This window comes from Oncorhynchus masou, unplaced genomic scaffold (assembly GCF_036934945.1).
Source record: "Oncorhynchus masou masou isolate Uvic2021 unplaced genomic scaffold, UVic_Omas_1.1 unplaced_scaffold_1106, whole genome shotgun sequence".
Lineage (NCBI taxonomy): Eukaryota > Metazoa > Chordata > Actinopteri > Salmoniformes > Salmonidae > Oncorhynchus > Oncorhynchus masou.
Window position 1 is genome coordinate 1 of NW_027000784.1, and position 62,054 is coordinate 62,054.

At 46.0% G+C, this 62,054-nt stretch overlaps 2 pseudogenes; both read left to right on the forward strand.

The window, feature by feature from the left end:
- Nucleotides 1-8,562: 8,562 nt before the first annotated feature.
- On the forward strand, nt 8,563-44,275 carry LOC135529150 (nuclear pore complex protein Nup107-like; annotated as a pseudogene).
- Nucleotides 44,276-44,366: 91 nt separating this feature from the next.
- Nucleotides 44,367-57,367, forward strand: LOC135529149 (solute carrier family 35 member E3-like; annotated as a pseudogene).
- Nucleotides 57,368-62,054: the final 4,687 nt, after the last annotated feature.

The following is a 62,054-nucleotide window of genomic DNA, read 5'->3' on the forward strand; positions in this document are numbered from 1 at the left end:
TTCTTGTGTCTGAAATGGCACCCAAGTGTATTATATTTGACCAGAGCCTATTGGTTTCCCTATTGGTTTCCCTATTGGTTTCCCTATTGGTTTCCCTATTGGTTTCCCTATTGGTTTCCTATTGGTTTCCCTATTGGTGTCCCTATTGGTTTCCTATTGGTTTCCCTATTGGTTTCCTATTGGTTTCCTATTGGTTTCCTATTGGTGTCCCTATTGGTTTCCCTATGGGTTTCCCTATTGGTTTCCCCTATTGGTTTCCCTATTGGTTTCCCTATGGGTTTCCCTATTGGTTTCCCTATTGGTTTCCTATTGGTTTCCTATTGGTTTCCCTATGGGTTTCCCTAAGGGCTTCCCCTATTGGTTTCCCTATTGGTTTCCCTATGGTTTCCCTATTGGTTTCCTATTGGTTTCCCTATTGGTTTCCCCTATGGGTTTCCCTATTGGTTTCTATTGGTTTCCCTATTGGTTTGCCTATTGGTTTCCTATTGGTTTCCCTATTGGTTTCCCTATTGGTTTCCCTATTGGTTTCCCTATTGGTTTCCTATTGGTTTCCCTATTGGTTTCCCTATTGGTTTCCTACTGGTTTCCCCTATTGGTTTCCCTATTGGTTTCCCTATTGGTTTCCCTACTGGTTTCCCTATTGGTTTCCCTATTTGTTTCCTATGGTTTCCCTATTGGTTTCCTATTGGTTTCCCTATGGGTTTCCCTATTGGTTTCCTATTGGTTTCCCTATTGGTTTCCCTGTTGGTTTCCCCTATTGGTTTCCTATTGGTTTCCTATTAGTTTCCCTATTGGTTTCCTATTGGTTTCCTATTGGTTTCCCTATTTGTTTCCCTATGGGTTTCCCTATTGGTTTTCCTATTGGTTTGCCTATGGGTTTCCCTATGGGTTTCCCTATTGGTTTCCCTATTGGTTTCCCTATGGGTTTCCCTATTGGTTTCCCTGTGGGTTTTCCTATTGGTTTCCCTGTGGGTGTCCCTATTTGTTTCCCTATTGGTTTCCCTATGGGTTTCCCTGTGGGTTTCCCCTATTGGTTTCCCTGTTGGTTTCCCCTATTGGTTTCCCTATTGGTTTCCCCTATTGGTTTTTCTATTGGTTTCCCTATGGGCCCTGGTCAAAAGTAGTACACTATATAAGGAATTAGGGTGCAATTTTGGAGGCAGCCCTTGTGTTGTTTACAAAGATGTTTGTACAGTGGGGTTTTTCAATTGGGGTTGTGGTCAAAGAGGGACTGGACATTTTAACAAGCGACCAAACTTCTGAGACACCAATGGCCGACGTGACTGGGCGATCCTCATCATGTTTTTTTGTTTTTAACTTTATCCTTCCAAGGCCGTCTCTCATTGGTTGGTTTGTCCAGTTAACCAATCCCCTCTCATGGAATCTGCGATCTACAACAGGAAGTATAGATTTTTTTTTTTTAAATGAGGGTTTTTAATACGAAAAAAATAAAATAAAATAATGTCATTGGTGATGTCATTCTCCACACTTCTGTTGTTGTAGAGCAGTGTTTCCCAAACTGGGTCCTGGGGACCCCAAGGGGACACCTTTTGGCACTGCACAGCTGATTCAAATAATCAAGCTTGAAGATTATTTGAGTAATGTGTGTAGTGCTAGGGCAAGAACCAAAACATGCACCCGGGGGGCCCAGGACCGAGTTTGGGAAACGCTACTGTAGATTCTCACTGTACTCCCTCTCCTTTTCTAAAACAGCCTCTCTCCCCTTCTCCATCCCACAGCCCCTATCTCCCCCTGTCCCCTAGCCTCTTTCCCTATCTCCCTCTGTCCCCTAGCCTCTTTCCCTCCCTCTGTCCCCCCCTTTCCCTATCTCCCCCTGTAGCCTCTTTCCCTCCCTCCCTCTGTCCCCTAGCCTCTTTCCCTATCTCCCCCTGTCCCCTAGCCTCTTTCCTCCCTCCCTCTGTCCCCTAGCCTCTTTCCCTATCTCCCCCTGTCCCCTAGCCCTTTCCCCTATCCACTCCTCTCCCCTAGCCCCTCCCCCAGCCCCTCCCCCTCTCCCCAGCCCCTCCCCATCTCTCCCAGCCCCTCCCCCTCTCCCCCAGCCCCCCCTCTCCCCCAGCCCCTCCCCATCTCTCCCAGCCCCTCCCCCCCTCTCCCCCAGCCCCCCTCTCCCCCAGCCCCCCTCCCCATCTCTCACAGCCCCTCCCCATCTCTCCCAGCCCCCCCTCTCCCCCAGCCCCTCCCCATCTCTCCCAGCCCCTCCCCTCTCCCCACAGCCCCCCCTCTCCCCCAGCCCCTCCCCATCTCTCCCAGCCCCTCCCCCTCTCTCCCAGCCCCTCCCCCTCTCCCCCAGCCCCTCCCCATCTCTCACAGCCCCTCCCCTCTCCCCCAGCCCCTCCCCATCTCCCCCAGCCCCCCCCTCTCACAGCCCCCCTCTCTCCCAGCCCCCCCCCCTCTCACAGCCCCCCCTCTCTCACAGCCCCCCCCTCTCTCACAGCCCCTCCCCTCTCCCCAGCCCCTCCCCATCTCCCCCAGCCCCCCCCCTCTCTCCCAGCCCCCCCCCTCTCCCAGCCCCTCCCTCTCCCCCAGCCCCTCCCCTGTCCCCTTGCTTGCTAATGCGTCTGTTGTCAGCTGAGGACATGAAAACCAAATATTGGATCCTGTCAGTAAAGAAACTTGCCTGTTAGTGACTATTTCACCTGTGTAATACTTGGTTTGACCTGCTTCCTGTCAGTCTGTCTGATGATGATGATGATAGTGATGAAGAGTAACCGTGTGGGGTTGTTATTCTGTTCTATAGTGAATGTGGGGGGGGATTAATGTGTTTGAAGCAGCAGGGAATAAGACTGAAATACAATAAGAACCACAGCAATGTAGAGATGATGATGACGATGATGATGATGATGGAGGAGGAGGAACAGGCAGAACTTGGATGAGACGGGGGGGGTACATCCCTAATGGCACCCTATTCCCTACATAGGGCACTACTTTTGACTATAGCCCTATGGGCTTAGGTTGCCATTTGAGATGGAGGGAGGGGAGGGCGGGAGGGGGTTTAAAGTTGCACGTTTGTTGTGAGTTGCGTGACCTCTGTTGACCTCTTGTAAGAGAATGCCTTTGTCGCTTTGTGTTGCTGTGATGATAACCAACAGCATCAGTCCTGGTGGACAGACCATGTGTACCATGTCCCCTCACAGAGCCACAGTATTGGAAATGCAACGTCATCTGCCTATTAAGGGGAGGGGCTGGGGAGGGAAAACAGAGGGGGCGTGGCCAAATGTAAACTAAAAAGCCTTAATTGAAGTGGTGTATTTTGTATAACCCAGCATCTGTAGTTCAATAAATTGGATTGCCATGCAAGGGCGTTGCCATGACGCCGGCCCGCCGCCGGAATGTTCCGTGTTGTTGTTGTTGTTGTTGTTTTAGCCATACAGATTGTTTTATCTCTGTGGTTTAGCCATACAGATGGTTTTATCTCTGTGGTTTAGCCATACAGATGGTTTTATCTCTGTGGTTTAGCCATACAGATGGTTTATCTCTGTGGTTTAGCCATACAGATGGTTTTATCTCTGTGGTTTAGCCATACAGATTGATTTATCTCTGTGGTTTAGCCATACAGATGGTTTTATCTCTGTGGTTTAGCCATACAGATGGTTTTATCTCTGTGGTTTAGCCATACAGATGGTTTTATCTCTGTGGTTTAGCCATACAGATGGTTTTATCTCTGTGGTTTAGCCATACAGATGGTTTTATCTCTGTGGTTTAGCCATACAGATGGTTTTATCTCTGTGGTTTAGCCATACAGATGGTTTTATCTCTGTGGTTTAGCCATACAGATGGTTTTATCTCTGTGGTTTAGCCATACAGATGGTTTTTATCTCTGTGGTTTAGCCATACAGATGGTTTTTATCTCTGTGGTTTAGCCATACAGATGGTTTTATCTCTGTAGTTTAGCCATACAGATTGATTTATATCTCTGTGGTTTAACCACCTCCCCATCTCTGTGTCAAACTCATTCCACGGAGGGCAGAGTGTCTGTGGATTTTTGCTCCTACTTGATTGACAAATGAAGGTCACTGATTAGTTCGGAACTCTCACCTGGTTGTCTAGGTCCTAGTAAGGAACTCTCACCTAGTTGTCTAGGTCCTAGTAAGGAACTCTCACCTAGTTGTCTAGATGTTAGTGAGGAACTCTCACCTAGTTGTCTAGGTCCTAGTAAGGAACTCTCACCTAGTTGTCTAGGTCCTAATAAGGAACTCTCACCTGGTTGTCTAGGTCTTAGTAAGGAACTCTCACCTGGTTGTCTAGGTCTTAGTAAGGAACTCTCACCTGGTTGTCTAGGTCTTAGTAAGGAACTCTCACCTGGTTGTCTAGGTTTTAGTAAGGAACTCTGACCTGGTTGTCTAGGTCTTAGTAAGGAACTCTGACCTGGTTGTCTAGGTTTTAGTAAGGAACTCTCACCTGGTTGTCTAGGTCATAATTGAAAGGAAACCCCAAACCAGCAGACGCTAGGCCCTCCATGGAATGAGTTGGACACCCTGCTGTAGTGGTACCTGGTTGCCGAGGTCATAATTGAAAGGAAACCCCAAACCAGCAGACGCTAGGCCCTCCATGGAATGAGTTGGACACCCTGCTGTAGTGGTACCTGGTTGTCGAGGTCATAATTGAAAGGAAACCCCAAACCAGCAGACACGAGGCCCTCCATGGAATGAGTTGGACACCCTGCTGTAGTGGTACTGCTTTCCTCTGTATCCCTCTGTAGCTTTGAGGTAGAGGAGGGTGAGATAGTCAGATACACAGACATACATGAATAGAACCAAGACAGCAGAAGGAAAGCCCTCCATGAAATGTTCCTGCTCTGTAATGTAAATCTCGCAGTAAGCAGTTGAAAGACAGCACAGTTAGGCAGCAGCACCAGTCACACTATGGTACCATACTGCAGGAAGTCAGATGTCTTGTTGAATACAAGATCACAGCAGAGCTGTCCAGACTAGGGTTCATATAGAAGTCATCTATCACACCATTGGCAGATATTCTGTTTCATGTACACCCTCTTGCCTACTTTGAATCTGTCTCTCCCTCACTCTCTCACCCATTCTCTTTCTCTCACTGTCTCTCCCTCACTCTCACCCATTCTCTGAATCTCACTGTCTCTCCCTGACACTCTGTCACCCATTCAGATATTCTCTCTCACTGTCTCCCTCACTCACACATTTCTCTCTCACTGTCTCTCCTCACTCTCTCTCCCACTCTCTTTCTCTCGTGCTCTCTATCACAATCACTCTCTCCCTCACTCACTTTCTCTCTCTTTCTCTCTCTCCCTCTCTCCATCTCTCTCTCTGTCAGGGAAAAAGTAGAGTCCTGTGTGGCTCAGTCGGTAGAGCATGGCGCTGCAACGCCAAGCTCTGGGTTCTCCCACTGGGGCCACCCATATGTAAAATAGTGGCCCCAGCCGACTTGTAAGTCGCTTTGGACAAAAGCGTCTGCTAAATGGGATATAAAAAAAATAAAAATAAAATAAAAAATAAAAAAAAGTCATTATCAGACAGTGGCTAGAGCAGAGCTGCTTGCCGAACAGTTAGACTCCATACAATTACATATCCTACATCTCTTTGTGTATAGAATCACAGAGCACATGATCTATTGAAAATATGCTTGCTGATAATTAATTCAATTTCTTCTTTAATCCCGTGGATGACATGTTGATTTGAGGATCTGAGGCCCTCTAGTCCTGTCATCGCATGACTTCCTATAGGGCTGCTATTCAGCGGGATGGGTCTTTAGGGATTTCTGGAGACTGGGGGGGGGACATGTCTAGTGTAATCTCTATCTCTAGTGTACATACAATAAGACAGTAGCAAATGAACTCATCAGCTGCTCTGGGCATCTGCTGCAGAATCTACAGCTAAGCTTAGTGTAACTGATATGCCTGTCAGGGATAGGTGGAAGCAGCTGTCAGGTCAGAGAAATGGAGTCATTCAGGCCAATGATTGGACTCCTTGAGGGTGGGAATAAAGTAAGTCGGGCCAAGGAAGCAAACTATAAGTTAAAATGATGAGGAACGTGGCTGGCCTGAAGTGACTTGCCCAGAGTGAGGTCACTCCATGGAGGTTCATAGCAGACTGTAACATACAATGAGCAAATAGCAGTCTGGTCCCTTAGGAGAGGGAGTGGTCTTTTATCAGACAAACACACACACACACATATATATATACACACACACACACACACTGCTCAAAAAATAAAGGGAACACTTAAACAACACAATGTAACTCCAAGTCAATCACACTTCTGTGAAATCAAACTGTCCACTTAGGAAGCAACACTGATTCACAATAAATTTCACACGCTGTTGTGCAAATGGAATAGACAACATGTGGAAATTATAGGCAATTAGCAAGACACCCCCAATAAAGGAGTGGTTCTGCAGGTGGTGACCACAGACCACTTCTCAGTTCCTATGCTTCCTGGCTGATGTTTTGGTCACTTTTGAATGCTGGCGGTGCTTTCACTCTAGTAGTAGCATGAGACGGAGTCTACAACCCACACAAGTGGCTCAGGTAGTGCAGCTCATCCAGGATGGCACATCAATGCGAGCTGTGGCAAGAAGGTTTGCTGTGTCTGTCAGCGTAGTGTCCAGAGCATGGAGGCGCTACCAGGAGACAGGCCAGTACATCAGGAGACGTGGAGGAGGCCGTAGGAGGGCAACAACCCAGCAGCAGGACCGCTACCTCCGCCTTTGTGCAAGGAGGAGCACTGCCAGAGCCCTGCAAAATGACCTCCAGCAGGCCACATATGTGCATGTGTCTGCTCAAACGGTCAGAAACAGACTCCATGAGGGTGGCATGAGGGCCCGACGTCCACAGGTGGAGGTTGTGCTTACAGCCCAACACCGTGCAGGATGTTCGGCATTTGCCAGAGAACACCAGGATTGGCAAAATCGCCACTGGAGACGCCGTGGAGAACGTTCTGCTGCCTGCAACATCCTCCAGCATGACCGGTTTGGCGGCGGGTCAGTCATGGTGTGGGGTGGCATTTCCAGACCTCCATGGGTTGATACATTTGATTTCCTTTGATAATGTTTGCGTGATTTTTGTTGTCAGCATATTCAACTATGTAAAGAAAAAATAAATAAATAATAATATTTCATTCATTCAGATCTAGGATGTGTTATTTTAGTGTTCCCTTTATTTTTTTTGAGCAGTGTATATAGCCTTTATTTATCTAGACAAGTCAGTTAAGAACAAATTCTTTTTTACAATAACGGCCTACATAAACACTCACAATGTGTTATCGGGATACATATTCTCCCTTGAGTCCGTTCCCAGACACATACCTTTTAAATAAACCGTTTTTAAAACTGTCCATCCATTGTTCCTCAACAGTTATTGAACTACTTCTATACTGTGAGTATTGTCCTTTCTGTGCTGGAAACGCCATGGGTGTGTATGAAAATGGCACCCTATTCCCTATATAGTGCACTACTTTTGACCAGCTTCCATAGGTCTCTGGTTAAAAGTAGTTCACTATATAGGGAATACTTAAATGTAATGTAAATGTAAATAGGGTGCCATTTGGGACTCATTCTATGGACTTCTCCAGCGTCTCGCAGGGTGTGACCACTCAGCCTGTCTGACGTTTGTCTCAGAAACACACAGCATCCTTGGAAAAAGCCTGAATCACATAAACAACACAACACACAACGGTGCTATTCTGGGTCTCCAGGAAGTTCTGTGGACAGATACACTTCCTGTTCTTCAACATGCAGGAAAATAACATGGACTTTGATGAAACATTGATATGGCCTTGCACTCTCTGTCTGAAAGGGACTGCTGATGACCACATGGGAGAAAGAAAATGAAAATATATATACTTTTGTTTTAAGACAAATTTTTGTCAAAGTGCAACATTTTGGACACATAGCCATATGTTATTGTATAACTTCACGTGCTACAAGTTCATGTTTAATACATTGCCACGATATCAAGAAAGAATGCCTTGGTAAATGAGATTATTTAAAGAAGTGTAGGCTGAGAGAATAACCACTTCATGAGTAAAAAAAGAAAAGAAAGAATACGGACATTTAACTGTTGCTGCCCGAGGGTGGCGCTGTAGGAATGGTCCGTTATTGAGCGCAACATGACTACTCTTTACAGCCTGTGGAATAGATGACGCTCAGCAGTCATAGAGAATAATAGAGGCCTGTAAAATGGTCCAAATACCAGTTATAGCATGTGTAGCTCCATTGAAGGGCTTCAGCACCATTGTAATGTAGTTAACTGGGTGAGACTTCCAACGTTATTATCTGATCCCTCCTGATGACTCTGTTGGAGTCATGTCCCAATCGGGTCATCAGGAGGCATCAGACAATAGAGAATAAGAAAATGGACTACTTCATATAGAAATTGCCTCAATGGCGCTGCCCCGTGTGCTCACAGATGATATAATGGCACAGATATAAAAACATGAATTATCTATCTATCTCTATGGCATTAGCTGTTTACGGTCATCAGTCCAAAGTAATCGATTATAATCTCAAATATAATTTAATAACTAGTAAACACTGATTTGCCCAATTTAAAAATTACTTTATTTAGATTTTAAGAATAATTTTGATTCGCAAAAGAATGGGATATTGGCTCTATTTAATGGGCGGGGTGTGTATTAATGAACAGTATTGGAGCTCGATTGTAATTCCTTGTCGAGCGGGAACCAGAAGTAGAAACAACCAGACTGGATTAGTTTACTGTGGAGTTAATATCCTGCTGTCATGAACTGGTAAAACGCTTCTTATGCTGATATAAAAAGATGAATTACAGGGATATATGTGACATTGTTACAGTATTTAGTGAGTGTACTACATATAAGTACGCTGTCTGTAGATTTGTAATGGCAGGTATGGGACATGTGTTAGCAATATTAGCTAGTTAAGCTAGTCGTTTGAACGTGTCTTGCAGCTGTCTAAGCAAGTAGTTTGTTTGTACCACCAGCTAGTTAACTAGTGGGTCTTTATAGTAAATCACGTTTGCTGGCGTTTTATTTTCATTTGAAGTGTTCAGTAACTTGTGACTTGTTTAACGGGATATATTGTTTCTGGATTACAGGTAGCTAGCGTAATTTTAGCATCTGGTCTTGTGCGGCTTCAACGCCATGTATCTCCATTCAGTTCCCCCATAGAGGATCACACCCCCCCCAAAAAAATGAAATTTGCAGGAAAACGTTGTTCAGAGTCTTCATGGACAGATATGGAAATATCCAATAGAAATGTAGAAAGAAGATCTAAAGATGAAACCACTATCATGAGTTGCTAACATGACTTGGATAAAGTCGTTGGTTGCTTGACAACGAAATTAAAATAATTGCCTCTACGTTTCTATTGTATGATTTTTGGCTATAGGCTACTTTTGAAGCAAGGTAAGACATTTTTAAGGAACAGGGGAAAATATAGCAATGTTATTGACAGGCCTAACCGTTTTCTGAAAGATGGAAAGGCTTTCCTAAAAAAACCTCAGTTAAATTATAACTAGCTACACAGTATCTGATGTCCACCTGGCAGAATGATATCTGGATTATTTGCGAGTAATGAATTTGAGAGTGCAGAAAGCAATTAAAACCTGTGATTTTTCTTACTCAGCTGACAGCCTAATTTATTCAAATAAATTTATTTTAGATAATTCAGAGTATGTCACTTTTTCTCATAGAATTTTTCACACAGGTCACCTTTCCTTTCGTGGGGGAAGGCAGTTTGGGGGAATGATTTGCAACATTTCTCCAGGAACCACTACTGCCAGGGTTCAATATCCTGTCGTTACATACCTAAGTAAAGTTTGTACTAGAACGCTGGTCAACTTGTCTATGTATGCGCAAGCTGTTTCTCCAAAATACAAAATAAATGACTTCTGCGCACTTTGTTTACCGTCAAACTATCTCTGGTCAATGAGCATTGGGCCACGTGGCTCTTGTGTAGGGGATGACGCAAAGCCCTGCTTTACAGTAGCTGAACTGACATGGTTCCTCTGTGTAGGGACCAGAATGAGTTGCTATCGCCTGTTGTACGGGATGCTGAAGTGACCAGAGCAGCACGACGAAAGAGTTCAGTTCAGAAGAAGGCTCAATTCAACTGTATCCTTATTGGGCCGTTGCCGTGGTAAACCCACCTACCTGTTGTCTTTGTGGATTGTGCTATGTCTATGTTACACCATTTAAGACCAGCATTACTGATTCAACTGTATCCTTATTGGGCCGTTGACGTGGTAAACACACCTACCTGTTGTCTTTGTGCTATGTCTATGTTACATTTAAGACCATTTTACCTTTATTTAACTAGGTCAAGTTAGTTAAGAACAAATTCTTATTTTCAATGAACAGTGGGTTAACTGCCTGTTCAGGGCAGCAGAACGACAGATTTATACCTTGTCAGCTCGGGGATTTGAACTTGCAACCTTCCGGTTACTAGTCCAACGCTCTAACCACTAGGCTACCCTGCCGCCGCCCACTGATGCTCATTGGTCACACACACCGTTGCTCAGACTAATAGTTAGCTAACAGAAGTCTCATGGGGCTGTTATATGACTGCATAAGGTGTGTCTTTTAGATAACAGTAACTAGCCAGTTATATTCCCTGACCGTTGTTGTCCAGTCCTTTCTCCTCGTGATGACAACCAAGGTAGTACCACCACACCTGCCCGTTCCTTGCCCTGCCACACACCTGGATCCCTCTTCAAACAGTGCTGTAAGTCTGTCCTCTTCAATACCAACACAGCCCGCTGGCTCTGCTATGAGAGCATTGTTTGGTTAAAGGTAAAACCGGTGTCCACCACGATAAAGACATCTAGATAAAATAAGACATATGTCCAGTTTGTTAACCCGGACTCTCACCATCCACTAGTTGGTGTCTCCCAGAATGACCGGAGACGAGGCTATACTGTTGTAACAGATTGTACTATATTGTAATTGCTGTAGTGGTGATTCCTCCTCCCTCTCCCTACAGTCACGCCGAAGAGTGCTGCTAGGAACCCAGATGTGTCGGCCATCTTGGCGACAGGGCGCAGGACTCCTCGTTTCATCCATACACCACGACCTCCCCTGGGCAGTATGAGCATGGTGAGGAGATGGATACCAGTCTTGACTGGGTGTTTTTGTCTGCTGACAGACACTTTGGTTGTGTGTCTCTCTCCAAAGAGGGGATCCGGAGACAGAAGAACCTAGCCAATAGAATAGCCAATTAAACCACACTGCATCACCATTCATCAGTTGTTGACACTTATTAAAGGTAGAATCAGTGATATGACGTAGATGCACAAAGTAAACAGTATAGTGAGTCAATTTTCTGCAACAACTAAAGAGAGTTGGAGCGTGAGGCTAAACTTCTTCACTGTTTTGGTCATGTAGCTACCATGTTGTAAGAGTGTGAAGCGAACCCCGTGCAGATACTGTGTGAGAGGGAAGTGTTGCATCTTGCTCGTCGCAATATCTGCGGTGCTGCTCGTGCAAAACGTCATTTCGCTGACTCTACCTTTTAATCAAGTATCGTTGATGCCGATCCACACGCTGAATGTTTCTGTGTTTTTGACTGCGTCTCTGTCTCCCTCTGGGCTCCAGAACCTGGATCCACAAGCTGGTTGTTTCTGTGTTTTTGACTGCGTCTCTGTCTCCCTCTGGGCTCCAGAACCTGGATCCACACGCTGAATGTTTCTGTGTTTTTGACTGCGTCTCTGTCTCCCTCTGGGCTCCAGAACCTGGATCCCACACGCTGAATGTTTCTGTGTTTTTGACCGTGTCTCTGTCTCCCTCTGGGCTCCAGAACCTGGATGACAGTGACTGGACCAACAGCCTGTACCCGTCTCCTCTGTCCGGGCTGGGACTGGGGGACACCAGCTTCACTGACGACATCAACATGTCCTCTGTAATGCTGAAGGAGGAGGATCCTGGAGAGGCTGGTCAGATTCAGTTATTTTCTCCTGGTTGTTGATTGATTTTTAATATCACTGACGAGCCAGTGGTTCCGTTTCCCAGGTTTCCCAGCCAGGTCTGAAAATCAGTACGTATAACTGACTACAAGGTCCAGATTTGGGGAAAGGGGTTACAGAGGGTAGTGGCGAGGTGTCGTTCTGTAAATGTATAGAATTTCTTTTTTAACCTTTTTATTGAACTAGGCAAGTCAGTTAAAGAACAAATCTCCCCCCCCAGTCAGTCTGTTCCCAGAGTTCCTCCAGTCCTATCTCAGACACTCCTCCACTGCTGACCTCTGACCCCCCCCCTCTCTGTGTCCTGCAGCGTCAGTCAGTCTGTTCCCAGAGTTCCTCCAGTCCTATCTCAGACACTCCTCCACTGCTGACCTCTGACCCCCCTCTCTGTGTCCTGCAGCGTCAGTCAGTCTGTTCCCAGAGTTCCTCCAGTCCTATCTCAGACACTCCTCCACTGCTGACCTCTGACCCCCCCCTCCCCCTCTGTGTCCGGCAGCGTCAGTCAGTCTGTTCCCAGAGTTCCTCCAGTCCTATCTCAGACACTCCTCCACTGCTGACCTCTGACCCCTCCCCCTCTGTGTCCTGCAGCGTCAGTCAGTCTGTTCCCAGAGTTCCTCCAGTCCTATCTCAGACACTCCTCCACTGCTGACCTCTGACCCCCCCCCTCTGTGTCCTGCAGCGTCAGTCAGTCTGTTCCCAGAGTTCCTCCAGTCCTATCTCAGACACTCCTCCACTGCTGTCTTTGACCTGCTGGGGGAGTATGAAGCCATCTGTCAGGACAAGGTACCGTTTTCTCACGTACCTCAACCAACTTCCCTCTACTGTGTGTATGCTAGTGTGTGTGTGTGTTACAAAACGTGTGTGTGTGATTTAGCGTGGGTATGTGTGTGTGTGAGTCATTGTGTGTTTTATATGCAGAGCTGTGTGCAGCCTTATGGACACAGTGATAATGGTGTATTGTATAGCTATGCTGCCCTTACGAACAGTGATAATGGTGTATTGTATAGCTATGCTGCCCTTATGAACACAGTGATAATGGTGTATTGTATAGCTATGCTGCCCTTACGAACAGTGATAATGGTGTATTGTATAGCTATGCTGCCCTTATGAACACAGTGATAATGGTGTATTGTATAGCTATGCTGCCCTTACGAACAGTGATAATGGTGTATTGTGTACCAGGTGGGCCTTATGAAAACAGTGATAATGTTGTATGTATGGCTATGCTGCCCTTACGAACAGTGATAATTGTGTACCAGGTGGGCCTTATGAACACAGTGATAATGGTGTATTGAATGGCTATGCTGCCCTTACGAACAGTGATAATGGTGTACCAGGTGGGCCTTACGAACCGTGATAATGGTGTATTGTGTACCAGGTGGGCCTTACGAACAGTGATAATGGTGTATTGTGTACCAGGTGGGCCTTACGAACAGTGATAATGGTGTATTGTGTACCAGGTGGGCCTTACGAACACAGTGATAATGGTGTATTGTGTACCAGGTGGGCCTTACGAACAGTGATAATGGTGTATTGTGTACCAGGTGGGCCTTACGAACAGTGATAATGGTGTATTGTGTACCAGGTGGGCCTTGTGAACACAGTGATAATGGTGTATTGTGTACCAGGTGGGCCTTATGAACACAGTGATAATGGTGTATTGTGTACCAGGTGGGCCTTACGAACAGTGATAATGGTGTATTGTGTACCAGGTGGGCCTTACGAACAGTGATAATGGTGTATTGTGTACCAGGTGGGCCTTACGAACAGTGATGATGGCGTATTGTGTACCAGGTGGGCCTTACGAACAGTGATAATGGTGTATTGTGTACCAGGTGGGCCTTACGAACAGTGATGATGGTGTATTGTGTACCAGGTGGGCCTTACGAACAGTGATGATGGTGTATTGTGTACCAGGTGGGCCTTACGAACAGTGATAATGGTGTATTGTGTACCAGGTGGGCCTTACGAACAGTGATAATGGTGTATTGTGTACCAGGTGGGCCTTACGAACAGTGATAATGGTGTATTGTGTACCAGGTGGGCCTGCTCCAGAGGCTGGTATCGAGGGCAGCTCCAGGGCAACAGAAGTCCTCTAAGACTGCTGGTATGAGATGGCTTTTACAGCAGGAGATGGTCACCTGGCGCCTCATCACTTCTCTATACAGGTTAGTGGCTGGCTGACTGGCTGACTGGCTGGCTGGCTGACTGGCTGGCTGACTGGCTGGCTGGCTGGCTGGCTGACTGGCTGGCTGGCTGGCTGGCTGGCTGGCGGTCTCACGGTCCGTCTGTCTCTATTTTGACCTCTTCTCTATACAGGTTAGTGTCTGTCTGTCTGTTCCTTCCATTCTCTATCGCTCTCTATCTCTCTCTCTATATATATATTTGTTCTGTGAATTACCAGGGAACTCACAAAACAATATCATCACAATACTTACATGCCGATACCAAATGTATAGTGATTTTATTGAGATTCGATGTTCCAAACATATGCTCACCATATGTCTGCTGCAGAGGGACAAGAGAGAGAGCCATGTTTTAATGCTGAACCAATTGGCTCCCTATTTAAAAAGATAGAGAACAAGCTGTGAAGGAAAAGTTTAGGTACAGCCAACTAGCGCAAAAACAAATGTATAACTAAATGTCGATACGCTATGTCATCCAAAACAATATCCCTATCTACATGTACCTATTTATTTTTGCATTCATTTTCCTCATCACTACATAGAGGAATGGTGTTGCTATGGAGACGCGTGGTTTGACTTTGTTACATCACTGTGTCCCTCCCCTCAGAGACAGGATCCAGTCAGAGCTGGAGGATGACATCATGATGGATGTGGCTGTGAGTACTCCTCTACAACTATGACGTCGTTAGGGAACTACAGGTGTTTCTTGCTGTGTGATGGAGAGAGAGCGAGAGAGAAGGAAATGGAGTGACTGTCCTCTCTCCTGTGTGATGGAGAGGGGGAGAGAGAGAGAGAAGGAAATGGAGTGACTGTCCTCTCTCCTGTGTGATGGAGAGAGAGAGAGAGAGAGAGAGAGAGAGAGAGAGAGAGAGAGAGAGAGAGAAGGACATGGAGTGACTGTCCTCTCTCCTGTGTGATGGAGAGAGAGAAGGACATGGAGTGACTGTCCTCTCTCCTGTGTGATGGAGAGAGAGAAGGACATGGAGTGACTGTCCTCTCTCCTGTGTGATGGAGAGAGAGAGAGAGAAGGACATGGAGTAACTCTCCTCTCTCCTGTGTGATGGAGAGAGAGAGAGAAGGACATGGAGTGACTGTCCTCTCTCCTGTGTGATGGAGAGAGAGAAGGACATGGAGTAACTGTCCTCTATCCTGTGTGATGGAGAGAGAGAGAGAGAAGGACATGGAGTAACTGTCCTCTCTCCTGTGTGATGGAGAGAGAGAGAGAGAGAGAGAAGGAAATGGAGTAACTGTCCTCTCTCCTGTGTGATGGAGAGAGAGAAGGAAATGGAGTGACTGTCCTCTCTCCTGTGTGATGGAGAGAGAGAGAGAGAGAGAGAAGGACATGGAGTAACTGTCCTCTCTCCTGTGTGATGGAGAGAGAGAGAGAGGACATGGAGTAACTGTCCTCTCTCCTGTGTGATGGAGAGAGAGAGAGAGAAGGACATGGAGTAACTGTCCTCTCTCCTGTGTGATGGAGAGAGAGAGAGAGAAGGACATGGAGTAACTGTCCTCTCTCCTGTGTGATGGAGAGAGAGAGAGAGAAGGACATGGAGTAACTGTCCTCTCTCCTGTGTGATGGAGAGAGAGAGAGAGAAGGACATGGAGTAACTGTCCTCTCTCCTGTGTGATGGAGAGAGAGAGGGAGAGAGAGAGAGAAGGACATGGAGTAACTGTCCTCTCTCCTGTGTGATGGAGAGAGAGAGAGAGAGAGAAGGAAATGGAGTAACTGTCCTCTCTCCTGTGTGATGGAGAGAGGGAGAGAGAGAGAGAAGGACATGGAGTAACTGTCCTCTCTCCTGTGTGATGGAGAGAGAGAGAGAGAGAGAAGGAAATGGAGTAACTGTCCTCTCCTGTGTGATGGAGAGAGAGAGAGAGAGAGAGAGAGAAGGAAATGGAGTGACTGTCCTCTCTCCTGTGTGATGGAGAGAGAGAGAGAGAGAGAAGGACATGGAGTAACTGTCCTCTCTCCTGTGTGATGGAGAGAGAGAAGGACATGGAGTAACTGTCCTCTCTCCTGTGTGATGGAGAGAGAGAGAGAGAAGGACATGGAGTAACTGTCCTCTCTCCTGTGTGATGGAGAGAGAGAGAGAGAAGGACATGGAGTAACTGTCCTCTCTCCTGTGTGATGGAGAGAGAGAAGGACATGGAGTGACTGTCCTCTCTCCTGTGTGATGGAGAGAGAGAGAAGGACATGGAGTGACTGTCCTCTCTCCTGTGTGATGGAGAGAGAGAGAAGGACATGGAGTAACTGTCCTCTCTCCTGTGTGTGTGACCATCTCTCCTCAGGCTCCCGGTGTTAGTGAGAAGGTGGTGATGGAACAACTTTTCCAGAGAGATGCTGTAGTACGCCAGAGCCAGGTTAGACTCTCACACACATACACACATACAGTACCAGTCGACATGTTCTACATTGTAGAATAATAGTGAAGACATCAAAACTATGAAATAACACATATGGAATCAGGTCGTAACCAAAAAAGTGTTAAACAAATCAAAATGTATTTTAGATTCTTCAAAGTTGCCACCCTTTCCCTTGATGACAGCTTTGCACAATTTTGGCATTCTCTCAACCAGCATCACCTGGAATGCTTTTTCCAACAGTCTTGAAGGAGTTCCCACACATGCTGAGCACTTGTTCGGTTGCGTTTGGGTGATTGTGGAGGCAAGGTCATCTGATGCAGCATTCCATCACTTTCCATCTTGGTCAAATAGCCCTTACACAGCCTGGAGGTGTGTTGGGTCATTGTCCTGATGAAAAACAAATGATAGTCCCACTAAGTGCAAACCAGATGGGATGGAGTATCTCTGCAGCATGCTGGGCTAGCCTTGCTGGTTAAGTGTGCCTTTTAATTTTAAATAAATCACAGACAGTGTCACCAGCAAAGCACCATCACACCTCCTCCTCCATGCTTCACGGTGGGAACCACACATGCGGAGATCATCTGTTCACCTACTCTGAATCTCATAAAGACACGGTGGTTGGAATCAAAAATCTCGCATTTGGACTCATCAGACCGAAGGACAGATTTCTACCAGTCTAATGTCCATTGCTCGTGGTTTTTGGCTCAAGCAAGTCTGTTCTTCTTATTGGTGTCCTTTAGTAGTGGTTTCTCTGCAGCAATTCGACCATGAAGGCGTGATTCACACAGTCTCCTCTGAACAGTTGATGTTGAGATGTGTCTGTTACTTGAACTCTGAAGCATTTATTTTGGCTGCAATTTCTGAGGCTGGTAACTCTAATGAACTTATCCTCTGCAGCAGAGGTAACTCTGGGTCTTCCTTTGCTGTGGCGGTCCTCATGAGAGACAGGTAACTCTAATGAACTTATCCTCTGCAGCAGAGGTAACTCTGGGTCTTCCTTTGCTGTGGCGGTCCTCATGAGAGACAGGTAACTCTAATGAACTTATCCTCTGCAGCAGAGGTAACTCTGGGTCTTCCTTTGCTGTGGCGGTCCTCATGAGAGACAGGTAACTCTAATGAACTTATCCTCTGCAGCAGAGGTAACTCTGGGTCTTCCTTTGCTGTGGCGGTCCTCATGAGAGCCAGTTTCATCATACCGCTTGGTGGTTTTTGTGACTGCGCTTGAAGAAACGTTCCAAGTTCTTGACATTTTCCGCATTGACTGACCTTCATGTGTTAAAAGTAACGGACTGTTGTTTTTCTTTGCTTATTTAAGCTGTTTTTGCAATAATATGGACTTGGTCTTTTACCAAATAGGGCTATCTTCTGTATACCACCCCTACCTTGTCACATCACAACTGAGTGGCTCAAACGCATTAAGAAGGAAAGAAATTCCACAAATCAACTTTTAAGAAGGCACACCTGTTAATTGAAATGCATTCCAGGTGACTACCTCGTGAAGCTGGTTGAGAGAATGCCAAGAGTGTGCAAAGCAGTCATCAAGGCAAAGGGTGGCTACTTTGAAGAATCTGAATTTGTTTAAAATGCTTTTTTGGTTACTACATGATTCCATGTGTGTTATTTCATAGTTTTGATGTCTTCACTATTATTCTACAATGTAGAAAATAGTAAAAATAAAAGGCCTGGAATGAGTAGGTGTTCTAAAACTTTTGACTGGTAGTAAATATACACACACACACACACACACACACACACACACCACCTCCCCTATTATCTGTCCAAAGTGGTACAGTCCTGTTTGGTCTGATGGATGGTTGTAATAGAGACATTGTAAAGTGTTTAAATAATCGTTTCGTCTCCTCTCTCCTTAGTTGGTTGTGGATTGGTTAGAGAGTATCGCCAAAGATGAAATCGGAGACTTCTCCGACAACATTGAATACTACGCCAAGTCTGTCTACTGGTGAGTAGCTGGAGTCATTGGAGAGAGACGAGCACTTTTATGTCGTTAGGAAGACCATGTGCCTCGGCTAATATTCTGTTTAACTTTCAGGGAGAATACCCTTCATGCTCTGAAACTGAGAAGAAACACCTCCAGCACAGGCTTCACTGTTCCCCTGGTTACCGAGCTGGTAAGAGGGGCTTTTAGTCCTGCTCTTCACAGGCTTCACTGTTCCCCTGGTTACCGAGCTGGTAAGAGGGGCTTTTAGTCCTGCTCTTCACAGGCTTCACTGTTCCCCTGGTTACCGAGCTGGTAAGAGGGGCTTTTAGTCCTGCTCGTCACAGGCTTCACTGTTCCCCTGGTTACCGAGCTGGTAAGAGGGGCTTTTAGTCCTGCTCTTCACAGGCTTCACTGTTCCCCTGGTTACCGAGCTGGTAAGAGGGGCTTTTAGGCCTGCTCGTCACAGGCTTCACTGTTCCCCTGGTTACCGAGCTGGTAAGAGGGGCTTTTAGTCCTGCTCTTCACAGGCTTCACTGTTCCCCTGGTTACCGAGCTGGTAAGAGGGGCTTTTAGGCCTACTCATCACAGGCTTTACTGTTCCCCTGGTTACCGAGCTGGTAAGAGGGGCTTTTAGGCCTGCTCTTCACAGGCTTCACTGTTTCCCTGGTTACCGAGCTGGTACAAGGGGCTTTTAGTCCTGCTCTTCACAGGCTTCACTGTTTCCCCTGGTTACCGAGCTGGTAAGAGGGGCTTTTAGGCCTAATCATCACAGGCTTCACTGTTCCCCTGGTTACCGAGCTGGTAAGAGGGGCTTTTAGTCCTGCTCGTCACAGGCTTCACTGTTCCCCTGGTTACCGAGCTGGTAAGAGGGGCTTTTAGGCCTGCTCTTCACAGGCTTCACTGTTCCCCTGGTTACCGAGCTGGTAAGAGGGACTTTTAGGCCTGCTCTTCACAGGCTTCACTGTTCCCCTGGTTACCGAGCTGGTAAGAGGGGCTTTTAGTCCTAATCATCACAGGCTTCACTGTTCCCCTGGTTACCGAGCTGGTAAGAGGGGCTTTTAGGCCTGGTCGTCACACACGCTTCACTGTTCCCCTGGTTACCGAGCTGGTAAGAGGGGCTTTTAGGCCTGCTCTTCACAGGCTTCACTGTTCCCCTGGTTACCGAGCTGGTAAGAGGGGCTTTTAGGCCTGGTCGTCACACACGCTTCACTGTTCCCCTGGTTACCGAGCTGGTAAGAGGGGCTTTTAGGCCTGCTCTTCACAGGCTTCACTGTTCCCCTGGTTACCGAGCTGGTAAGAGGGGCTTTTAGGCCTAATCTTCACAGGCTTCACTGTTCCCCTGGTTACCGAGCTGGTAAGAGGGGCTTTTAGGCCTGCTCTTCACAGGCTTCACTGTTCCCCTGGTTACCGAGCTGGTAAGAGGGGCTTTTAGGCCTGCTCGTCACAGGCTTCACTGTTCCCCTGGTTACCGAGCTGGTAAGAGGGGCTTTTAGGCCTAATCTTCACAATCTAGCTCTCTCTCTTCTGTCTCCTCTCTCCTCTCTCTCCTACATACACATGCTCTGACGCCATGATAGGGAATACATAGTTTTAACTCGGTGTGTCTGTAGGACCCTGACGCCCCCATCAGACAGACACGTCCCCTGGCAGACCTGGACAGAGAGGATGATGCCAGACTGCTGAAGTACCTCTGGACCCTCCTCAGAGCGGGCATGACTGACGAGGTGAGGAACAGGAGACACTCTCAAATGGCACCATTTGTTCCCTGTGCTCTGTTATTGACCAGGGCTCATAGTTCTCTGGTCACAAAAGTAGTGCAGTGTATAGGTAATAGGGTGGCGTTTTGAGACCGATCTCAGTACAGCGCCACCTGGTGGATGGGAGGGTTACGCTGAACTGGTTTCTAGTCACAGTGACGTGTGGTTGTGTGTAGGCCCAGAGGCTGTGTAAGCGCTGTGGCCAGGCATGGAGAGCTGCTACTCTGGAGGGATGGAAGCTGTACCACGACCCCAACATCGACGGAGGTCAGTTCTCCATCGTACACTCTCACCGACAGATGTATAACAACAAGTGGAGGTCGTGACCTTTTGGTCAGCCGGTGATTGTCATGTGAATAACTGTCTGTCTCACGGTAATTGACCTTTTTTAATGAACATAAACACGTTTAGCATCTCCTGGCTTCCACACACAGCCTACAACACACTGATTCAGACCTTTGGAACGTCGGCATTTTAAAAAGTCAAATAAATCTTGCCAACAGAGTGCTGAGTACCAGGCAGTTAGCAGGTTAGGTAGGCTACTAATGACCGGCAGGTTTGGTAGGCTACTAATGACCGGCAGGTTTGGTAGGCTACTAATGACCGGCAGGTTTGGTGGGCTACTAATGACCGGCAGGTTTGGTGGGCTACTAGTGACCGGCAGGTTTGGTGGGCTACTAGTGACCGGCAGGTTTGGGGGGCTACTAGTGACCGGCAGGCTTGGGGGGCTACTCGTGACCGGCAGGCTTGGGGGGCTACTCGTGACCGGCAGGCTTGGGGGCTACTCGTGACCGGCAGGCTTGGGGGCTACTCGTGACCGGCAGGCTTGGGGGCTACTCGTGACCGGCAGGCTTGGGGGCTACTCGTGACCGGCAGGCTTGGGGGCTACTCGTGACCGGCAGGCTTGGGGGCTACTCGTGACCGGCAGGTTTGGGGGCTACTCGTGACCGGCAGGTTTGGGGGCTACTCGTGACCGGCAGGTTTGGGGGCTACTCGTGACCGGCAGGTTTGGGGGCTACTCGTGACCGGCAGGTTTGGGGGGCTACTCTTGACCGGCAGGTTTGGTAGGCTACTCGTGACCGGCATCATCCGAGCTTAGAGAAGTTTAGTTACCGTGACCAAACGGTCACGTTGGAATTTGACTGCGGTCCTGACTCGTGACCGCCGGTGTGGCGGTAATTGGGTCACCGTAACAACCCACACGTCCCTATGAACGGTCTGTAATGGAACTGAGGTGTGTCCAGGCGGGGCAGAGCTGCTACCGGTGGAGGGGAACCCTCAGCGATGTGTGTGGAAGGTCTGCTGCTGGAGGATGGCTGATAATGAACACTTCAGCAGATATGAGAGAGCCATCTACGCTGTTCTGAGTGGGAACCTCAAACGGGTATGTTGGGTGTTGTCTCCCTAAGACTCTCTCTTTCTCTTCTCTTCTCAAATGGGTATGTTGGGTGTTGTCTCCCTAAGACTCTCTCTCTTTCTCTTCTCTTCTCAAATGGGTATGTTGGGTGTTGTCTCCCTAAGACTCTCTCTCTTTCTCTTCTCTTCTCAAATGGGTATGTTGGGTGTTGTCTCCCTAAGACTCTCTCTCTTTCTCTTCTCTTCTCAAATGGGTATGTTGGGTGTTGTCTCCCTAAGACTCTCTCTCTTTCTCTTCTCAAATGGGTATGTTGGGTGTTGTCTCCCTAAGACTCTCTCTTTCTCTTCTCTTCTCAAACGGGTATGTTGGGTGTTGTCTCCCTAAGACTCTCTTTCTCTTCTCTTCTCAAACGGGTCTGTTGGGTGTTGTCTCCCTAAGACTCTCTCTCTCTTTCTCTTCTCTTCTCAAATGGGTGTGTTGGGTGTTGTCTCCCTAAGATTCTATCTTTCTCTTCTCTTCTCTAATGGGTATATTGGGTGTTGTCTCCTAAGACTCTGTCTGCCTCTCTGTAGCACTTGTATGTGTTAGGTGGAGGAGGATTGGGGGGGGGGTCGGGGGGAGGAAGAGGATTGGGGGGTGGGGGGGGAGGAAGAGGGTTGGGGGGTCAGGGGGAGGAGGAGGATTGGGGGGGTCAGGGGGGAGGAAGAGGATTGGGGGGGTCAGGGGGAGGAAGAGGATTGGGGGGGTCAGGGGGAGGAGGAGGATTGGGGGGGGTCAGGGGGAGGAGGAGGATTGGTGGGGTCAGGGGGAGGCGGAGGATTGGAGGGTCAATGTCATAGTAAACATCTAACAACAATGTTCACATAAGAGAGGACTTTAGTAGACTGGTAGTAGACAGGACTATACTAGAGTGATTTGTCTGTCTCTCTGTCTCCCTCTAGCTGCTCCCAGTGTGTGAGTCGTGGGAGGACAGTGTGTGGGCCTACTTCAGGGTTCTGGTAGACTCTCTTGTGGAACAGGAGGTCCGGTCCTCAGGGATGGGCAGTGAGGAGCTGGAGGAGCTGCCACGAGAATACCTGGAGGCCAAGTAAGATCCCCTCTGGTAGAGAATACCTGGAGGCCAAGTAAGATCCCCTCTGGTAGAGAATACCTGGAGGCCAAGTAAGATCCCCAGCCTCTAGTAGAGAATACCTGGAGGCCAAGTAAGATCCCCTCTGGTAGAGAATACCTGGAGGCCAAGTAAGATCCCCAGCCTCTAGTAGAGAATACCTGGAGGCCAAGTAAGATCCCCTCTGGTAGAGAATACCTGGAGGCCAAGTAAAATCCCCAGCCTCTAGTAGAGAATACCTGGAGGCCAAGTAAGATCCCCAGCCTCTAGTAGAGAATACCTGGAGGCCAAGTAAGCTCCCCAGCCTCTAGTAGAGAATACCTGGAGGCCAAGTAAGCTCCCCAGCCTCTAGTAGAGAATACCTGGAGGCCAAGTAAGCTCCCCAGCCTCTAGTAGAGAATACATGGAGGCCAAGTAAGGTCCCCAGCCTGCAGTAGGCAGCCTTACCCAGGGACCATACCCTTTAGTGGGTTGCCCTGCCTAGAGAATACAGCCTCTAGTGGATACTACCTGGAGGCCAAGTAAGATCCCCAGCCTGTAGTAGGCAGCCTTACCCAGGGACCATACCCTTTAGTGGGTTGCCCTGCCTAGAGAATACAGCCTCTAGTGGATACTACCTGGAGGCCAAGTAAGATCCCCAGCCTGTAGTAGGCAGCCTTACCCAGGGACCATACCCTTTAGTGGGTTGCCCTGCCTAGAGAATACAGCCTCTAGTAGATACTACCTGGAGGCCAAGTAAGATCCCCAGCCTGTAGTAGGCAGCCTTACCCAGGGACCATACCCTTTAGTGGGTTGCCCTGCCTAGAGAATACAGCCTCTAGTGGATACTACCTGGAGGCCAAGTAAGATCCCCAGCCTGTAGTAGGCAGCCTTACCCAGGGACCATACCCTTTAGTGGGTTGCCCTGCCTAGAGAATACAGCCTCTAGTGGATACTACCTGGAGGCCAAGTAAGATCCCCAGCCTGTAGTAGGCAGCCTTACCCAGGGACCATACCCTTTAGTGGGTTGCCCTGCCTAGAGAATACAGCCTCTAGTGGATACTACCTGGAGGCCAAGTAAGATCCCCAGCCTGTAGTAGGCAGCCTTACCCAGGGACCATACCCTTTAGTGGGTTGCCCTGCCTAGAGAATACAGCCTCTAGTAGATACTACCTGGAGGCCAAGTAAGATCCCCAGCCTGTAGTAGGCAGCCTTACCCAGGGACCATACCCTTTAGTGGGTTGCCCTGCCTAGAGAATACAGCCTCTAGTGGATACTACCTGGAGGCCAAGTAAGATCCCCAGCCTGTAGTAGGCAGCCTTACCCAGGGACCATACCCTTTAGTGGGTTGCCCTGCCTAGAGAATACAGCCTCTAGTAGATACTACCTGGAGGCCAAGTAAGATCCCCAGCCTGTAGTAGGCAGCCTTACCCAGGGACCATACCCTTTAGTGGGTTGCCCTGCCTAGAGAATACAGCCTCTAGTGGATACTACCTGGAGGCCAAGTAAGATCCCCAGCCTGTAGTAGGCAGCCTTACCCAGGGACCATACCCTTTAGTGGGTAGCCCTGCCTAGAGAATACAGCCTCTAGTAGATACTACCTGGAGGCCAAGATCCCCAGCCTGTAGTAGGCAGCCTTACCCAGGGACCATACCCTTTAGTGGGTTGCCCTGCCTAGAGAATACAGCCTCTAGTAGATACCTCCTGGAGGCCAAGTAAGATCCCCAGCCTGTAGTAGGCAGCCTTACCCAGGGACCATACCCTTTAGTGGGTTGCCCTGCCTAGAGAATACAGCCTCTAGTAGATACCTCCTGGAGGCCAAGTAAGATCCCCAGCCTGTAGTAGGCAGCCTTACCCAGGGACCATACCCTTTAGTGGGTTGCCCTGCCTAGAGAATACAGCCTCTAGTAGATACTACCTGGAGGCCAAGTAAGATCCCCAGCCTGTAGTAGGCAGCCTTACCCAGGGACCATACCCTTTAGTGGGTTGCCCTGCCTAGAGAATACAGCCTCTAGTAGATACTACCTGGAGGCCAAGTAAGATCCCCAGCCTGTAGTAGGCAGCCTTACCCAGGGACCATACCCTTTAGTGGGTTGCCCTGCCTAGAGAATACAGCCTCTAGTGGATACTACCTGGAGGCCAAGTAAGATCCCCAGCCTGTAGTAGGCAGCCTTACCCAGGGACCATACCCTTTAGTGGGTTGCCCTGCCTAGAGAATACAGCCTCTAGTGGAGGGCTGGGGATCAGGAATTTAACCTTTCTAACCTTTCTATTTCTAAATGTAAATTGTACTGTCTCCTTTCCTCTCCAGCTGGACACTAGAGAAGGTGTTTGAGGAGCTGCTGGCAACAGAGTCAAAGGTCAAGCATCTGTTTTTCTGCTCTGTCAAACTGGCTGTGTGTCTGCATCACACCAGTCTACTAGCTATCTACATCGCACAGGTCTACTAGCTATCTACATCGCACCAGTCTACTAGCTATCTACATCACACCAGTCTACTAGCTATCTACATCGCACCAGTCTACTAGCTGTCTACTATCTATCTACATCACACCAGTCTACTATCTATCTACATCACACCAGTCTACTATCTATCTACATCACACCAGTCTACTATCTATCTACATCACACCAGTCTACTATCTATCTACATCACACCAGTCTACTATCTATCTACATCACACCAGTCTACTATCTATCTACATCACACCAGTCTACTATCTATCTACATCACACCAGTCTACTAGCTATCTACATCACAGTCTACTAGCTATCTACATCACACCAGTCTACTAGCTATCTACATCACACCAGTCTACTAGCTATCTACATCGCACCAGTCTACTATCTATCTACATCGCACCAGTCTACTATCTATCTACATCGCACCAGTCTACTAGCTGTCTACTATCTATCTACATCACACCAGTCTACTATCTATCTACATCACACCAGTCTACTATCTATCTACATCACACCAGTCTACTATCTATCTACATCACACCAGTCTACTATCTATCTACATCACACCAGTCTACTAGCTATCTACATCACACCAGTCTACTAGCTATCTACATCACACCAGTCTACTAGCTATCTACATCGCACCAGTCTACTATCTATCTACATCGCACCAGTCTACTATCTATCTACATCGCACCAGTCTACTATCTATCTACATCACACCAGTCTACTATCTATCTACATCACACCAGTCTACTATCTATCTACATCACACCAGTCTACTATCTATCTACATCACACCAGTCTACTATCTATCTACATCACACCAGTCTACTATCTATCTACATCACACCAGTCTACTATCTATCTACATCGCACCAGTCTACTAGCTATCTACATCACACCAGTCTACTATCTATCTACATCGTAGCAGTCTACTATCTACATCGTAGCAGTCTACTATCTACATCACACCAGTCTACTATCTACATCACACCAGTCTACTATCTACATCACACCAGTCTACTATCTACATCACACCAGTCTACTATCTACATCACACCAGTCTACTATCTACATCACACCAGTCTACTATCTACATCACACCAGTCTACTATCTACATCACACCAGTCTACTAGCTATCTACATCACACCAGTCTACTAGCTATCTACATCACACCAGTCTACTAGCTATCTACATCACACCAGTCTACTAGCTATCTACATCACACCAGTCTACTAGCTATCTACATCACACCAGTCTACTAGCTATCTACATCACACCAGTCTACTAGCTATCTACATCACACCAGTCTACTAGCTATCTACATCACACCAGTCTACTAGCTATCTACATCACACCAGTCTACTAGCTATCTACATCACACCAGTCTACTATCTATCTACATCACACCAGTCTACTAGCTATCTACATCACACCAGTCTACTATCTATCTACATCACACCAGTCTACTATCTATCTACATCGTAGCAGTCTACTATCTACATCACACCAGTCTACTAGCTATCTACATCACACCAGTCTACTATCTATCTACATCACACCAGTCTACTATCTATCTACATCACACCAGTCTACTATCTATCTACATCACACCAGTCTACTAGCTATCTACATCACACCAGTCTACTATCTATCTACATCACACCAGTCTACTATCTATCTACATCACACCAGTCTACTAGCTATCTACATCACACCAGTCTACTAGCTATCTACATCACACCAGTCTACTATCTATCTACATCAAACCAGTCTACTATCTATCTACATCGTAGCAGTCTACTATCTACATCACACCAGTCTACTAGCTATCTACATCACACCAGTCTACTATCTATCTACATCACACCAGTCTACTATCTATCTACATCACACCAGTCTACTAGCTATCTACATCACACCAGTCTACTATCTATCTACATCACACCAGTCTATCTATCTACATCACACCAGTCTACTATCTATCTACATCACACCAGTCTACTAGCTATCTACATCACACCAGTCTACTATCTATCTACATCACACCAGTCTACTATCTATCTACATCACACCAGTCTACTATCTATCTACATCACACCAGTCTACTATCTATCTACATCACACCAGTCTACTATCTATCTACATCACACCAGTCTACTATCTATCTACATCACACCAGTCTACTAGCTATCTACATCACACCAGTCTACTAGCTATCTACATCACACCAGTCTACTATCTATCTACATCACACCAGTCTACTATCTATCTACATCACACCAGTCTACATCACACCAGTCTACTATCTATCTACATCACACCAGTCTACATCACACCAGTCTACATCACACCAGTCTACTATCTATCTACATCACACCAGTCTACTATCTATCTACATCACACCAGTCTACTAGCTATCTACATCACACCAGTCTACTAGCTATCTACACCACACCAGTCTACTATCTATCTACATCACACCAGTCTACTATCTATCTACACCACACCAGTCTACTAGCTATCTACATCACACCAGTCTACTAGCTATCTACATCACACCAGTCTACTATCTATCTACACCACACCAGTCTACTAGCTATCTACATCACACCAGTCTACTATCTATCTACATCACACCAGTCTACATCACACCAGTCTACATCACACCAGTCTACTATCTATCTACATCACACCAGTCTACTATCTATCTACATCACACCAGTCTACTATCTATCTACACCACACCAGTCTACTAGCTATCTACATCACACCAGTCTACTATCTATCTACATCACACCAGTCTACTATCTATCTACACCACACCAGTCTACTATCTATCTACACCACACCAGTCTACTAGCTATCTACATCACACCAGTCTACTATCTATCTACATCGCACCAGTCTACTATCTATCTACATCGCACCAGTCTACATCACACCAGTCTACTATCTATCTACATCACACCAGTCTACTATCTATCTACATCACACCAGTCTACTATCTATCTACATCACACCAGTCTACTAGCTATCTACATCACACCAGTCTACTAGCTATCTACATCACACCAGTCTACTAGCTATCTACATCACACCAGTCTACTATCTATCTACATCACACCAGTCTACTATCTATCTACATCACACCAGTCTACATCACACCAGTCTACTATCTATCTACATCACACCAGTCTACATCACACCAGTCTACATCACACCAGTCTACTATCTATCTACATCACACCAGTCTACTATCTATCTACATCACACCAGTCTACTATCTATCTACATCACACCAGTCTACTAGCTATCTACATCACACCAGTCTACTAGCTATCTACACCACACCAGTCTACTATCTATCTACATCACACCAGTCTACTATCTATCTACACCACACCAGTCTACTAGCTATCTACATCACACCAGTCTACTATCTATCTACATCACACCAGTCTACTATCTATCTACACCACACCAGTCTACTAGCTATCTACATCACACCAGTCTACTATCTATCTACATCACACCAGTCTACATCACACCAGTCTACATCACACCAGTCTACTATCTATCTACATCACACCAGTCTACTATCTATCTACATCACACCAGTCTACTATCTATCTACATCACAACAGTCTACTAGCTATCTACATCACACCAGTCTACTATCTATCTACACCACACCAGTCTACTATCTATCTACATCACACCAGTCTACTAGCTATCTACATCACACCAGTCTACTATCTATCTACAGTCTACTATCTACATCGTAGCAGTCTACTATCTACATCACACCAGTCTACTATCTACATCACACCAGTCTGCTATCTACATCACACCAGTCTAGCTATCTACATCACACCAGTCTACTAGCTATCTACATCACACCAGTCTACTAGCTATCTACATCACACCAGTCTACTAGCTATCTACATCACACCAGTCTACTAGCTATCTACATCACACCAGTCTACTAGCTATCTACATCACACCAGTCTACTAGCTATCTACATCACACCAGTCTACTAGCTATCTACATCACACCAGTCTACTAGCTATCTACATCACACCAGTCTACTATCTATCTACATCGTAGCAGTCTACTATCTACATCGTAGCAGTCTACTATCTACATCACAGCAGTCTACTATCTACATCACACCAGTACTATCTACATCACACCAGTCTACTATCTACATCACACCAGTCTACTATCTACATCACACCAGTCTACTAGCTATCTACATCACACCAGTCTACTAGCTATCTACATCACACCAGTCTACTAGCTATCTACATCACACCAGTCTACTAGCTATCTACATCACACCAGTCTACTAGCTATCTACATCACACCAGTCTACTAGCTATCTACATCACACCAGTCTACTAGCTATCTACATCGCACCAGTCTACTAGCTATCTACATCGCACCAGTCTACTAGCTATCTACATCGCACCAGTCTACTAGCTATCTACATCGCACCAGTCTACTATCTATCTACATCGCACCAGTCTACTATCTATCTACATCGCACCAGTCTACTATCTATCTACATCGCACCAGTCTACTATCTATCTACATCGCACCAGTCTACTATCTATCTACATCACACCAGTCTACTATCTATCTACATCACACCAGTCTACTATCTATCTACATCACACCAGTCTACTATCTATCTACATCACACCAGTCTACTATCTATCTACATCGCACCAGTCTACTAGCTATCTACATCACACCAGTCTACTATCTATCTACATCGTAGCAGTCTACTATCTACATCACACCAGTCTACTATCTACATCACACCAGTCTACTATCTACATCACACCAGTCTACTATCTACATCACACCAGTCTACTATCTACATCACACCAGTCTACTAGCTATCTACATCACACCAGTCTACTAGCTATCTACATCACACCAGTCTACTAGCTATCTACATCACACCAGTCTACTAGCTATCTACATCACACCAGTCTACTAGCTATCTACATCACACCAGTCTACTAGCTATCTACATCACACCAGTCTACTAGCTATCTACATCACACCAGTCTACTAGCTATCTACATCACACCAGTCTACTAGCTATCTACATCACACCAGTCTACTAGCTATCTACATCACACCAGTCTACTAGCTATCTACATCACACCAGTCTACTAGCTATCTACATCACACCTGTCTACTAGCTATCTACATCACACCAGTCTACTAGCTATCTACATCACACCAGTCTACTAGCTATCTACATCACACCAGTCTACTAGCTATCTACATCACACCAGTCTACTATCTATCTACATCACAACAGTACATCACACCAGTCTACTAGCTATCTACATCACACCAGTCTACTATCTATCTACATCACACCAGTCTACTAGCTATCTACATCACACCAGTCTACTAGCTATCTACATCACACCAGTCTACTATCTATCTACATCACACCAGTCTACTATCTATCTACATCACACCAGTCTACTAGCTATCTACATCACACCAGTCTACTAGCTATCTACATCACACCAGTCTACTATCTATCTACATCGCACCAGTCTACTATCTATCTACATCATACCAGTCTACTATCTACATCACACCAGTCTACTAGCTATCTACATCACACCAGTCTACTATCTATCTACATCACACCAGTCTACTATCTATCTACATCACACCAGTCTACTATCTATCTACATCACACCAGTCTACTATCTATCTACATCACACCAGTCTACATCACACCAGTCTACTATCTATCTACATCACACCAGTCTACTAGCTATCTACATCACACCAGTCTACTAGCTATCTACATCACACCAGTCTACTATCTATCTACATCACACCAGTCTACTATCTATCTACATCACACCAGTCTACTAGCTATCTACATCACACCAGTCTACTAGCTATCTACATCACACCAGTCTACTATCTATCTACATCACACCAGTCTACTATCTATCTACATCACACCAGTCTACTATCTATCTACATCACACCAGTCTACTATCTATCTACATCACACCAGTCTACTATCTATCTACATCACACCAGTCTACTATCTATCTACATCACACCAGTCTACTATCTATCTACATCACACCAGTCTACTAGCTATCTACATCACACCAGTCTACTAGCTATCTACATCACACCAGTCTACTATCTATCTACATCACACCAGTCTACAATCTATCTACATCACACCAGTCTACTAGCTATCTACATCACACCAGTCTACTAGCTATCTACATCACACCAGTCTACTATCTATCTACATCACACCAGTCTAGCTATCTACATCACACCAGTCTACTATCTATCTACATCGCACCAGTCTACTATCTATCTACATCGCACCAGTCTACATCACACCAGTCTACTAGCTATCTACATCACACCAGTCTACTAGCTATCTACATCACACCAGTCTACTATCTATCTACATCACAACAGTCTACATCACACCAGTCTACTATCTATCTACATCACACCAGTCTACATCACACCAGTCTACATCACACCAGTCTACTATCTATCTACATCACACCAGTCTACTATCTGTCTACATCACACCAGTCTACTATCTATCTACATCACACCAGTCTACTAGCTATCTACATCACACCAGTCTACTAGCTATCTACATCACACCAGTCTACTATCTATCTACATCACACCAGTCTACTATCTATCTACACCACACCAGTCTACTAGCTATCTACATCACACCAGTCTACTATCTATCTACATCACACCAGTCTACTATCTATCTACACCACACCAGTCTACTAGCTATCTACATCACACCAGTCTACTATCTATCTACATCACACCAGTCTACATCACACCAGTCTACATCACACCAGTCTACTATCTATCTACATCACACCAGTCTACTATCTATCTACATCACACCAGTCTACTATCTATCTACATCACACCAGTCTACTATCTATCTACATCACACCAGTCTACTAGCTATCTACATCACACCAGTCTACTATCTATCTACATCACACCAGTCTACTAGCTATCTACATCACACCAGTCTACTAGCTATCTACATCACACCAGTCTACTATCTATCTACATCACACCAGTCTACTATCTATCTACACCACACCAGTCTACTAGCTATCTACATCACACCAGTCTACTATCTATCTACATCACACCAGTCTACTATCTATCTACACCACACCAGTCTACTCGCTATCTACATCACAACACTCTACTAGCTATCTACATCACACCAGTCTACTATCTATCTACATCACACCAGTCTACTATCTATCTACACCACACCAGTCTACTAGCTATCTACATCACACCAGTCTACTATCTATCTACATCACCAGTCTACTAGCTATCTACATCACACCAGTCTACATCACACCAGTCTACTATCTTTCTACATCACACCAGTCTACTCGCTATCTACATCACACCAGTCTACTATCTATCTACATCACACCAGTCTACTATCTATCTACATCACACCAGTCTACTATCTATCTACATCACACCAGTCTACATCACACCAGTCTACTATCTATCTACATCACACCAGTCTACATCACACCAGTCTACTATCTATCTACATCACACCAGTCTACATCACACCAGTCTACTATCTATCTACATCACACCAGTCTACTATCTATCTACATCACACCAGTCTACTATCTATCTACATCACACCAGTCTACTATCTATCTACATCACACCAGTCTACATCACAACAGTCTACTATCTACATCACACCAGTCTCATCACACCAGTCTACTATCTATCTACATCACACCAGTCTACTATCTATCTACATCACACCAGTCTACTATCTATCTACATCACACCAGTCTACATCACACCAGTCTACTATCTATCTACATCACACCAGTCTACTATCTATCTACATCACACCAGTCTACTAGCTATCTACATCACACCAGTCTACATCACACCAGTCTACTATCTATCTACATCACACCAGTCTACATCACACCAGTCTACATCACACCAGTCTACTATCTATCTACATCACACCAGTCTACTAGCTATCTACATCACACCAGTCTACATCACACCAGTCTACTAGCTATCTACATCACACCAGTCTACATCACACCAGTCTACTATCTATCTACATCACACCAGTCTACATCACACCAGTCTACTAGCTATCTACATCACACCAGTCTACATCACACCAGTCTACTATCTATCTACATCACACCAGTCTACATCACACCAGTCTACTAGCTATCTACATCGTAGCGGTTTTAGGGATTAGTAGTCCATAGTCCTGTGAAAGATGCTGAGTGTCTCCTTCCCTCTTCTTCACAGAAAGTCCTGGAAGAGACGAAAGAACACTACCACATTATCCAGAAGTTAGTTATCCTGGATGACCTGGACGGTGAGTCTGTTATTAACCTTTAACTAGCTGTCTAGTGTTTCCTGGGTGACGGTGAGTCTGTTATTAACCTTTAACTAGCTGTCTAGTGTTTGACCTGGGTGACGGTGAGTCTGTTATTAACCTTTAACTAGCTGTCTAGTGTTTCCTGGGTGACGGTGAGTCTGTTATTAACCTTTAACTAGCTGTCTAGTGTTTCCTTGGTGACGGTGAGTCTGTTATTAACCTTTAACTAGCTGTCTAGTGTTTCCTGGATGACCTGATGGTGAGTCTGTTATTAACCTTTAACTAGCTGTCTAGTGTTTCCTGGGTGACGGTGAGTCTGTTATTAACCTTTAACTAGCTGTCTAGTGTTTCCTGGGTGACGGTGAGTCTGTTATTAACCTTTAACTAGCTGTTTAGTGTTTCCTGGGTGACGGTGAGTCTGTTATTAACCTTTAACTAGCTGTCTAGTGTTTCCTGGATGTGGACGGTGAGTCTGTTATTAACCTTTAACTAGCTGTCTAGTGTTTCCTGGGTGACGGTGAGTCTGTTATTAACCTTTAACTAGCTGTCTAGTGTTTCCTGGGTGATGGTGAGTCTGTTATTAACCTTTAACTAGCTGTCTAGTGTTTCCTGGGTGACCTGGACGGTGAGTCTGTTATTAACCTTTAACTAGCTGTCTAGTTAACTAGTGTTTCTAATGAAATAGGACCCAGAATTCATTACAATGTGGTGATTTTCCTTACTATTGTTTTAATTATTAAGCCAATTAAAACTGACATCATGTTCTATCATGACATCATGTTCTATCATGACATCAGGTTCTAATGAAATAGGACATGACATCAGGAATTCATTACCATGAATCAGGTTCTACCATGACATCAGGTTCTACCATGACATCAGGTTTTGACATCAGGTTTACCATGACATTGTTTACCATGACATCAGGTTCTATCATGACATCAGGTTCTATCATGACATCAGGTTCTACCATGACATCAGGTTCTATCATGACATCAGGTTCTATCATGACATCAGGTTCTATCATGACATCAGGTTCTACCATGACATCAGGTTCTACCATGACATCAGGTTCTATGAGCAAATGCCAAGCTTTTTTAAACGGTCTGTTTGAGATATAAATTTGAGTTTTTTTTAATTTATTAATGTTTTGGCTACAAATAAGTATCGGATGAGTCAACAACATTATTTATTATGAGTTAACAGAATATAACTTTTAAAGTGAGATTTTCACTGGACTGTGACTTTAAGTCCATGGCCATGTCTGTGTCAGCCTATGGAATGACCGTACAGTCAGACAAAAGTCACGATGGAGTCAGTCACTCTCCAGGGTGACTTTGTGGTTCTGGTCACCAGATACATGAGGTAGTCAGTGACTATCCAGGGTGACTTTGTGGTTCTGGTTAATGCAGATGCATGAGGTAGTCAGTCACTATCCAGGGTGACTTTGTGGTTCTGGTTAATGCAGATGCATGAGGTAGTCAGTCACTATCCAGGGTGACTTTGTGGTTCTGGTTAATGCAGACATGAGGTAGTCAGTCACTATCCAGGGTGACTTTGTGGTTCTGTTAATGCAGAAGAGGTAGTCAGTCACTCTCCAGGGTGACTTTGTGGTTCTGGTCACCAGGTACATGAGGTAGTCAGTCACTATCCAGGGTGACTTTGTGGTTCTGGTTAATGCAGATACATGAGGTAGTCAGTCACTATCCAGGGTGACTTTGTGGTTCTGGTTAATGCAGATACATGAGGTAGTCAGTCACTATCCAGGGTGACTTTGTGGTTCTGGTCACCAGGTACATGAGGTAGTCAGTCACTATCCAGGGTGACTTTGTGGTTCTGGTTAATGCAGATACATGAGGTAGTCAGTCACTATCCAGGGTGACTTTGTGGTTCTGGTCAGCAGGTACATGAGGTAGTCAGTCACTATCCAGGGTGACTTTGTGGTTCTGGTTAATGCAGATACATGAGGTAGTCAGTCACTATCTAGGGTGACTTTGTGGTTCTGGTCACCTGGTACATGAGGTAGTCAGTCACTATCCAGGGTGACTTTGTGGTTCTGGTTAATGCAGATACATGAGGTAGTCAGTCACTATCCAGGGTGACTTTGTGGTTCTGGTTAATGCAGATACATGAGGTAGTCAGTCACTATCCAGAGTGACTTTGTGGTTCTGGTCACCAGGTATGTTACTGCTGTGTGAAAGAGTATAAAACAGTGTTTTGTGTGTTCAGGTTTGTTGGAGGAGTTCAACTGGTTGACCAGTCCTGCTCTGTCACCTGCTATCATGACACACCTGGTGTTGTTCTACCGCAGTCTGGGCATGCAGCTCAAGGTACAGTAGTACACACACACACACACACACACACACACACACACACACACACACACACACACACACACACACACACACACACACACACACACACACACACACACACACACACACACACACACACACACCTGTTGTTCTACCTCAGCCTGGGCATGTAGGTACAGTAGTAAACACACACACACACCTGTTGTTCTACCTCAGCCTGGTCATGTAGGTACAGTAGAAAACACACACACACACCTGTTGTTCTACCTCAGCCTGGGCATGTAGGTACAGTAGTAAAAAACACACACACACACCTGTTGTTCTACCTCTGCCTGGGCATGTAGGTACAGTAGTAAACACACACACACACCTGTTGTTCTACCTCTGCCTGGGCATGTAGGTACAGTAGTAAACACACACACACACCTGTTGTTCTACCTCAGCCTGGTCATGTAGGTACAGTAGTAAACACACACACACCTGTTCTACCTCAGCCTGGTCATGTAGGTACAGTAGTAAACACACACACAGACACCTGTTGTTCTACCTCAGCCTGGTCATGTAGGTACAGTAGTAAACACACACACACCTGTTGTTCTACCTCAGCCTGGTCATGTAGGTACAGTAGTAAACACACACCTGTTGTTCTACCTCAGCCTGGGCATGTAGGTACAGTAGTAAACACACACACACACACACACACACCTGTTGTTCTACCTCTGCCTGGGCATGTAGTTACAGTAGTAAACACACACACACACACACACACACACACACACACACCTGTTGTTCTACCTCAGCCTGGTCATGTAGGTACAGTAGTAAACACACACACCTGTTGTTCTACCTCAGCCTGGTCATGTAGGTACAGTAGTAAACACACACACCTGTTGTTCTACCTCAGCCTGGTCATGTAGGTACAGTAGTAAACACACACACCTGTTGTTCTACCTCAGCCTGGGCATGTAGGTACAGTAGTACACACACACACACACACCTGTTGTTCTACCTCAGCCTGGTCATGTAGGTACAGTAGTAAACACACACACACACACCTGTTGTTCTACCTCAGCCTGGTCATGTAGGTACAGTAGTAAACACACACACCTGTTGTTCTACCTCAGCCTGGTCATGTAGTTACAGTAGTAAACACACACACCTGTTGTTCTACCTCAGCCTGGTCATGTAGGTACAGTAGTAAACACACACACCTGTTGTTCTACCTCAGCCTGGGCATGTAGGTACAGTAGTAAACACACACACCTGTTGTTCTACCTCAGCCTGGGCATGTAGGTACAGTAGTACACACACACACACACACACACCTGTTGTTCTACCTCAGCCTGGTCATGTAGGTACAGTAGTAACACACACACACACCTGTTGTTCTACCTCAGCCTGGGCATGTAGGTACAGTAGTAAACACACCTGTTGTTCTACCTCAGTCTGGGCATGTAGGTACAGTAGTAAACACACACACACACACACACACACCTGTTGTTCTACTTCAGCCTGGGCATGTAGGTACAGTAGTAAACACACACACACACACACAACACACACACACACACCTGTTGTTCTACCTCAGCCTGGTCATGTAGGTACAGTAGTAAACACACACACCTGTTGTTCTACCTCAGCCTGGGCATGTAGTTACAGTAGTAAACACACACACCTGTTGTTCTACCTCAGCCTGGTCATGTAGGTACAGTAGTAAACACACACACCTGTTGTTCTACCTCAGCCTGGGCATGTAGGTACAGTAGTACACACACACACACACACCTGTTGTTCTACCTCAGCCTGGTCATGTAGGTACAGTAGTAAACACACACACACACACCTGTTGTTCTACCTCAGCCTGGTCATGTAGGTACAGTAGTAAACACACACACCTGTTGTTCTACCTCAGCCTGGTCATGTAGTTACAGTAGTAAAACACACACACCTGTTGTTCTACCTCAGCCTGGTCATGTAGGTACAGTAGTAAACACACACACCTGTTGTTCTACCTCAGCCTGGGCATGTAGGTACAGTAGTAAAACACACACACACACCTGTTGCTCTACCTCAGCCTGGTCATGTAGGTACAGTAGTAAACACACACACCTGTTGTTCTACCTCAGCCTGGGCATGTAGGTACAGTAGTACACACACACACACACACACCTGTTGTTCTACCTCAGCCTGGTCATGTAGGTACAGTAGTACACACACACACACCTGTTGTTCTACCTCAGCCTGGGCATGTAGGTACAGTAGTAAACACACCTGTTGTTCTACCTCAGTCTGGGCATGTAGGTACAGTAGTACACACACACACACACACACAGACACCTGTTGTTCTACCTCCGCCTGGGCATGTAGGTACAGTAGTAAACACACACACACACACACACCTGTTGTTCTACCTCAGCCTGGGCATGTAGGTACAGTAGTAAACACACAGAGCGAGAGAAACACACTTCTGTTGTCATACACCTATATAAACATCAACCATTCCTCACACAATCCACATATCTCTCCACTCATGCCCCACCCCCTCTAATCCGGCCACCCAATCAGGAGGAGGTATCAGTGGATGTCCTGAAGGCCTACATCTCTCTGTTGATGAGGGAGAAGCACGTTGATCTGATAGCCTTCTATGTCAGTCACCTGCCGCCAGACCTGGCCACCGCCCAGTACGCTCTCTTCCTGGAGGAGGTCACCGAGGCTGAGCAGAGACAACGCTGTCTGGAGCTGGCCAGGGAGGCAGGTCAGTGTCTCACACCGAGGCTGCTGGGATGGGGGGGGGGCCCCGCCGGGCCACATTTGGTCCTCCGGACCTCAGTGAAGACCACACTTAAAATGTGTTAGATTTCCTCGACATTTTCTACAAATAATTCCAGAAGTGATGGATGGAGGACTCTTCTCCCTGTTGGGCCAACTTATGGTTTGAAGACTTGTACACCGGTTTCAAACCGCTGAAAATACATTATTTGTTGGTTATTGAAAATATATTTCAGTGGTTTCGATGGTACAATGATTCTCTACAGTGTACTTGATTATTTTGTCATATGAACTGAAATTAGGCGAACGATTTGAATTTTAGCAACCAGGAAATGGTGGAGCATATTGCACATTTTAAAGGTACAGGTGTCTAACTGTCCTGTTGTGGCCAGGATGTGACAGCAGTCTGTTAAAGGTGTCTACCTGTCCTGTTGTGGCCAGGATGTGACAGCAGTCTGTTAAAGGTGTCTAACTGTCCTGTCCTTTCCAGGTCTGGATGTGGCAGCTGTCACTAAGATGGTGGTGGAGAACATCAGAGAGAGAGACACTGAGGAGTTGCTCATCATGACCTCACCCCTGCACTGGACACTGGCACCTCAGCGGTATGAAACACACACACACACACTGGACACTGGCACCTCAGCGGTATGAAACACACACACACACACAAACACACACACTGGACACTGGCACCTCAGCGGTATGAAACACACACACACCATGTGGTCATGTTAACCCTGTAACCCCCCCCTCCCCCCAGGAGGACCAGAGGAAGATCGATGTGATTGATTGGCTGGTGTTTGACCCCGCCCAGAGAGCTGAGGCCCTCAAACAGAGCAACGCCATCATGAGGAAGTTCCTGGGTACGTGACACACAAGGCTGTGAGACAGATCAATGCTTTTCTGTGTGAGAGAGTTGTTCTCCTCCACTACTGACACATCAACCATGTTATTGATCCATTGTTCTCCTCCACTACTGACACATCAACCATGTTATTGATCCATTGTTCTCCTCCACTACTGACACATCAACCATGTTATTGATCCATTGTTCTCCTCCACTACTGACACATCAACCATGTTATTGATCCATTGTTCTCTCATACTACTGACACATCAACCATGTTATTGATCCATTGTTCTCTCATACTACTGACACATCAACCATGTTATTGATCCATTGTTCTCCTCATACTACTGACACATCAACCATGTTATTGATCCATTGTTCTCTCATACTACTGACACATCAACCATGTTATTGATCCATTGTTCTCCTCATACTACTGACACATCAACCATGTTATTGATCCATTGTTCTCCTCATACTACTGACACATCAACCATGTTATTGATCCATTGTTCTCCTCTACTACTGACACATCAACCATGTTATTGATCCATTGTTCTCCTCATACTACTGACACATCAACCATGTTATTGATCCATTGTTCTCCTCATACTACTGACACATCAACCATGTTATTGATCCATTGTTCTCCTCATACTACTGACACATCAACCATGTTATTGATCCATTGTTCTCCTCTACTACTGACACATCAACCATGTTATTGATCCATTGTTCTCTCAAACTACTGACACATCAACCATGTTATTGATCCATTGTTCTCTCACACTACTGACACATCAACCATGTTATTGATCCATTGTTCTCCTCCACTACTGACACATCAACCATGTTATTGATCCATTGTTCTCTCATACTACTGACACATCAACCATGTTATTGATCCATTGTTCTCTCCACTACTGACACATCAACCATGTTATTGATCCATTGTTCTCCTCCACTACTGACACATCAACCATGTTATTGATCCATTGTTCTCCTCCACTACTGACACATCAACCATGTTATTGATCCATTGTTCTCTCATACTACTGACACATCAACCATGTTATTGATCCATTGTTCTCCTCCACTACTGACACATCAACCATGTTATTGATCCATTGTTCTCCTCCACTACTGACACATCAACCATGTTATTGATCCGTTGTTCTCTCGTACTACTGACACATCAACCATGTTATTGATCCATTGTTCTCTCATACTACTGACACATCAACCATGTTATTGATCCATTGTTCTCCTCCACTACTGACACATCAACCATGTTATTGATCCATTGTTCTCTCATACTACTGACACATCAACCATGTTATTGATCCATTGTTCTCCTCCACTACTGACACATCAACCATGTTATTGATCCATTGTTCTCCTCCACTACTGACACATCAACCATGTTATTGATCCATTGTTCTCCTCCACTACTGACACATCAACCATGTTATTGATCCGTTGTTCTCTCATACTACTGACACATCAACCATGTTATTGATCCATTGTTCTCCTCATACTACTGACACATCAACCATGTTATTGATCCATTGTTCTCCCATACTACTGACACATCAACCATGTTATTGATCCATTGTTCTCCTCCACTACTGACACATCAACCATGTTATTGATCCATTGTTCTCCTCCACTACTGACACATCAACCATGTTATTGATCCATTGTTCTCTCATACTACTGACACATCAACCATGTTATTGATCCATTGTTCTCTCCACTACTGACACATCAACCATGTTATTGATCCATTGTTCTCTCCACTACTGACACATCAACCATGTTATTGATCCATTGTTCTCCTCCACTACTGACACATCAACCATGTTATTGATCCATTGTTCTCCTCCACTACTGACACATCAACCATGTTATTGATCCATTGTTCTCTCATACTACTGACACATCAACCATGTTATTGATCCATTGTTCTCCTCCACTACTGACACATCAACCATGTTATAATGTGATCCATGGCGCTTGCAACGCCAAGCGTTGGGTTCGATTCCCGCTGGGGCCACCCTAGTGGACACTTGTAAGTCGCTTTGGACAAAAGCCTGCTAAATGATATATTATTGATCCATTGTTCTCCTCCACTACTGACACATCAACCATGTTATTGATCCATTGTTCTCCTCCACTACTGACACATCAACCATGTTATTGATCCATTGTTCTCTCATACTACTGACACATCAACCATGTTATTGATCCATTGTTCTCATCCACTACTGACACATCAACCATGTTATTGATCCATTGTTCTCCTCCACTACTGACACATCAACCATGTTATTGATCCATTGTTCTCTCTGTCGTCTCCTCCAGCCTGTAAGAAACACCATGCAGCTAAGGTGGTGTTCGCTAAGGTCCCCGAGGACTCCATGAGGGAGATCTACCGCCAGTGGGAGGAGCTAGGCCTGGACACGCCCCTTCCCGCAGAGGATGAGAACGCCATCAGGGAACACCTGTGCGTCCGCGCTTACCTGGTGAGGGGGGGACGAGCTCTCGCAGCGCTGTGATTTGGCTCGACTGTTTATTGAGTGTCTTTAGAGAGGTCTCCTGTAGTTGTTATAAGTGGTGTGTGTCTCTCTCTCTTCCCTCCCCCTCCACAGGAAGCTCATGAGGCGTTTAATGAGTGGTTCCATCACATGAACTCCCCCCCTCAGAAGCCCAGCCTGCCGGCTCAGGCCAAGTTCACTGAGAAGGTGGCCTACGAGATGAAGGAGAACGAGTACCAGGTACCCAAAACGGCAGGTAGCCTAGTGGTTAGAGTGTAGAGGCGGCAGGGTAGCCTAGTGGTTAGAGTGTAGAGGCGGCAGGGTAGCCTAGTGGTTAGAGTGTAGAGGCGGCAGGGTAGCCTAGTGGTTAGAGTGGAGGGGCGGCAGGGTAGCCTAGTGGTTAGAGGCAGGGTAGCCTAGTGGTTAGAGGCAGGGTAGCCTAGTGGTTAGAGGCAGGGTAGCCTAGTGGTTAGAGGCAGGGTAGCCTAGTGGTTAGAGGCAGGGTAGCCTAGTGGTTAGAGGCAGGGTTGCCTAGTGGTTAGAGGCAGGGTAGCCTAGTGGTTAGAGGCAGGGTAGCCTAGTGGTTAGAGGCAGGGTAGCCTAGTGGTTAGAGCGTTGGACTGGTAACCGAAAGGTTGCAAGTTCAAATCCCGAGCTGACAAGGTACAAATCTGTAGTTCTGCCCCTGAACAAGGCAGTTAACCCACTGTTCCTAGGCTGTCATTGAAAATAATAATAAAAAAAATAAAAAAACGCACTATATAGTGCACCAAAGGGTTTAATTTGTTTAGTGTAGCTGTTCCTGGATCAGGTGAAGAACGCTAATGCCAACAATACTATTATTTTAGCGTAGTGATAGTAAAGGTGTGACCTTCTCCTCTACCAGGTATACAGTATACTCTGATCCCAGATCAGTCTCTGTGTTATGGGTGAACTGGTGAGGAGTTAAATTTGTTTTAGTGTAGCTGTTCCTGGATCAGATAAAGAACGCTAAAAGGTGTGACCTTGTCCTGTAGCTGGAACATGACAGCTGGACCGGCCGTCTGGAGGCTCTGACTGAAGACGTGAAGGAGAGGATCTACAACGTCCTGCTGTTTGTGGACGGGGGCTGGATGGTTGACGTCAGACAGGTCTGTCTGTATATCTGACTATTAATGGTGGTATGAGGGGCTCAGCGCTGGGTTAGCATGTCAGCCTGTATTTAGAGCTCTCTGTCTCCATGACTACGGTGTTCTTACTTCTACCACTGTGGTTCTATTCCAGGATACGGAGGAGGACCCAGAGAGAGGCCACCAGATGGTGCTGCTTCGTAGACTCTGTCTGCCCATGATGTCCTTCCTGTTGCAGACAGTACTGCAGAGAACACAACGCCACCAGGAGAGTCTCAGACTGGCTGATATCATCGCCTCAGACCAACACCGCCTCTACGAGGTCTGTAGTTTAGACATGATATGTCCATGGTCTGACCTGGGGTCTGACCTGGGATCTGACCTGGGGTCTGACCTGGGGTCTGACCTGGCCTGAGGGCATCTGGGGTCTGACCTGGGGTCTGACCTGGGGTCGCCTGTCATCCTTTCCTTCCTGTCTCTGCTCGTCTGCACGATCTGCGACTACTCTGCTCTGAGGTGCTTCTCAAGTCTACTGTGGTTTCAAGGAAACACTATTGACATTCACCTAGTAGTCTAGTGTGGCTTCCTCTCCTCCTTCATCTGGCACCTGTCCAGTTCTTTCACATCAGTACTGATGAAGGCAATGAGACTAGGAGAGGAGCCCACTTTAGACTATTGGAACGCACCGCCAGTCAGGCTGAATCTCTGGGTAGACGGAGGTTGAGTGTGAGCCTGGACTGACGGCTTCAATCAAATGTATTTATTAAGCCCTTCATACGTCAGCTGATGTCTCAAAGTGCTGTACAGAAATCCAGCCTAAAAACCCCAAACAGCAAGCGATGCAGGAGTAGAAAGAGTAGAAAGCACTTCAACGTTGTAGCTCTACACAATATCAACACTATCTTACAGTATCTCTCCCTGTCACTGTGTTGCTTTCTTCTCTTTCCCTCGCGTCTACTTTCCCATCCTCCTCTTCTTTTTTGCTAACTATGTTCTCCTCTCTTTCAGGTGTTCTCCAAGGATGAGCTGAGGAAGTTCCTTCAGAAGATGAGGGAGTCGTCTCTTCTCTTATTGGATAAGGGTCTAGACCCGCTGGGGTACGAGATCCAACCATAAATACACCCCACCCGGACATTTTTTTTTCAAGTAAATGGAGTGAATGATTTTCTGCATTTTGTATACAATAAAAGTGAGGTGTCTGAAATATTGTTTTGTCTTTGGGCCATGCACAGACAGGATGCATATACCTATCTGAATCTAGAAGAGTATAAGGATGGTTTGAGACACCACCTTGTCTTAGGTCGAGAGGAGATGGTTTAGGTCATCGCCTTCGCGACTTTACAAAGTGTCCATGTGTAGGCGCTGTAGGCCACTGTGACGTGGATATCGTTCTCTTCGCAGAACACGGAAGTAAAGGTCGCATTATGACGTCACTCCTCCCGTTAAGTTTGCCACCAGGCTCTTTCCTGTATGATCCACATGCGATGGTATGAAAGTATGAACTCTACATGCAGGACTGAAATACTCTAGAATGTAATGCCACTGTATAGGCCCTGTAATTTTTTACGAAAGGGGATGTATGCCCGATCAGTCGGTAGTGTCGAAGCCTGGAGAGACCCCCGCAACTTTTCCTGATGTGTGGCAGAGGGTAGACATTTTTTTTGGTTTACATTAGCTACCTAGCTTCATACTATACAGTACTACTGAAACCTGTATGTAGATTTTACAGGACAGTTCTCAAGACGACCATGGCTAGCCGACTGTCAGACCTTTTCTCGAACAGCCGCCTCGTCATTGGATTATTGGCCAATTTGCTATCATCGATATGCATCGTTTTCATCAACAAATGGATCTATGTTCACTATGGCTTTCCAAACATGACTCTAACTCTGATTCATTTCGTTGTGACATGGCTTGGACTATGGGTATGCCAGAAGATGGACATATTTGCGCCAAAGAGTCTCCAACCCACCAAAATTATCTGGCTCGCTCTAAGCTTCTGTGGCTTTGTGGCTTTCACCAATCTGTCTTTACAAAACAACACTATCGGTACCTACCAGCTGGCCAAAGCGATGACAACTCCTGTGATCATTGTCATACAGACAATGTACTACAAGAAGACTTTCTCCACCAAGATCAAGTTGACTTTGGTAGGTAGGGGGGGGGGGGTTGCAATGTACAAATGCTGTCTGCTACAAACTATCTAGAATTCTATGCAGAATGGCAGATTGGCATTTATTGAGAATTCACTTTTTTTATTTATAATTGTACAAACATAACGGAAGTTGAATTATGCTACAAAGTATCTAGAATTCCATGCAGAATGGCAAACTTTTTTTTAAATATTAAATACTTTTCTAATTGGAAAGTTGAATTATACACAACCAAGCACAAGTTTTAAGAAAAATAAACTTTTACAAACAGAGGTCTTATATACATTAAATGAGGCATATCATGTATGTTTCAAATGTAGTAGTGAGTTTCAGGGCATGTTTTTTTTTTAAACTCATCTTAATGATTGCAAAATAAAAAAGATAAAGCTCTCTTTCAAAAAATAAATTTCAATAATACAATAAAATTATTGACCAGGAAATTGAATTCATTATCATATTGGAATAAACCAAATGTGACGTCATTGTATGTGAAATTGGCAATATTAATATTATATAACTAGCATGCTAGCAGATATCCATAGACTAGTCATTACGCCTACTAGCATGCTAGCAGATATCCATAGACTTCTAGTCATTACGCCTACTAGCATGCTAGCAGATATCCATAGACTTCTAGTCATTACGCCTACTAGCATGCTAGCAGATATCCATAGACTTCTAGTCATTACGCCTACTAGCATGCTAGCAGATATCCATAGACTTCTAGTCATTATGCCTACTAGCATGCTAGCAGATATCCATAGACTTCGAGTCATAACACCTACTAGCATGCTAGCAGATATCCATAGACTTCTAGTCATTACACCTACTAGCATGCTAGCAGATATCCATAGACTAGTCATTACGCCTACTAGCATGCTAGCAGATATCCATAGACTTCTAGTCATTATGTTAGCAACTTCCTTCAAACTGCACGCATTAGACATAAATATGGTGTCCACTAGTTCATCTGACTCTGGGGAAGTAGATAAAGGGCATCATTGACTAAATCCTGAAGTACCCCTTTCAAACCCTGGGGCGGAAGGGTAGCCTAGTGGTTAGAGTGGAGGGGCGGCAGGGTAGCCTAGTGGTTAGAGTGGAGGGGTGGCAGGTAGCCTAGTGGTGAGAGTGTTGGACTAGTAACTGAAAGGTTGCAAGTTCGAATCCTCGAGCTGACAAGGTACAAATCTGTCGTTCTGCCCCTGAACAGGCAGTTAACCCACTGTTCCTAGGCCGTCATTGAAAATAAGAATTTGTTCTTAACTGACTTGCCTGGTTAAATAAAGGTATCAAAATAAATAAAAACCAGGGCTCCCGAGTGGCACAGCGGTCTAAGGTACTGCATCTCAGTGCAAGAGGCATCACTACTACATCACTACAGTCCCTGGTTCGAATCCAGGCTGTATCAAATCCGGCCGTGATTGGGAGTCCCATAGGGTGGAGCACAATTGGCCCAGCGTTGTCCAGGTTTGGCCGGGGTAGACCATCATTGAAAATAAGAATTTGTTCTTAACTGACTTGCCTAGTTAAATAAATAAAAATCCTAATCCTAACTTTTTAAATGTATTTTTATGGTTACAGTAACACTATTTACCTGCTGTTTTCCTGTGTGTCTGTCTACTAGGTGCCCATAGCGTTAGGTGATGTGTATCTGTTATGGGCATCTACTAGGTGCCCATAACGTTAGGTGATGTGTTTTCCTGTGTGTCTGTCTACTAGGTGCCCATAACGTTAGGTGATGTGTATCTGTCTACTAGGTGCCCATAACGTTAGGTGATGTGTGTCTGTCTACTAGATGCCCATAACGTTAGGTGATGTGTGTCTGTCTACTAGGTGCCCATAACGTTAGGTGATGTGTGTCTGTCTACTAGATGCCCATAACGTTAGGTGATGTGTGTCTGTCTACTAGGTGCCCATAACATTAGGTGATGTGTGTCTGTCTACTAGGTGCCCATAACGTTAGGTGATGTGTGTCTGTCTACTAGATGCCCATAACGTTAGGTGATGTGTGTCTGTCTACTAGGTGCCCATAACGTTAGGTGATGTGTGTCTGTCTACTAGGTGCCATAACGTTAGGTGATGTGTGTTCCTGTGTGTCTGTCTACTAGGTGCCCATAACGTTAGGTGATGTGTGTTCCTGTGTGTCTGTCTACTAGGTGCCCATAACGTTAGGTGATGTGTGTCTGTCTACTAGATGCCCATAACGTTAGGTGATGTGTGTCTGTCTACTAGATGCCCATAATGTTAGGTGATGTGTGTCTGTCTACTAGGTGCCCATAACGTTAGGTGATGTGTGTCTGTCTACTAGGTGCCCATAACGTTAGGTGATGTGTGTCTGTCTACTAGATGCCCATAACGTTAGGTGATGTGTGTCTGTCTACTAGGTGCCCATAACGTTAGGTGATGTGTGTCTGTCTACTAGGTGCCCATAACGTTAGGTGATGTGTGTGTCTACTAGGTGCCCATAACGTTAGGTGATGTGTGTCTGTCTACTAGATGCCCATAACGTTAGGTGATGTGTGTCTGTCTACTAGGTGCCCATAATGTTAGGTGATGTGTGTCTGTCTACTAGATGCCCATAACGTTAGGTGATGTGTGTCTGTCTACTAGGTGCCCATAACGTTAGGTGATGTGTGTCTGTCTACTAGATGCCCATAACGTTAGGTGATGTGTGTCTGTCTACTAGGTGCCCATAACGTTAGGTGATGTGTGTCTGTCTACTAGGTGCCCATAACATTAGGTGATGTGTGTCTGTCTACTAGGTGCCCATAACGTTAGGTGATGTGTGTCTGTCTACTAGATGCCCATAACGTTAGGTGATGTGTGTCTGTCTACTAGGTGCCCATAACGTTAGGTGATGTGTGTCTGTCTACTAGGTGCCATAACGTTAGGTGATGTGTGTCTGTCTACTAGGTGCCCATAACGTTAGGTGATGTGTGTTCCTGTGTGTCTGTCTACTAGGTGCCCATAACGTTAGGTGATGTGTGTCTGTCTACTAGATGCCCATAATGTTAGGTGATGTGTCTGTCTACTAGATGCCCATAACGTTAGGTGATGTGTGTCTGTCTACTAGATGCCCATAATGTTAGGTGATGTGTGTCTGTCTACTAGGTGCCCATAACGTTAGGTGATGTGTGTCTGTCTACTAGGTGCCCATAACGTTAGGTGATGTGTGTCTGTCTACTAGGTGCCCATAACGTTAGGTGATGTGTGTCTGTCTACTAGATGACCATAACGTTAGGTGATGTGTGTCTGTCTACTAGGTGCCCATAACGTTAGGTGATGTGTGTCTGTCTACTAGGTGCCATAACGTTAGGTGATGTGTGTCTGTCTACTAGGTGCCCATAACGTTAGGTGATGTGTGTTCCTGTGTGTCTGTCTACTAGGTGCCCATAACGTTAGGTGATGTGTGTCTGTCTACTAGATGCCCATAACGTTAGGTGATGTGTGTCTGTCTACTAGATGCCCATAATGTTAGGTGATGTGTGTCTGTCTACTAGATGCCCATAACGTTAGGTGATGTGTGTCTGTCTACTAGATGCCCATAATGTTAGGTGATGTGTGTCTGTCTACTAGATGCCCATAACGTTAGGTGATGTGTGTCTGTCTACGAGGTGCCCATAACGTTAGGTGATGTGTGTCTGTCTACTAGGTGCCCATAATGTTAGGTGATGTGTGTCTGTCTACTAGATGCCCATAACGTTAGGTGATGTGTGTCTGTCTACTAGATGCCCATAATGTTAGGTGATGTGTGTCTGTCTACTAGATGCCCATAACGTTAGGTGATGTGTGTCTGTCTACTAGGTGCCCATAACGTTAGGTGATGTGTGCCTGTCTACTAGATGCCCATAACGTTAGGTGATGTGTGTCTGTCTACTAGATGCCCATAACGTTAGGTGATGTGTGTCTGTCTACTAGGTGCCCATAACGTTAGGTGATGTGTGTCTGTCTACTAGGTGCCCATAACGTTAGGTGATGTGTGTCTGTCTACTAGGTGCCCTTAACGTTAGGTGATGTGTGTCTGTCTACTAGGTGCCCATAACGTTAGGTGATGTGTGTCTGTCTACTAGGTGCCCATAATGTTAGGTGATGTGTGTCTGTCTACTAGATGCCCATAACGTTAGGTGATGTGTGTTCCTGTGTGTCTGTCTACTAGGTGCCCATAACGTTAGGTGATGTGTGTCTGTCTACTAGATGCCCATAACGTTAGGTGATGTGTGTTTGTCTACTAGATGCCCATAACGTTAGGTGATGTGTGTCTGTCTACTAGGTGCCCATAACGTTAGGTGATGTGTGTCTGTCTACTAGGTGCCCATAACGTTAGGTGATGTGTGTCTGTCTACTAGATGCCCATAACGTTAGGTGATGTGTGTCTGTCTACTAGATGCCCATAACGTTAGGTGATGTGTGTCTGTCTACTAGATGCCCATAACGTTAGGTGATGTGTGTCTGTCTACTAGGTGCCCATAACGTTAGGTGATGTGTGTCTGTCTACTAGGTGCCCATAACGTTAGGTGATGTGTGTCTGTCTACTAGATGCCCATAACGTTAGGTGATGTGTGTCTGTCTACTAGGTGCCCATAACGTTAGGTGATGTGTGTCTGTCTACTAGGTGCCCATAACGTTAGGTGATGTGTGTCTGTCTACTAGGTGCCATAACGTTAGGTGATGTGTGTCTGTCTACTAGGTGCCCATAACGTTAGGTGATGTGTGTCTGTCTACTAGGTGCCCATAACGTTAGGTGATGTGTGATATTGTCGTTCTTTTAAGTAACGGAACGCAATCAACCTTGCTAGCTAGCCAGCTAGCCCCCGAATAGCAGCACTGTAGAAACTATTACACTCGACGGAACGACTTGATTAGTGTAGTGTCAACATCGCAGCCACTACCAGCTAGCCTACTCCAGCAGTACTGTTTCATTTCAATCATTTTAGTCAATAAGATTCTTGCTACGTAAGCTTAACTTTCTGAACATTCGAGACGTGTAGTCCACTTGTCATTCCAATCTCCTTTGCATTAGCGTAGCCTCTTCTGTACCCTGTTAACTATGTGTCTATCTATCCCTGTTCTCTCCTCTCTGCACAGACCATACAAACGCTCCACACCGCGTGGCCGCGCCACCCTAATCTGGTGGTCCCAGCGCACGACCCACGTGGAGTTCCTGGTCTCCGGTAGCCTCTGGAACTGCCGATCTGCGGCCAACAAGGCAGAGTTCATCTCAGCCTATGCCTCCCTCCAGTCCCTCGACTTCCTGGCACTGACGGAAACATGGATCACCACAGATAACACTGCTACTCCTACTGCTCTCTCTTCGTCCACCCACGTGTTCTCGCACACCCCGAGAGCTTCTGGTCAGCGGGGTGGTGGCACCGGGATCCTCATCTCTCCCAAGTGGTCATTCTCTCTCTCCCCTTACCCATCTATCTATCGCCTCCTTTGAATTCCATGCTGTCACAGTTACCAGCCCTTTCAAGCTTAACATTCTTATCATTTATCGCCCTCCAGGTTCCCTCGGAGAGTTCATCAATGAGCTTGATGCCTTGATAAGCTCCTTTCCTGAGGACGGCTCACCTCTCACAGTCCTGGGCGACTTTAACCTCCCCACGTCTACCTTTGACTCATTCCTCTCTGCCTCCTTCTTTCCACTCCTCTCCTCTTTGGACCTCACCCTCTCACCTTCCCCCCCTACTCACAAGGCAGGCAATACGCCGACCTCATCTTTACTAGATGCTGTTCTTCCACTAACCTCACTGCAACTCCCCTCCAAGTCTCCGACCACTACCTTGTATCCTTTTCCCTCTCGCTCTCATCCAACACTTCCCACACTGCCCCTACTCGGATGGTATCGCGCCGTCCCAACCTTCGCTCTCTCTCCCCGCTACTCTTTCCTCTTCCATCCTTTCATCTCTTCCCTCTGCTCATACCTTCTCCAACCTTTCTCCTGACTCTGCCTCCTCAACCCTCCTCTCTTCCCTTTCTGCATCCTTTGACTCTCTATGTCCCCTATCCTCCAGGCCGGCTCGGTCCTCCCCTCCCGCTCCGTGGCTCGATGACTCATTGCGAGCTCACAGAACAGAGCTCCGGGCAGCCGAGCGGAAATGGAGGAAAACCCGCCTCCCTGCGGACCTGTTATCCTTTCACTCCCTCCTCTCTACATTTTCCTCCTCTGTCTCTGCTGCTAAAGCCACTTTCTACCACTCTAAATTCCAAGCATCTGCCTCTAACCCTAGGAAGCTCTTTGCCACCTTCTCCTCCCTTCTGAATCCTCCTCCCCCTCCCCCCTCCTCCCCTCTCTGCAGATGACTTCGTCAACCATTTTGAAAAGAAGGTCGACGACATCCGATCCTCGTTTGCTAAGTCAAACGACACCGCTGGTTCTGCTCACACTGCCCTACCCTGTGCTCTGACCTCTTTCTCCCCTCTCTCTCCAGATGAAATCTCGCTTCTTGTGACGGCCGGCCGCCCAACAACCTGCCCGCTCGACCCTATCCCCTCCTCTCTCCTCCAGACCATTTCCGGGGACCTTCTCCCTTACCTCACCTCGCTCATCAACTCATCCCTGACCGCTGGCTACGTCCCTTCCGTCTTCAAGAGAGCGAGAGTTGCACCCCCTTCTGAAGAAACCTACACTCGATCCCTCCGATGTCAACAACTACAGACCAGTATCCCTTCTTTCTTTTCTCTCCAAAACTCTTGAACGTGCCGTCCTTGGCCAGCTCTCCCTCTATCTCTCTCAGAATGACCTTCTTGATCCAAATCAGTCAGGTTTCAAGACTAGTCATTCAACTGAGACTGCTCTTCTCTGCATCACGGAGGCGCTCCGCACTGCTAAAGCTAACTCTCTCTCCTCTGCTCTCATCCTTCTAGACCTATCGGCTGCCTTCGATACTGTGAACCATCAGATCCTCCTCTCCACCCTCTCCGAGTTGGGCATCTCGGCGCGGCCCACGCTTGATTGCGTCCTACCTGACAGGTCGCTCCTACCAGGTGGCGTGGCGAGAATCTGTCTCCTCGCCACGCGCTCTCACCACTGGTGTCCCCAGGGCTCTGTTCTAGGCCCTCTCCTATTCTCGCTATACACCAAGTCACTTGGCTCTGTCATAACCTCACATGGTCTCTCCTATCATTGCTATGCAGACGACACACAATTAATCTTCTCCTTTCCCCTTCTGATGACCAGGTGGCGAATCGCATCTCTGCATGTCTGGCAGACATATCAGTGTGGATGACGGATCACCACCTCAAGCTGAACCTCGGCAAGACGGAGCTGCTCTTCCTCCCGGGGAAGGACTGCCCGTTCCATGATCTCGCCATCACGGTTGACAACTCCATTGTGTCCTCCTCCCAGAGCGCTAAGAACCTTGGCGTGATCCTGGACAACACCCTGTCGTTCTCAACCAACATCATGGCGGTGGCCCGTTCCTGTAGGTTCATGCTCTACAACATCCGCAGAGTACGACCCTGCCTCACCCAGGAAGCGGCGCAGGTCCTAATCCAGGCACTTGTCATCTCCCGTCTGGATTACTGCAACTCGCTGTTGGCTGGGCTCCCCTGCCTGTGCCATTAAACCCCTACAACTCATCCAGAACGCCGCAGCCCGTCTGGTGTTCAACCTTCCCAAGTTCTCTCACGTCACCCCGCTCCTCCGCTCTCTCCACTGGCTTCCAGTTGAAGCTCGCATCCGCTACAAGACCATGGTGCTTGCCTACGGAGCTGTGAGGGGAACGGCACCGCAGTACCTCCAGGCTCTGATCAGGCCCTACACCCAAGCAAGGGCACTGCGTTCATCCTCCTCTGGCCTGCTCGCCTCCCTACCATTGAGGAAGTACAGTTCCCGCTCAGCCCAGTCAAAACTGTTCGCTGCTCTGGCCCCCAATGGTGGAACAAACTCCCTCACGACGCCAGGACAGCGGAGTCAATCACCACCTTCCGGAGACACCTGAAACCCCACCTCTTCAAGGAATACCTAGGATAGGATAAGTAATCCTTCTCACCCCCCCTTAATGACTTAGATGCACTATTGTAAAGTGGCTGTTCCACTGGATGTCAGAAGGTGAATTCACCAATTTGTAAGTCGCTCTGGATAAGAGCGTCTGCTAAATGACTTAAATGTAAATGTAAATGTGTGTCTGTCTACTAGATGCCCATAACGTTAGGTGATGTGTGTCTGTCTACTAGATGCCCATAACGTTATGTGATGTGTGTCTGTCTACTAGATGCCCATAACGTTAGGTGATGTGTGTCTGTCTACTAGGTGCCCATAACGTTAGGTGTGATCCTCAACTCCTACTATGATGTGAGATTCAACCTCCTGGGGATGGTCTTTGCCACACTCGGAGTGTTCGTCACCTCCCTCTATCAGGTGGTAAGTAGTGATGCTATGGGTGAACCGGCTGTCTTCCCAAATGGCACCCTATTCCCTATGAGTCCTGGTCAAAAGTAGTGCACTTGAAAGGGAATAAGGTGCTAGTTGGGATGTGGGCAGACGAGAACACGTCAGTGGACTTTCTTGCCTTATTCATACCTTCTATTATCAAGGTGTATTGTACTATTATCTCAGGCCTCATAATTGATTGATGATACATCTCTCTCTCCCCCCCCACATCCCTCCCTCTCTCTCCCCCCACCTCCCTCTCCCCCCCACTTCCCTCTATCTCAGTGGGTAGGTGTGAAACAGCATGAGCTCCAGGTTAACTCCATGCAGCTACTCTACTACCAGGCCCCCATGTCCTCTGCCTTCCTCCTCTCCCTCGTGCCCTTCTTCGAACTCTCTCTGGGGAGGGGGCATCTTCGGACCCTGGTCCTTCCCAGCACTGGTAAGAGACAGAGAGAGGGGGGAGCACCAATCAGATCTCAGCATTGACTCTGTCACTGAGAGTTATTCTACAGTTTTTCTCTCTCTGAGACACACAGAGAAACATTATGTTGGAAGAACTCAGCATTGTGAGTCTGTTCAGAACCTGATGAATGCCATGGCCTTGGTTTGGTTCAGGGATGGTGCAGCTGTAATCCCACTACCTGACCTCATACTGCATGACTGGGGCGGCAGTGTAGCCTAGTGGTTAGAGCGTTGGACTAGTAACTGGAAGGTTGCGAGTTCAAACCCCAAGCTGACAAGGTACAAATCTGTCGTTCTGCCCCTGAACAGGCAGTTAACCCACTGTTCCTAGGCCGTCATTGAAAATAAGAATTTGTTCTTAACTGACTTGCCTGGTTAAATAAAGGTAAAAAAAGACTTTAAGACCAGGCCTCTTTTGCATGTAAGGTTAGAAGGGGGGGAGGAGACTTTGGGGGAATTCCTGGCTTATAGCCTAAATATTCAAATTGTCTTATTTTGTTCATGTAAATTATTTTGAGAGAGAGAGAGGTGTTTCATACTTTCAGGTTGTCTTCAGAATGAGTGAGAGACTACATCCTGTGATGGATTTACTCAGACGAGATGAGTCACTGAAGACACACAAGCACTAGTCCTCTACGAACATGTCAAAGCATGTTCAGCTGTGTGTGACCTGTCGTCTGCCCAGCAACCAAACCTGCCACTTGGTCAACGGAGCTCACTTCAACACCGTTGTTCTGACCCCTAAGGTCTACAAGCCTCCACTTCCACCCCCTGGAGAAAGACTAGTTATAACACAGTGGTAAAATACTGATGTTGCTAATGCCGCTAACATGCTACTGTGCTGTTGTTACCTTCAGGCCATGGTGATACTAACATGTTGTATCTCTACCTTCAGACCATGGTGATGCTAACATGTTGTATCTCTACCTTCAGACCATGGTGATGCTAACATGCTACTGTGCTGTTGTTACCTTCAGGCCATGGTGATGCTAACATGCTACTGTGCTGTTGTTACCTTCAGGCAATGGTGATGCTAACATGCTACTGTGCTGTTGTTACCTTCAGACCAGGGTGATGCTAACATGCTACTGTGCTGTTGTTACCTTCAGACCAGGGTGATGCTAACATGCTACTGTGCTGTTGTTACCTTCAGACCAGGGTGATGCTAACATGCTACTGTGCTGTTGTTACCTTCAGGCAATGGTGATGCTAACATGCTACTGTGCTGTTGTTACCTTCAGACCAGGGTGATGCTAACATGCTACTGTGCTGTTGTTACCTTCAGACCAGGGTGATGCTAACATGCTACTGTGCTGTTGTTACCTTCAGACCAGGGTGATGCTAGCATGCTACTGTGCTGTTGTTACCTTCAGACCAGGGTGATGCTAACATGCTACTGTGCTGTTGTTACCTTCAGGCCATGGTGATGCTAACATGCTACTGTGCTGTTGTTACCTTCAGACCAGGGTGATGCTAACATGCTACTGTGCTGTTGTTACCTTCAGACCAGGGTGATGCTAACATGCTACTGTGCTGTTGTTACCTTCAGGCCATGGTGATGCTAACATGTTGTATCTCTACCTTCAGAGCATGGTGATGCTAACATGTTGTATCTCTCCCTTCAGGCCATGGTGATGCTAACATGTTGTATCTCTACCTTCAGACCAGGGTGATGCTAACATGTTGTGTATCTCCCTTCAGGCCATGGTGATGCTAACATGTTGTATCTCTCCCTTCAGGCCATGGTGATGCTAACATGTTGTATCTCTACCTTCAGACCAGGGTGATGCTAACATGTTGTGTATCTCCCTTCAGGCCATGGTGATGCTAACATTTTGTATCTCTACCTTCAGACCAGGGTGATGCTAACATGTTGTGTGTCTCCCTTCAGAGCATGGTGATGCTAACATGTTGTGTGTCTCCCTTCAGAGCATGGTGATGCTAACATGTTGTATCTCTATCTTCAGGCCATGGTGATGCTATCTGGCCTCATAGCCTTCCTAGTCAACCTGTCAATCTACTGGATCATAGGGAACACCTCTGCTGTCACGTATCCTTTTGTTCTGGCTGGAGGTCAAGGGTCAACCAATAGGACTGTCTCAAAATGTCAATTAATCTGTCCGTCGATTCCTCACATCGTCTCTCCGACTCAAAACTCATTGGAGAATAAGGTCAGAGTGGAGGGACCTTTGACCTTCTCCTCCAATATTGTTGATAAGGAGGCGGAGATATGAGGAATCACCATGACAACTAGTATAACTCTGGGGTCAATATTACAAAGGTGTGTATGTGATAAATTTCAAATTCACTGTGTGCGCCTTTTTTTATTTGACCTTAACGGTGAACTCCTACAGCTACAACATGTTTGGCCACTTCAAGTTCTGCATCACCCTGTTGGGGGGCTATGTTCTCTTCCAGGACCCCCTGTCTCTAAACCAGGGCCTGGGTATCCTCTGTACACTCACTGGCATCCTCTCCTACACCCACTTCAAGCTGGCAGAGCAGGAGGAGGGCAAAAGCAAGCTGGTCCAGAGGCCATGATAGGCCCACCGGAGTGCCAATCCATAGAGGCTGCTACTCTCATTGGTTGCTCGACAACTCACTGGTTCCCTCGGACTGTTTGGGGGAAGGGCCAGGTTGGAATCATAGAACTAGAGGTTGGAATCATAGAACTAGAGGTTGGAATCATAGAACTAGAGGTTGGAATCATAGAACTAGAGGTTGGAATCATAGAACTAGAGGTTGGAATCATAGAACTAGAGGTTGGAATCATAGAACTAGAGGTTGGAATCATAGAACTAGAGGTTGGAATAATAGAACTAGAGGTTGGAATAATAGAACTAGAGGTTGGAATAATAGAACTAGAGGTTGGAATCATAGAACTAGAGGTTGGAATCATAGAACTAGAATTCTATAGTTGGAATGTGATTGTTGAGTGAAAGGGGAACTGGCCAAACAGTGAGATAAAGGGAGATAGTTCTGTCAGGGAACACTAATGATGACGCTGATAATACACTGTTAAAGAAGTGGAATGTATACTGTACTGGAAGATGTGGGAGCTCAGCAAGCCTAGTATTAACATAGTTTTTGCATTACTGAAGATGCTGTCTTATATTCCAGTATTTTTGCAGGTACGATTAAAGAGAGGACAACTTGCTCTTAACAATGTCCAAATGCTGAAGATACTTTTGCATTATTGAATGATTCTTATTTTTTTTCATACTGTGATCTTCAATAAATTGTATTTTATTGATCGTTTTTGTCTCATTTAGGAATCTTGGGGAAGTTACCTGAACCTGCCACAGAACATTGAGAGGCCCATTGACAGCTGTATGAGTGGAGGTTAGGTAGGGCTACCACTCGTTGTGGTCATAGAGAAAAGAAAGGACTCGGGAGGGAGGTGGGGGGGGGGTGAGAGGGAGAGAGGTGGAGGGAGAGAGGGAGGTGGGGGGAGGGGGTGAGAGGGAGGTGTGGGGGGACGGGAGAGAGGGAGGGAGGTGGAGGGGAGAGAGGAGGGAGGTAGGGGGGGGGAGGGAGGTGGGGGGAGAGAGGGAGGGTGGGGGGTGGGGGGGGAGAAAGGGAGGTGGGGGAGAGAGGGAGGTGGGGGGGGGGTGGGAGGGAGGTGGGGGGGAGAGAGGGAGGTGGGGGGGTGGGAGGGAGAGAGGAAGGTGGGGGGGGGGAGATAGTGCTGCTCACAACCTATTTATGTCAAAGGTTGCTGAAGTGAATAATGCACGTCTCAAATACTTTCTAAAATACAGATTGTTACATGGAAAAAGAACTAAATCACATTCTTTGTTGAACATTCTGATTGCTGCTGGGACAATCCTGAGAAACGAGTACATATGTTTATTTATTATTTATTTCACCTTTATTAAACCAGGTAGGCTAGTTAAGAACACCTTTATTTAACCAGGTAGGCTAGTTGAGAACACCTTTATTTAACCAGGTAGGCTAGTTGAGAACACCTTTATTTAACCAGGTAGGCTAGTTGAGAACAAGGTCTCATTTACAACTGCGACCTGGCCAAGATAAAGCATAGCAATTCGACCCAATACAACAACACAGAGTTACACATGGGCTTGCCCTTTACAAGTTAGTCAACATGATATCATACAGGGCTTGAATAAGAGCTGGGTCGTTATTCATTAGTGCACACTGTAGCAAAACGTTTTGCAACAGATAATCCAAAACTAAGCGTTTCTTACTGGACAAGTTCAGTTATTCCTTCCCTGTTTCAGTCTGTTTTCTTATGTTTGGGGGTGAATCACACAACCTGGGAGGGAGTTGGGGGGACGAGACGGATCAGGTGGGGATGCGTGCTACAAGGTACAGGCAGTTCCCTGGGAGTGACCTCAAGCCTCTCTAGGTTGGGCCATTGTGGCTCAGTGTAGTGTGTACACACCCAACCACCAGAGGCTAACAAAACTATCTGTTTATGCCACCCTACTCCCTATATAGTGCACTACCTTTGAGAAATCCAAAATAAGTCTTAATGACACGTCTCAGCACATATTTCTAAACCTGGTTTCAGTCTGTGCTCTTTATGTTTGCTGTCTGTTAGTGAACATTCACCCTACTCCTGCGATGGGAGTGGTGTGGAGCCTAGACGTTTATTTATCCTTATTATTTATTTCACCTTTCTTCAACCAGTAGGCACACCACCGTGCCACCAGAGGTAACAAAAAGTTCCTGGTGTCAAATCCTGCTCTATTTGGAAGCTGTCCCTGCTCTATTTATACCTCTCTAGGTCAACGTTAGCCTACTATTTATACCTCTTTTAGCCTATCCTGCTATTTATACCTCTTCACGTTAGCCTGTGCTCTATTTATACCTCTTCAACGTTAGCCTATCCTGCCAACCTCTTCAACGTTAGCCTATCCTGCTCTTCAACGTTAGCCAAGCTCAGCTTATACCTCTTCAAAGAGCCTAGATTTATACAATCTTCAAGTTAGCCTAATATACAAAGCTACATATCTTCAACGGCTCTATTTATACCTCTTGTTAGCCTACTATTTATAGAACTTAGACTCATACCTCCTGCTCTATTTATACCTCTTCAACGTTAGCCTGTCCCTCTATTTATACCTCTTCAAGTGTAGCCTGTCCCACAATAGAGAACTGAATCCCGTTAGATCTCTAATACCTCTTCAACGTTAGCCTATCCGCTCTATTTATACCTCTTCAACGTTAGCCCTTTCCTGCTCTATTTATACCTCTTCAACGTTAGCCTATCCTGCTCTATTTATACCTCTTCAACGTTAGCCTATCCTGCTCTATTTATACCTCTTCAACGTTAGCCTATCCTGCTCTATTTATACCTCTTCAACGTTAGCCTATCCTGCTCTATTTATACCTCTTCAACGTTAGCCTATCCTGCTCTATTTATACCTCTTCAACGTTAGCCTATCCTGCTCTATTTATACCTCTTCAACGTTAGCCTATCCTGCTCTATTTATACCTCTTCAACGTTAGCCTATCCTGCTCTATTTATAGCCTGTCCTCTCAACGTTAGCCTGTCCTGCTCTATTTATACCTCTTCAACGTTAGCCTGTCCTGCTCTATTTATACCTCTTCAACGTTAGCCTGTCCTGCTCTATTTATACCTCTTCAACGTTAGCCTATCCTGCTCTATTTATACCTCTTCAACGTTAGCCTATCCTGCTCTATTTATACCTCTTCAACGTTAGCCTATCCTGCTCTATTTATCTCTTCAGTTAGCCTATCCTGCTCTATTTATAACTCTTCAACGTTAGCCTGTCTGCTCTATTTATACCTCTTCAACGTTAGCCTATGCTCTATTTATACCTCTTCAACGTTAGCCTATCCTGCTCTATTTATACCTCTTCAACGTTAGCCTATCCTGCTCTATTTATACCTCTTCAACGTTAGCCTATCCTGCTCTATTTATACCTCTTCAACGTTAGCCTATCTGCCTTCAATAGCCTATCCTGCTCTATTTATTTATACCTCTTCAACGTTAGCCTATCCTGCTCTATTTATATCCTATCCCGCTCTATTTATACCTCTTCAACGTTAGCCTATCCTGCTCTATTTATACCTCTTCAACGTTAGCCTATCCTGCTCTATTTATACCTCTTCAACATTAGCCTATGCTCTATTTATACCTCTTCAACGTTAGCCTATCCTGCTCTATTTATACCTTTATACCTCTTCAACGTTAGCCTATCCTGCTCTATTTATACCTCTTCAACGTTAGCCTATCCTGCTCTATTTATAACGTTAGCCTATCTTCATTTATACCTCTTTTATACCTCTTCAACGTTAGCCTATCCTGCTCTATTTATACCTCTTCAACGTTCGCCTATCCTGCTCTATTTATACCTCTTCAACGTTAGCCTGTCCTGCTCTATTTATACCTCTTCAATCCTGCTCTATTTATACCTCTTCAACGTTAGCCTATCCTGCTCTATTTATACCTCTTCAACGTTAGCCTGTCCTGCTCTATTTATACCTCTTCAACGTTAGCCTGTCCTGCTCTATTTATACCTCTTCAACGTTAGCCTGTCCTGCTCTATTTATACCTCTTCAACGTTAGCCTGTCCTGCTCTATTTATACCTCTTCAACGTTAGCCTGTCCTGCTCTATTTATACCTCTTCAACGTTAGCCTATCCTGCTCTATTTATACCTCTTCAACGTTAGCCTATCCGCTCTATTTATACCTCTTCAACGCTCTATTTATACTCCTCTTCAACGTTAGCCTATCTATCCCGCTCTATTTATACCTCTTCAACGTTAGCCTATCCCGCTCTATTTATACCTCTTCAACGTTAGCCTGTCCTGCTCTATTTATACCTCTTCAACGTTAGCCTGTCCGCTCTATTTATACCTCTTCAACGTTAGCCTATCCCGCTCTATTTATACCTCTTCAACGTTAGCCTATCGCTCTCAACGTTTATACCTCTTCAACGTTAGCCTATCCCGCTCTATTTATACCTCTTCAACGTTAGCCTATCCTGCTCTATTTATACCTCTTCAACGTTAGCCTATCCTGCTCTATTTATACCTCTTCAACGTTAGCCTATCCTGCTCTATTCAACCTCTATTTATACCTCTTCAACGTTAGCCTATCCTGCTCTATTTATACCTCTTCAACGTTAGCCTATCCTGCTCTATTTATACCTCTTCAACGTTAGCCTATCCTGCTCTACCTTTACGTTAGCCTATCCGCTCTATTTATACCTCTTCAACGTTAGCCTGTCCTGCTCTATTTATACCTCTTCAACGTTAGCCTATCCTGCTCTATTTATACCTCTTCAACGTTAGCCTATCCTGCTCTATTTATACCTCTTCAACGTTAGCCTGTGCTCTATTTATACCTCTTCAACTATCCTGCTCTATTTATACCTCTTCAACGTTAGCCTGTCCTGCTCTATTTATACCTCTTCAACGTTAGCCTGTCTGCTCTATTTATACCTCTTCAACGTTAGCTGTCCTGCTCTATTTATACCTCTTCAACGTTAGCCTGTCCTGCTCTATTTATACCTCTTCAACGTTAGCCTGTGCTCTATTTATACCTCTTCCTGTCCGCTCTATTTATACCTCTTCAACGTTAGCCTGTCCGCTCTATTTATACCTCTTCAACGTTAGCCTGTCCCGCTCTATTTATACCTCTTCAACGTTAGCTCTATTTATACCTCTTCAACGTTAGCCTATCCCGCTCTATTTATACCTCTTGCTCTATTTATACCTCTTCAACGCTCTATTTATACCTCTTCAACGTTAGCCTATCCTGCTCTATTTATACCTCTTCAACGTTAGCCTAGCTCTATTTATACCTCTTCCGCTTATTATCCTATGCTCTATTTATACCTCTTCAACGTTAGCCTATCCCGCTCTATTTATATCAACGTTAGCCTGTCCGCTCTATTTATACCTCTTCAACGTTAGCCTGTCCCGCTCTATTTATACCTCTTCAA